The 60,948-nt window shown below is 33.6% G+C and overlaps 2 protein-coding genes and 1 non-coding gene across 4 annotated transcripts; 2 read left to right on the top strand and 1 right to left on the bottom strand.

Annotated features, from left to right (window-relative positions):
• Positions 1 to 38,699: 38,699 nt before the first annotated feature.
• LOC111911482 (soluble inorganic pyrophosphatase 6, chloroplastic) lies at positions 38,700 to 40,880 on the top strand. Of its 2 annotated transcripts, none has more exons than XM_023907259.2 (6): positions 38,700 to 39,112; positions 39,253 to 39,413; positions 39,578 to 39,678; positions 39,843 to 40,024; positions 40,187 to 40,285; positions 40,558 to 40,880. In XM_023907259.2, the coding sequence occupies exons 1-6, from the start codon at positions 38,858 to 38,860 to the stop codon at positions 40,648 to 40,650; spliced, it is 891 nt and encodes a 296-aa protein (XP_023763027.1). In that variant the 5' UTR covers positions 38,700 to 38,857; the 3' UTR covers positions 40,651 to 40,880. The 2 variants fall into 2 exon arrangements, with proteins under 2 accessions (XP_023763027.1, XP_023763028.1); XM_023907260.3 differs by having other exon boundaries at positions 40,498 to 40,628.
• A 7,902-nt stretch (positions 40,881 to 48,782) lies between these two features.
• Positions 48,783 to 52,502, bottom strand: LOC111911484 (probable sphingolipid transporter spinster homolog 2). Its single transcript, XM_023907261.3, has 16 exons — positions 52,012 to 52,502; positions 51,645 to 51,776; positions 51,455 to 51,556; positions 51,229 to 51,333; positions 51,056 to 51,131; positions 50,896 to 50,970; positions 50,685 to 50,787; positions 50,532 to 50,597; positions 50,365 to 50,422; positions 50,207 to 50,274; positions 50,049 to 50,125; positions 49,849 to 49,962; positions 49,631 to 49,750; positions 49,430 to 49,558; positions 49,257 to 49,335; positions 48,783 to 49,173 (listed from the first exon to the last, which is right to left on the bottom strand). Exons 1-16 carry the CDS (start codon positions 52,185 to 52,187, stop codon positions 49,040 to 49,042), a joined length of 1,614 nt encoding a protein of 537 aa, XP_023763029.1. The 5' UTR covers positions 52,188 to 52,502; the 3' UTR covers positions 48,783 to 49,039.
• Positions 52,503 to 59,835: 7,333 nt separating this feature from the next.
• Positions 59,836 to 59,907, top strand: TRNAG-UCC (transfer RNA glycine (anticodon UCC)). Its single transcript has one exon. It is a non-coding gene; the product is annotated as a tRNA-Gly (tRNA).
• The last annotated feature ends 1,041 nt before the right edge of the window (positions 59,908 to 60,948 follow it).

The following is a 60,948-nucleotide window of genomic DNA, read 5'->3' on the forward strand; positions in this document are numbered from 1 at the left end:
CACTAACATGATGATTATTAGCATAAGACTTATGCTCCCACTAGCTTTGACATGTACTCAGAAATCAGCTGGACTTCTAGAAATCAATACTATATTGACTTTCTTACCAAAGTTCAGATTTCTGATACTAGATTTCTTTGATAAAACTTTATCAATATCATACACCTTATCTTAGATAGCCCACATGTGTGTCTAAACAATTTTAAGAAATATGAAAAGGGATGTAGTAATCATAGTCTCGATTGTTTAGACCTTTGCCACTTCTCACAAGTCCATGTTAGTGTGCCGGTTAACCACTCACGCTCCACTAACGAATTTGAGAATGCAAATATCACAATTACTGTTTAGCTAAAATCTACTTAGTGAAAGTGTTTCCTCACCATCATTTTCATCATTTTAATGGTGTATGTGTTCTTATCCATGTGAATTGTCAAAACCATAGTCACAAGACAAGGATAATAACAAATTTAAACTCATATGGACTAAACTCAATCTTAATTTCTTGCCACCTGGCAGCTCAAGGGACTGCCATTGCTTCCAAGTTGTTGTGCAACCAATTGAGAACTCTAAGAACTCATATGCAAAGACAACTTTAATTGGAATGGACACAGAATATGTCAACACGATAGGTTATAAACCTCAAGTGATGTGCTAGTGAAGAACTTCAGGTTTTATTCTTGATTAGTTCTTGAGACTTTCAAGACCTTTAAGAATCCCATTGTCCTCTTGACACATAAGACTTTCTTGTCAGATATTCAAGAGATAGTGTGGATTCTAATCAAGACAAACACTTCACACAATTGGCCTTAGTTGGTCTTTGTTTTGTCCAAAACATCACAACTTACCAATTTCAAATGTACAAGAGTAGAAAACTTTTACTCTTACATTTGACAAGTGTTTTAAACCTTCTTTAAGACATGTCACTCAAGTTACAATCTTGGAGTATGACTCTAAGATTTGTATTAGAACAAAGTATGACTCATCTTCTTGATTTAACCATTTCAACAATTCAAGATTCCTCTTCTTAGTCATAAGAATACACTAAGATTTCCATAGAGAACTAATTATGCTATGGTTTCTTAATCATTAAGATGATCACAAAAACTGATACTAAAGTACTCTCCCATCTTTTCAGATTTGAGAAACTTTTATCTTTCTGCCTAAGTTGATTCTTCTTATTTGCTCTGTCATACATTGGAACCTTTTCCAATGTCTCAGAATTACACTTAAGCTTGTAAGTATAACCATATTTACTGACCTTTAGTAAATTATGACGAATAATCTTATCGATATTTTGTGGTGGACGTGACCATTGCACAAGAATGTGTACTCGATCCCTTAGTCCTTCACTTGACTCACATATACATGTGAACAAGGAACTAGTCTTAATTTTCCAAAGATGAAAAATTCTCATTCATCATGCTATACAACTTGCATGATTCCTAGTTTCGGTCCAATTGAAACTTGGGTGATGAGGATCTTTCTGTTGGATTAGTGTCTAAGCCCATAACTATTTTGGTATGTACTTGACCCGATGGTGCATGGTCCTTTTGGGTTGCCTTCACCAAAGCAACTTGATAGGATGAATTATGGAGAGAAAGGATTAAATATGATTTATTAATATATTATGAGAATAATATATTAAAGGAGAAATCATATTGTTTAATTAATATTAATCAAGAATTAATAAGAATTAAGTTTGTGGCTAAAAGAGATTAATTAAACTTAAGGGGCTAGAACTGTCAATTGTATGATAGTTGAATATTGAGCTAATGGACTCCTTATTAAGGGGGTGGACGAATTCTATGGTCAAACCCATTAGAAATCGTCCAAGGCCTTTAAGAAAAGGAGTTTAAGGGTTGCTTAGGGCCTAAGCATCCAAATTAGGGTTTCCTTGTTAGATAACCCTAATAGTCTCACTATTTAAGGAACCCTTATGCCCCAAAAACGTGGTGAACTTGTTATCTAGGGTTTCCACACGTTTTGGGCAGCCTTCTTCTCTTCTCTTCTTCATCCTCTTGCCCTTGGTGTTTGTGAACCATTAGAGGAGTGACATTTGTGACTCTAAGCTTTCTAAAGTCAATACAAGAAGGATTTAAGATTGTTATTGCTACATAACAATCAAGGTATGATCTAAACCCTAATTCATATGTTATATTGATTATCATATATTAGATCTAGGGTTTATAGTCTTGGATGAATTGCATGTACAATAGAGAAACCTAGATCCAAGCATTAGGGTTTGTAGGAGCACATAGGATGTTCTTATGACCAAAACCCATTAGTGGTATCCGAGCCTTGATTGGTTTCTATTATATTGATGCCTTGTTTGTTTGTTCAAGCTGTAAAATCGTTTTTTTAGCCCCCTGTCTGATGAACTCGGCGAGTTCCAATGTGGACTCGGCGAGTAGCTCCAACTCGGCGAGTCCATAGAGGAACTCGGCGAGTACGAGCGTCAGAAGGAGGCAGTTTCGGGATTTTTACCTATTTTGACTTAGGATAATTGCCATAATTGTTTAAAATTAATAAAATTCGAATTTTATTGATTCCGTATGATTATCCTTGTCAAAATAAAAGATTTTGGTCATCTAATTAGATAATTGTTACCTTATTTGTTAAATGTTAAATTATGGAAATTATTTGATCATTATCTTGCAAGAACTTGAACTAGATCTAATTAGATAACCACCAATTAATAGTTAATTGCCTTATTTGAATTATGTGATCTACAATATTCTTGACAAAGTTTGGAAAAGTTTCAAAATAACCCCTTTAGGTTTTATAGTTGAAATTTGAACTTAAAAGTTTTGTTTTGAAATTTAAGTAGTTGAAACCCTAATGTTTTGAAAAGGTTTCAAAACTTGCCCTCAAGTTTTGGAATTTAAATTTTGATTAAAAGTTTAATTTTGATGTATATTTAAATTCTAAACCTAATTTTTTGAAATGTTTCAAAACTTGCCCTCAAGTTTTGGAATTTAAAAGTTGATTAATAGTTTAATTTAGGAATGTTAAATTCTAAAACCCTAGTGTTGTTTTGAAAAGTTCATATCGCACCCTTATGGTTTTATTAATTAATTAAGGTGTATAATTAAAAGAGGTTTAATAAATCCATAAAGTTTTGGTTTACAAATTAATTGAATTAAAAGTATAATTGTTAAATTTGACCACCTAGTATTTTAAAAGTGTAAAATACACCCTATACTATATATAACATTAAAAGTCTAACATTATATATATGTATGAGTAAAAGTCAGTCTTACCGTTAGTAGGCCTCATTCACGAAGCTGGTCTATAAGGGGTGTTTAAGGAAATTGCCTATAAAATGGCGATTGAATGGGTATCCACTCTTACCCACCGCACTCTTGACTAGTGGAGGGTCGTTAGCCGAACGGGTAGGATAGAACAGAAACCTTCCATTATAAGTATAATGAAATATAAAAGTAACTAAATGCTTTCATAAAATTCCCAATCTTAGTTACTTTAGGCAAAAGTGAATTGATGCAATTCCATGAAATTACACTTTGTGCCCTTGCGAAGACGTTAGTGGAGCGTATGTGGTTAACCGGCACACTAAATGGTTCTAAGCAAAGGTAGCAAAAGGTGACTCAATGTTTGTCATAGTTCGGTGGAGCGTGTGTGGTTAACCGGCACATCGAATAGGTGACTGTAACATGTGAGGGCACCACGTAAGTTTGCATGGTTATTCACACCCGCTTTGTGATCATCGGCATCCCAGTCACAAACTAGAGGGGCATATCGAGATTTAAACATGCCATTGAAAAGGTTCAATGAATCTCAAAGGATCTAGGAGTTTTCAATACATTTAAGACTTAATCTGTTTTTCGTTTTTCATGGTGGAAATTAGCGAATCATCATTCACTTACCTTCAAATGTTCTGCAATTTGGGTTACGACATCCCTCTCCCGAGTTGTAGAATATTGTGTTGGGTCCTAGCCCTAGTATATCATTTGGGTGATTTACTAAGGACTCAATCGATCAACTAACTTGAATTTGTTTTCTCCCATTTTGTAGATGTCAAAGTTCGACAATCATGGTCTTCCCAAATCCCGTGGAACAAGCATTCCACATAAAGATGATATTCCACGATTCGATCGAGGAACAAGAAATCATGCTTTACTTCCTCCTCCTCCTCCCGTTGTTCTCCCTAACCCACAAGATCGAAGAATTGAAAGGTTCAATGTCACTAAATCCCTATTGGAAATGAAACATGAAGATGGTAAACCCGTGTGTGCCCATGTCTAGGAATGAAATCACACATCGATAGGTTGATAATGTTAGGTGCGTCATTCCTGGATAACTTGGCTGTGAACTGGGTTTTGCAGTCACTTCCCGAATCATATAATGAGTTCAAAAGAAAGTATTATATGATGGATCATGACGAAAACCTCATTGACCTAACTTACATGCTCATTGTTGCTGAATCAGAAATGATTTGGCAAAGCAATGGAGCATAATTGTTGGGAAGTCAACCAACCATGCTTCCGAGGACGTTCTAGGAGAACCGACCTGCATTTGCTGCCAAGAAAAAGGGCGTTGGATACAAGTCTGCCCTAAGAGCCTGAAGAGTCCAGAAGATGGGAGAGTCAAAAAGTATGGTTGTGCTTCAGGTAAAATCCACTATCTAACTCCATTAAGTTCCTATTCGTTGATTCTTAATACATAATGTGATAAGATTGCATTTGAATGTTTTGCAGGATCAGTGAAAAGAGAGGAAGCTTGATGAAAGAGCAAGATAAGTCTAAAAGAAATGGATCTCGATCGCATGGATTTGAAGATTAGATTTTGAGCTTAGGAAGTTATGATAGAGTTGTTAGGAATTTTTCTTTTTGGCTACATAGTTTTTCAATTGATTTTACATTGTAAGGACAAATGTTTTCCGCTGCTTTTATGAATAAAATAAATTTTGGTTTGACTCATTTATTTATTTATTTATTTTCCTTGCAATAAAATCAGTATGAAAAATTGATGTTCGTATATTTCTACAACGAGTGGATGTGATTCTTAATTATGTTGATAGTGGAAATGTCAAGAATTTACCAAATAGGGAGAGTTTCTCACGCCCAAGTTTCAATTGGACAGAAACTTGGAATCATGCAACTTGGTTGCACGATGAATGAGAAATTTCTTATTTGGAAATTAGACTGATTCGTTGACAAAGTGTCAAGTGAAAGACTATTAGATCGAGTACACAAAAGTTGTGTGTTGATCAAGTCCACCACAAGGGTAACAAAGATATTCGTCATGATTTACTAAAGGATTAGTAGATATGATTATGTTTATAAGATTAAGTGTAATTCTGAATTGATTGAAAAAGGTTTAAATCAATAGCAGAACGAATGAGAAGAATCAAGTAGGCAGAAAGATAAAAGTTTCTCTATTCTAAGAAGAAGGGAGAGTACCTTTTATGCTTTATGATATGTATTAATGATTAAGAACCATATCTCAATTGATCCTTTAAGTGAGTCTTAGTACAAGTGTATGTATAAGAAAAGGAATCAAGAATTGAAGAAATGGTTAAATCAAGAAGTCAGTCATACTTCGTTCCAAAACAAGTCTTAGAGTTAAGATTGTGACATTATGTGACAAGTCATAGGAAGGTTTATAACATTTATCGAATGTAGAATTTGGAAAAAGGATTTCCTATTCTCACATATTTGAATTGGAAAGTTGTGATGTCTTGGATAAGACAAAGACCAACTAGGACCAATTTTGTGAAATGTTTTATCTTGGTAAAGGCTACACTAACTCTTGAATATTTGTTTGTCAAGAAATGTTTATTGACAAGAGAATCTTATATGTCAAGAATTCAGTGGGAGTCTTAATGGTCTTGAAAGGTTTCAAGAACAAATCAAGAATAAACCTTATCGATCATCATTAGCACACGAGTAGAGGTTTACAACCTATCGTGTTGACATTACCTTGTTTCTGTGCCATTCCAATTGAGTTAATTATGCATGTGAGCCCTATGAGTTCTCATTTGAATGCATAAAAGGCAAGGACCTTGATCAATGAAAGGTACATTGATAGGAGAGGGTGAGCTGCTTAACTACTTGGAAGACATGGTGGGCAGCTGTGTTACCATAAGGCAAGAAATCAAGATTAAGAGTTCGGTCCATATGAGTTTGAATTTGTCATAAACTTTGGTTTTAACAAATTCACATGGATAATACACCATTAAAAATCTAAGTGTCATAAGATTCCCTCCTTCATGAAAATGACTGTGAGGAAATGCTTTCACTAAGGAATATTTTAAGAAGATAGTGATTGTGAAAATTGTATTCTCGAATTTGATTATGGTTATGGTATCCCTTTCCATGATTCGAATTATGAGAGTAGGAAATTAGTCTAAATTGTTTAAGACACACATATAAACTATCTAAGACAAAGGTGTATAAGTTTAATAAGCCTTGATAAAAGATTATCAAAGCGTTAGGTATTAGAAACATGGACTTAAGAAATTCAATAGGTATTGTTTTTCTGAAAGTTAAGCTGTTTCTAAATACATGTCAAAGCTAGTGGGAGCATAAGTGTTATGTTTGTAATAATCATCGTGATAGTGGGAGCATAAATGTTATGATTGCATGATTATTAAGGCAAGTATTTCAAGTTAGCAATATTAATTATAGAAAACAAGAGTCATACTTTGCAAAGTTGTAAGGGTTGAATAGTTGTTTTGCTATAATTAAGGGAGAGAATATTATGCTTCATTTCAAATCTAAAGGCTTAGGTTGTGGAATGTTAATAAACTTAGTCAAGGATACATAGTGTGTTCTTAAATTTCGATTATGATTACGGCATTCCTCTTCATATTTCGAATTAAGAGAACATAGCACATAACATATTATGGCAGAAGATTGATAAAGTATCAAATCTTTATGTAAGACATTATGCATCGTGTCGCATACGCTTCGGGTATAGGATCGATGGCAAATGCTATAATATTTGACCATTCTAAAATTTTCCAAATGTCTAGTGCATTTAGAGGGAAAAGGACAAGAATCGATTTTAACTAAGATAATTAGACAACTATCAAAGGACAATCCAAAGTTCGCCGATGATTGGTCGCTTGTGAGTAGTTGAAAGTATAGTATTGGATGGACCATATCGACGTTATTATGAATAGATAAGATTCTATTAAAAATGAGTTGTCATATGGAAAATATGGAAATGTTTCTATATTGGGAGTTGGATATTGAAAGTCTGTGTCTAGATTAGAAATTTTATGCAAAATGATGTTCAAAGGAATGTACTTTGAGTGAGAGACATCACATCTATGGAATTGTCTTGTAACAATCTTCGATAGAGGAATTTGTAATTTCATTGGAAATAGTCATTGTGACTTTAGTGCAGTGACATTACGAAAGGATCATTGCATAAAATGTTAGAATCTAGCATATTCCATAAGTGGCAAGAATTTGATTTTCTTTCACTTATGAAAAGGATTAGGAATTGTGAAATGAGTATGATTAGTAATGTGTTCATTGGATATATTTCACAAAGTAAGAACCATAGGTAAACATTGTGTGCATGCTAAGAGCATGGGACAAGTGTTGTAATAATTCAAGTAAGAAGTTGATTACCCGAAACAACAAATAATGAGTAATCGATATGGTGATAAATAAAAGGTGTTTTATTTATACTCAAAGGTTTGAGGCCATATGAGATTAGTATTATTCTTGTGTTTCACTTTGCATGTTTTGACTTCCTGAATAATTTAATTGGTTGAGAACAGTCAAATTATTCAAACGGGCCACAGTCGTTCATATGTTGGAAGTAGATATGAATGAAGACTGTCATGAATTGGTGTGTGGATTGTCTAAAGAGCATTAAACATAAGCAAATGTTTGCTGCAACGTTCATGAGTGCCTATGAATATGATTTGAGCATTGGATTAATCCCACGCTCGCTTGGATCACTTCATGGATAGTATCATGAGTGATTGGTGAGACGATAACATCTTATATTCTTGAAACCGAGATGTGTGAGTTGTATCTTGCGAGTCGGTTACACATTGATAATATGTAAACGCACCAGTAACTTGGTGTTATAAAACATATTGTTTTGTTTGATTTGGTGAGTGAGTGCAAGCAAGCATTGAGTCAAAGTTTATCCGTTCCTTTTATCCAAAGTAGGATAAAAGTGATATATGTGGGCCCCTCGATGATTTAGTGATGGCACCTAAGTGCTTGGACAAGCCGGGACTAAATTGATGTGTTCAATTGTAGTCTGTTGTCAGTCGTCATAAATCTGAATTCGGGAAACAATACATAGACAGAGAGAATGATTTAGATCCATGTCTCAGTCTATACGACGTCTAGAATGGAGGAATATATGATCCCTTATCTAAAGGACACACGTATCTGATAAGATCAGAGTTGACAGCGGCTTTAGAAAGCTACGATTGCAGATCAGGATCTGAAGTCATACGCGGAATAGTTATTAGACTTATCCAAGTGGGAGACTGTTGGATTAGTGTCTAAGCCCATAACTATTTTGGTATGTACTTGACCCGATGGTGCATGGTCCTTTTGGGTTGCCTTCACCAAAGCAACTTGATAGGATGAATTATGGAGAAAAAGGATTAAATATGATTTATTAATATATTATGAGAATAATATATTAAAGGAGAAATCATATTGTTTAATTAATATTAATCAAGAATTAATAAGAATTAAGTTTGTGGCTAAAAGAGATTAATTAAACTTAAGGGACTAGAACTGTCAATTGTATGATAGTTGAATATTGAGCTAATGGACTCCTTATTAAGGAGGTGGACGAATTCTATGGTCAAACCCATTAGAAATCGTCCAAGGCCTTTAAGAAAAGGAGTTCAAGGGTTGCTTAGGGCCTAAGCATCCAAATTAGGGTTTCCTTGTTAGATAACCCTAATAGCCTCACTATTTAAGGAACCCTTATGCCCAAAAAACGTGGTGAACTTGTTCTCTAGGGTTTCCACACGTTTTGGGCAGCCTCCTTCTCTTCTCTTCTTCATCCTCTTGCCCTTGGTGTTTGTGAACCATTAGAGGAGTGACATTTGTGACTCTAAGCTTTCTAAAGTCAATACAAGAAGGATTTGAGATTGTTATTGCTACATAAGAATCAAGGTATGATCTAAACCCTAATTCATATGTTATATTAATTATCATATATTAGATCTAGGGTTTATAGTCTTGGATGAATTGCATGTACAATAGAGAAACCTAGATCCAAGCATTAGGGTTTGTATGAGCACATAAGATGTTCTTATGGCCAAAACCCATCACTTTCCTTATTTGGTAAATTTAGACATTACCATAAATGAAAGAATCAATTTCATATTTCTACCCTTGCTATTAATGGAATCTTATAAGCAACAATTTTTTCACAAATGTCATTGTAAGGATACTTAAAATAAATAAAATCAAAAATTTCCTTTTATTTTAAAACTTTGCGGAAAAACTATCCTTACAGTGCAAAAAGCACATAAAAACTTTGTTGTTATCTATTCCTAAACAATATATCATAACTCCTAAGAAGTAGCTCAAGAATCCGATCTTCAAATTATGCGACAGAAATCCATCTACGCGATCAGATTCAGCATATTCTTTCGTTTAAGTTTCTTCACTTTTCTTTGATTCTTAAAACATCAACATGTGACCCAGTCACATCATGTAATAAGAATCTCAAAATAGAAACTTAGTAGAGTTAGATAGTGGACTTTACCTTAAGTAGAGTTAAACTGATTGACTTTAACATCCTTAGGTAAAATTGACAGCTTCGCAACCAATGCCCCTTCCTTTGGCAATTTAACATATGGACGCTTTGGTAATGGAACATGGGACTATCACAGACTTAGCCTTTCTCTTTACCATTTGGTCAATTGATTTGACTATGGCCAATCCCTTTCCATTGGGAAGGGAGAGCTTTAATGGATATCCAATGTCATTATTGCCAATGTCCACAAGTTTTAGGAAGTTGATCTTAGCAAATAGATAAGATCATTAAGGGTCTTGTCATAGTCTGTTTCATAGGAGTCCCAAAGGAACTCACTATGTGACTTAGAAAGTGATTGGACATCCAACTTTCTCAAGACTTTGACACCCAACTCTCCCGGCTTGTCAATATGTGACTTCATCTCCAAGATGTGAGCACACCTAGACCTCGCCTTGCCAATAGGGCTTGAGTGACCTTAAACTTTTCAAGAACTTGTGGGTTAAGAAAAATAATTTGGAGGAGGTGAAAGAAGTATGATTTCCATGGGACATCATCTTCATTTAGGAAAACTTGTTTCAAGAGATTTGGGAAGATCATAAATGTCTAAACCAGACATCTTTTTGAGAGATATTCAAGATAGTTGATTTAAATTCCTTAATATAACACCCAATATGAAATATTAAGGCTAGGACCCAACACAATACTTGTATAACTTGGAAGAGGGATGCCGTAATCCAAACTATAAAATATTTGAAGGTAGATGAATGACGATTCACCAATTTCCACCAAGATAAACGAAATGTATTATTAGGTTTTAATTGGTTTTGAAACTCCTGGATCTTTGAGATTCATTGAACTTTTCAATGGCATGTTTCAATCTCGAGTGTGCCCTTCAGGTTTTGTGACTGGGATGTCGAGGATCACAAAACAAGGTGTGAAGTAACCATGCAAATATACTGGGTACCCTTAATATTTACCCCTTAATCGATGTGTCGGTTAACCACACACGTTCCACCGATATTATGATAAATATTAAGTTACCCTTTGCCTACCTTGTTAAATACGAGTTAGTGTGCCGGTTAACCACACACGCTCCACTAACCGACTTAAACAAAGTGAAAAGTGTAATTTCATGGATTAGCACCTTATTCACTTTTTCCTAAGTAACTAAGATTGGGTATTTATAAAAGGTTTAGTTACTTAGTATTTATCATTAATACTTTTAATGAAGGGAGAATTATAGTCCTTGTCCTACACGTTCGGCTAACGACCCTCCACCAGTCAAGGAAGCGGTGGGTGAGAGTGGACACTCATTAAACTGTAAGTTTATAGGCAGTAACCTTATACCCCCTTATAGACCGGCTTCGTGAATGAGGCCTACTAACGGTAAGACTGACTTTACTCTTATACATAAATATAAATATTATTAACTTATAATATTATAAAGTATAAGGTTGAATTTTAACTTTTAAAATTCTAAGGGCTAATTTGGAATTAAAGTATGCATAAGTGAATACTTTTCAAATTCTAAAACTTGAGGGCAAGTTTTGAAACTATTCAAAACTAATTAATTCCATAACTTATGAGTTTAAAGTAGTTTTAATTAAAAACCTCTTCAAGTTCCATAACTTGAGGACAAGTTATGGAAGACTTTAAACTAATAAAAGAATGTAACTTTTTTTGTAACTTACAGGATTTAATTAAGGTTACACATTTTATTACTTAATGAAGTCACTCTTGAACCTCCATAACTTGAGGACAAGACTCTTCATTTTTTGTAACCATTGTCAACTCTTATGAGTTTTTATGAAACTTAAATGTGACCTTCCATGTAGCTTGATGAAAAGTTACACAAACACATTTTAGAATCATCTCTTAGATTAAAATGGATTGAAAACACATAATCAATTAACTTATTTATTAATCTAAGCAACTCATATGAACAAAGATAATTCACATCAAACTTTTTCATGTAATTAACATAACTTTTAAACTAATACAAAACACGAATCTATTGAAAATTATCTTTGAAATTGGATTAGCATTAATATTACCACATCAAAAACAAGTTTATAAGTTCAAAAAAAGCTTATGGTAATGTTCCTAGTCCAATTCCAACCAAGAAACACGAAACCAAGCTGTCAGGGGCCAAAACTCGTCGAGTTCATGCATTAAACAATGAACTCGTCGAGTTTATTGGAAAAACTCATCGAGTTTTCTATCTGGACAGCATATTGGCTTCGAAAAATGTATTTGCATCAAGTATAAGAGAAAGCAAGCCTAGGATCTGATACCACTGTTGGGTTTTGAGCATTCTAACACTCCTAAGTGTACATGCAACCCTAAATACCTTGGATCTATGTTTTCTCTATTATACATGCAAATATAAACTTTCCAAGGTATTCATCCTAACTAGCATAATAACATTGATTCAAATGAATATATCAAGTTAGAATTACATACCTCTTTGTTGTAGATTGTCTTCATGAAGATTGAGTGCCTATTACCCTAAGTGTGACACCTCAAATGGTTCACACAACACCAAATACACATGTAATGACTTGAGAGAACTTCACACTTCATGAAAATCGGCTAACCCTTTCTATTATCCATAATTGCCCATTTTATCCAAGAATAAGATCATTATATAGTTAGGGTTACACCATGTAAACCCTAATTGTCATGGCCTTTCATTTCCATGATCCATGGGTACAAATACACCATGGAGCATCTTATGGGTTTTAGCTCAACTTGGCAATCCATGGAGCATTAGCCCACTGTATAAGTATGGATGATTAACACAATCAACCCATATATTTAATTAGTCTTCTTTTGATCACTTAATTAATCCTAGATTAATTCTTGATTAATACTAATTAAATAATCTTATTAATATATTAGAACTTATAATATATTAACAAACCTTAAGTGTTATTTCTCTCATTATAGTCTATCCAAATGCATGATGCCATGCAACCCAAATGGACCATGCCGGGTCGGGTCAAGTCTTATCAATTATAGTTATGGACTTAGACATTAATCCAACTTGAATTACATGTGATTCACATGTAATTTACATATGAATCATATATGATTCACATGTAAATCATGAGTGAAACACATATGAATTAAATGTGATTAACATGTAAATAACATGTAATTCACATATGAATTACATATGATTCACATGTAAATCACGAGTGAAAAACATATGAATTACATGTGATTCATATGTAAATAACATGTAAATCATAATTCACATATGAATTACATGTGATTCACATGTAATTCACATATGAATCACATGTGAATATCACATTATATAATCACTGATATAATCTCATGTGAATCTTAAAGATACAATCACATGATAGTTAAAAGATAACATTATATAATCACATGATATAATCTCATGTGAATCTTACATGATATATACATGTACATTTTTGTGAGTGTTCTTGCATTAATCATTTTTTTTTAATTTTCTTGTAGAATTTGTGGAAAAATTGGAAGAGGTGAAAAGTGATAAATTGAAGAAAATATCAAAATTTTGACATGAAGAAATGATAGTATTGTGAATCGTTGTAGTTTTTTTTTATATTTTATTTTGTATTGATAAAATACTTGTAGTATTATGTTTATAGATTGATTAATAAAATTGAGATTTTTTATGATTTACTTACGAATATGATTGTATAAGAAAATATTCATATATGTATTTGAAAAAATATGCATATATGCACCTAAAACGTTGATTTTTTTGCAAAAGGATTAGAGTTTCTTTTTAAATAATAAAGTTTTTTTTAAATATACTGCTTTTTAAAATTTTACTTTTTAATAAAAAATGTAGTTTTTATAAATAAAATTGCAATTTTTTTGAAAAAACTACAGATTTTTTTTTTGAAAAAAATGCAGTTTTTTTTTTGGAAAAGTTACTGTTTTTTTTTAAATTGCAGTTTTTTTGAAAAAATTACAGATTTTTTAAAAAAAAATCATTTTTTTGAAAATCCATTTTTTCTGAAAAAATTAAAAAATCTCCATTGAAAAAAAAAACGAAAATTATTTTAAAAAAAATATATGAAATTTGATTTTTTTTGGTTAATTGTTAGAGCTTTTATTGTTCTTTCCAATAACAAAAAAAATTAAACATTAAATAAGATTGGTAAGATGATGATCATGTCCTTAATGAATTAATTTCTATTCAGCGCTCCACTTTTGTTCTCGGGTTCTCGGGAAACTTTAAGTTCTCAACCGATCTCAATTATATATATATATATATATATATATATATATATATATATATATATATATATATATATATATATATATATATATATAAGGAAGAGTTATATGGAAAATGAATGATTAGGGCAACACATATTTGAACCAATGAAAACATGACAACACATCACTTCCACAATAACTTCCATAATACATTACTTGTGATGAAAGAAATTGATATGCATTTATTATTATATTTATTGCAATTATTACATTTAAATATTATGTAAAATTTAATAAAATGGAAAAAAAACTACAAAATGTCATGTGGAAAAAATTTAATTGAAAATAACCACAAAATGACATATGACAAAATCAATAAAAGTGTAATATGTAGCAAAAAGATTTTCATGTATTAGAATAGATAGAACAATATAAAAGAAATCTAATATTTTGTTTATCCTTCATGTTTAGCCAAACAATATTTTTTATATTAATCATTAAATTTATGTTATATGTTAAAAAATGATAATATTATCTTTTTTTAACATAGAAAACAAATTCAATGGTCAAATGTATATAAAAAAATATTGCTAGTTAATATAAATACGAAACAAAATATTTTACTTCTTTAAGTCATTAACCTTAAATTTTATTATTTATACATGTGAGCAGGTGAAATAAATATGTGTTACACCGTTCCCTTCAACCTCTTTTTGGTCTTTATCCTCCAAAGAATTTAGATAAAAATTTTGAAAACCAATGTAATTATTGATATTTTATAAGATCTTAAACAATTACATTAATTTGTAATCAAGTTAGAACGTTCACATTACAATGTGTTCATGATCACAACAAATATCTTAAACCAATATTAGAAGTATGTCCATGGTTACACGAAGTATGTGATATTCCTATAAATAGAATGATCCTTTTAGGTTACAAACAAAACATAATTTAAGCATAAAATGATAAAAGGAAAATGAATAAATTATTGAAATCGTCCTTATGGTTTGGTAAAATTTCACGTTTTGTCTCTAACGTTTTTCTGCATTCAAATCGTCCCGAGAATTTATTTTTGTTGTGTTTTTCGTCCTTATCATTCATAAAAAAGACTATAATAACCTTATGAATATCTTTTTGATTTATTTTTTATTTAAAAATATATAGTCCTCTCTCTCTCTCTCTCTCTCTATCTCTCTTTCTCTCTTCCCTACGTACTTTGACCCCATATCTTTTCCCCTTTAACCCAACCTTCTTCCCTAGACCCAGACCCTTATCTCATTCTTGTTGATGTCATTTATCTTCCCTTTTTGGAGGATCCTCAATAATCATATGTTGTTAGAAAATCTACGATCCCCTCCCTTGAAACCTCTAATCTTAGATATTGCCATGAAACCTAGCAATAAAATCGAGAGTTAACATTTGGATGTCGACATGGACGAAGAAAAAAACGATAGCATCGATGGTGCTAGGTTACTAGTATGTAACGTCCTAAAAATACCAATAAAATTTTTATTTTTAAAGCATTAAATCCATACGAACATTTGTTCCAAAACTAATGTATCTTTCCAACATCAAACTAACACGATAATAATCAGTACGGAAAAGCCATCAAGAAATGTTGTGTAGTCAAGTTGGGCCCTTCCCTTTGGAACGGAAGTACCTGTAATGTTTAAACCACAAATCGTAAGCATAAAGCTTATTGAGTTCCCCAAAAATATCACATAACTATAAATAACAACGAGCCATGCCCTCATATTAGGCCCCGCCCACCATACAAATGGACTCCATCCAACATACAAACGGGCTCCGCCTAGCATACAAAAGGGCCCAACCATCATACATAACGAGCCCAACCCAACATACAAAATGGGCTCAGCCCTACATGCCAATGCAATAGTGACAAAGACAGCTAGCATCCTACACATTATAGTAAGAAGACTCACCTTAATCCTAAAGGCAAGATAAACCACACACGCGAGCTGATGATATCAAGTCTCCTCTTACTAAACATATACATAATAAAATCCTAATTAACAATTAAGGTAATAACTAACTCTCAACATGTATAGGCTCACAATTAAACCTATTTTGGGCAAAAGACCATTTTCCCTTCCAATACTAAGTCCCAACATGGTTGACCAAAAGTCAAATCAGTAAAAAAGTCAATGGCCAGTCCTCAGTTGACTTACACTCACGGTAGAACATTGATCTAAGCTCAACTTAGAGCTACTATTAGCGTATAGCAGGCTACGCTTGACGTAGAGCTACACTTAGCATATAGAAGGTTACGCTCAGCGTAGGGTCCCTGTTTCCCAAAAACTTCTATTAGGCTCTTAATACAGCAAGCCAGGCCCTCAAACTTCCATATATTATCTAAATGACTGTATTAATAGATAAAGTCTATGATTTTATCCTTTTCTATGGCCAAGAAGAGCACAAAACCAAACTCTAAGTCTATATTATCACCTTTTGCTCAAGAACTCATGCATGGATGGATGAGAGTGCCCAAGCTCTCATTTTTATGACTATATAACCTCAAAACATCAGAAGGATGCGTTCAAATGGTCTAGAGTAACCCATATTCACAAGGACCAAGATTGTGGGGACAAAAGCATAAAACTCACAACCATACTAGATCTAACATGGAAAAGCATCAAGATGAAAGCTAAACCTTCTAGAGATATATTTTGGCTTGCAAATCCCAGATCTACACACCTTGAAGCTTTACACTTGGTTCTGCAAACACCTTCTTCCTTCAAAGAGCACTCAAAACTCTCTAAAAGCCCTAAAACTCACAAGTGGTGGCTAGGGTTTCAAAGGGATGCTTTAGGTGGGTGGAGGCTAAGCATGAGGATGATCTCAAGGAGTTAGAGCCCTTAAATATGCTTTAAAACCTTAGGGTTAGTTTTCCAGTCTGCATCGGCTACACTCAACATAGCATAACCTACACTTAGCATAGGTCATTAAACTCTCGTCCAAAATTCAGCATCTACGCTCCGCGTAAGCGCTTTCATATGATCAGCATAGGGCAAAAATTCTCAATTTCCAATTTAACTTCAAACAATTATAACTTCTTTATTTCAACTTCGTTTTAGGCGTTCTTTGTATGCACATAATGGTATTGACGAGCCCCACAATTTTATTTAGTTACTTTTGGCTTATACATGTCAAACTAATACCATAATCCATGAAAGAATCCCGATGTGACATCCCCAAAATCTCGGCCAGAAAAGACCGATTTTCATTTATGTTTTTAAAATAATTTCAGAGTAAATCCTTTTGATTTGAAAGAGCTGCGGAATTTGTTCCCAAAAACAAAATGTGGTAATACAATGTTTACTAAAGCATTTCATAAAAGAAATGTATTTTCATTATATAATCAAAACTCGGGATGTCATGTTCCGATACAGACCATAAAGCATAAACGATAACATTACAAGTCATTCAAAAAATATATACATATACAGACTTGTAAACAAAACAACTTGATGGTTCATCGGGGCGACAACACATGCTTCAGGGGTTCCTCAGCAATATAAGTCAGATAAGGCAACCATGAGGGGGATGGAGTACAACGAATGAACACCCAAGTTCATTAACACCTACAGGTGGCGAACCTGCTAGCGTTCCACAGGACTGTCTAGAAAGGTCTGTGGTCGTCATCTAAACTCTGCTAGATGACTGAATCAAAACAACAACGAGGCCTCTTATCTGTTTATTACACACCAACTATCTACCCATGTTCTACCCAACATATTAGTAGATAAAAATATACATTTTTATACATAGTTTAAAAACCTGCATAGCATGCTTTAATAAATACATATTCCACGTAACAGATGAGGCACACACACATAACACGTATTTCATAGAGAATAAATCATATCTATGACATAGAAGAAAGTGAATACACATTCACACACATAACCACAAAAGTATACACATAACACGTATTTCATATAAAATACTTCATAATTATGCGTTAGAAGAAAGTAACCACACACTCCCCTGATCAGAAGATGATCGGACAGCACTACGGCTTATAGAAGTAGTATTCTTCGGTAGATCTGGAAGATCTCCACAAAAATCGAACTTCTCGCAGGCAGAGCTTCGGCTCGGGAATCTTACTTCTCGGGATCTTCAGGACCTCGGGACTTGCTTCGGGGCTCGGGAATGATACCGGGGCTTCGGGGTACTTCTGGCACGCAAAACGATGCAAAACGGGAGAGAGAAGAGAGAAAAAGAGCAAATGAGCCGGCTACCCTCGCATCCTATTTATAGGAGGCTGGAGCCTCAGAGTACGCTGGGCGTACAGCAGTACGCGGGGCGTACGCGTCCGAATCGTCATGGCATGCGTCATCCGAAGAACTCGAGTGCGAGGGACGTCACGCTTCGCTGTACGCTGGGCGTACTTCGGATGAGTCCGATGACTCCCCTTCGGATAATACCGGATTTTATAATTAATTTTAAATATTAATTATTTAATAAACTTCGGAAATTCATATCTTCTTCATATGAACTCCGTTTTCGACGTTCTTTATATCCACACGTAGGTGAGACTATGCTCTACAACTTTCGTTTAGACTCCGTCGACTAATTTTGACTTTATTTTCTATTAATTATTTTTAGTAGGCCGGGACAGAAAAACTTCGTTATAAATTCATAACTTCTTCGTTTGACGTCCGTTCTCGCCTAACTTTTCATCGCTTCGATACCAACAACGAGATCTTCGATTCTCGTTTAGATTGATTCGACTAAAAACCGCTCAATCTCAAAGCGAGTATTTCGGGCTGCATACCGCTAAGTCGAAACTTCAGAAAATCATAACTTCCTCATACGAAGTCAGATTTGGGCGTTCTTTATATATTCGGAAACCTCGTTTCAACTACTACAACATTATACAAAGATATCAAGTTTATTTTACACTTAAATTTTGACGCTCATTTTATTCTTAATTAAGCAAATCACATAATTAAGCAAATCACATAATTAAGCAGTTAAGGACAAAACACATAATACTCAAATAATATACTTCTATTATTTCAAAACGGGTTACAAATGTTAACCTAGACTATTACATTAACGAAAATGCCTAGCCTGGAAGCGCGGGCGTTACACCCGAAATATAACTTTTCCTATTTTATCCTTTGGTTCCAACACTCAAATCAAGGGCTTAGATCTCATAACCAATATTATCAACATTCAATAAGATTTGAACTTTATTTACTTGAAGCCCAAAGCCTTTAAATGATCGAATTATGGTCTACAATCATGAATTAAGAAACATCATGAAACTGGGTGTTATAACTCTCCTCCACTTAAACTAGATTTCGTCCTCGAAATCCATCTTGGTCGGAATATCTGGAAACAGCACCAATGAATACCATAAGCTCCCTCCAGCTACTTTGAATTCAAGGCATCCATGAAGATACTCGAGAGACCATCCAGAACCCCATAACTGTCAACAACAACCCAAAAAATTGAAAACACTCAACTGCACAACTATATCCCCCTCCCTAACTATAAGACCCAACTCACAAAAAACAATTCAAACCGGGGAAACTCTTAAAACCGGAACTACAACCCAATTCCAACAATATGCTCCTAAAATCGGGAAGCCATCAATCTAAACTATATAAAGCATACTCTAATACATATGATCATCCTTTCTTCATACTTAGCTTAGTCCAACTGTTTTCTTGGATGAATTGAATTAGGGTTTTAGAGGGTCAAAATGCTAGATTTTAGTGAAAAGGGGGTCCTCACGATGTGAGGCATGGAGGCTCACGACATGAGGAGGGTTGTAACAGCCCGAAATTTTATATAAAAATTTTCATTAAATGTTTAGAAATTACAACCATATTTGTTTTTTCAAAATTCAATTACATAAACTTGTGTCCAAAAGATCATAGTATCCAAAACAACAAATGCGAAAATACCGGAGAGTGCCTGTTGCGCCATCAAGCCAGACTCTTACCCTTAGAACCATAAGTACTTGAAACATCCAACAAACTGTAAGAAAATGCGTAGTAAGTTCCCAAAATAGACAAAACATACAACCACATAATTCCATGCAAGATATATATACATAGAATTGTCATGGACTCCCTCCATGGTCTTTATCTGGAATATTATGGGATCCCCCATGGTCTTTACCTGGAATGTCATAGACTCCCTCTCATGGTCTGATAACTAGGTGTCATGGGCTCCCCTATGGTCTTCATATAGATCAATGCATGCCAGCTAATAGACCATTGCATATCAAAAATTAAGTCCACATATTAGATGATGGGTCGACATTGGTGCCTTCGACCCGTTGGTATGATGGGAGGACTCACCTCGGTCTGCTGAAAACAATAGCTGATCGACTACCAACCCAAAATCTCACACTGAACAAAAATACAAATAACCCTTATAATGATTAAGACACAGCCTAGACAAGGGCCCAAAATCCTAAGTCTAAATCCAATCATGATGGCCCAAAAGTCTTTCCTTCATTAATGAGCCTAGCATCAAAGTACAAAACTATAATGGGCCATAAGGCCCAAAAGGCCAAATCATGACAACATTGGCCTAAATAATAAATTCTTTAGGAGATTCATATATAATTGGTTTAGAAAAGTATGAAGAATTTTTGAAATCAAAGGACATAAAAGAAATTATGAAAATTGTCTTGACTAATGAAGATAAAGCACAAATTTGGATTAATTCAAATGGAAAATATAATTTGTTGTGTAAAAAGTTGAATTCGCAAGAATATCATGATGGTTTAGTTGATAGTGATTCTAATGAAAGTGTAATGAGTGAAATATCTATTGAAGCTGAAATTGATTGCTCTTCATTTGCCAAAAGTGTTGATAAACCAAAGAGAGATTTGATTCTTGTGAGTTTAATCAAATTGTTCAAAATGGAAATGTGGATCAATTGAAAACAAAAGTTGTTGTTCTTCCAAAAAGTTAAAAGTACTCCTAATCAAGTTTTTGTTAAGAAAGGAATTGTCAAATTGGACACCAATGATTTGGCATCTATAATTAAGACTGATAATGAGACTCCTTGTGAAAATCATTTTTGGTCTAATCCTATAGATAACTCAACTGAAATTGTTGGTCTTTTAAATCAAACATCTTGGAGTGTGAAAAGTAGGTATATCTCTGAACCTTTAAATAAAATTCCTAATGTTATTGTTACAAACACAAAAAATTCGGAAGTCATTTGTGATGAATCTTCTCGCAAGGAAAAGAATAAACAAGAAGATAAGAAAGAAAAATCAAAAGTTGTTGAAGAAAGTTCAAATTATTGTAGTTTATATGAAAGAAAGAAACAACTTTCAGAAACACAAAAAGCAAATAACAGAGAAAGAAAACAAAATTTTAAAAAGTTGACGAAGAAAGATACAATTTTGGGAAACAAAAGAATAATTATGTCAACAATCAAGATTGTTTCAATACTTCTTCTACATCTGATTCTCAAAATCGAACATCTAACAAACCATTAAGATCTTAAAATCAAAAATGTTATAACACATTGCAACTAAACAATCCATTTTTGCTCCAAATTCATATTATTAAAGAAATCTTTCAAAGAGTAACAAAATTAAAGTTGATAAAGAGAAAAGCATTTTATGATGATCTTATTTTGAAATAGAAAGAACAGGAATTGAAAAATGAAGAAAAGAAGTTCTTGAAAAAGATTCAACCAATTCACAAAAGATTTGTTAATAGAACAACATTTACTTAGATAAATTTTTGTGATCAAAAGAATAGAGTTTTCAAAAATGTGAAAAATGTTTTTGTAAAGAAGTCATTTTGGGTTGATAAGACTAAGATTTTTCCTATTGTTAAATCTGAAACAAATTTCTCATATGGTTCTAAGATGATTTGGGTTCCTAAACTAGTTTAGTTTCGCAAGTGATTTATGACGAACAATTTGATTCAGAATGGTATATTGATAGCAGCTGTTCCTGTCATATGACTCAGAGAAAATCATAATTGTGAGAGTTTCGAAGTTTGAAAGATGTAGACAAAGTCGAATATGGAAACAACGTGACTTGAGAAATAAAATGATATGGGATGATCACAAATGGAGAATTAACTATTCGTAAGGTTGCTTATGTTGAAGGTTTGCAACACAATCTAATTAGTGTTTCTCAATTGGTTGTAGGATCAGGTTTGAAAGTTACTTTCGATGAGGAAGAGTCTGAAATCATTCATAAAGAAACTGTGAAACCCATCTTGAAATTAAAAAAAAAAATGTGAAATATATCCTCTCAACATGAAGCCAATTGAAAGAAAACCATCTATATGTTTGCTTTCAAAAGCTTCATATGATGATAGTTGGTTATGGCATAAAAGACTTTCACATTTGAATTTCAAAGATATCAACAAACTTATTACTGATTATTTGGTGTGAGGACTTTCAATTCTCAAATATAGGATTGATCATTTGTGTGCTGCATACGAATAAGGGAACAAAGTCGTAAATATCATGAATACGAAAATCATCGAATTCACTTAAGTTACTATCTCTGTTAAAGATTATAGAAATCGACACCACATGTAGTTTGAAGATTTCTTTGAGATAGGTTCTAGTCAACTTTTCCATCTTGTCGGTCTCTTTGATTGACAATAAGTGAGCGGACTTAGTTAATCTATCGACTACTACCCAAATAGTGTTGTGTAACGACCCAAAAATCACGACTAAAAATTTCTTTTAAAACATTACTAAAAATGGATTTATAAACAACGTATCATAAGTCAAACATAACTTTTGAGTATTAAATTCAAAACACTTGTTTATTATCAGAGTAAACATTCCCAGGCTGACTAATCCATGGTGTGTGCCATGCGATCATCCCGAGCTCCTCCCTCCGCTACCGGAAGTACCTGAAAACCAAAACTGAAAACCGTAAGCACGAAGCTTAGTGAGTTCCCCACCTTACCACATACCATGCATAACCACATTCTGCACATACTGGGCCACGCCCGCTATCCGGGGCCTCGCCCCCTACTTCGGGCCTCGCCCGCTACAACGGCCCCGCCGCTCCAGGCCCCGCCTGGCTTCGAGCCTCGCTCGGGTACAGATCTGTTTCACTTAGGCCTCGCCTGTCACAGGGCCTCGCCCACTAACATATAATAGCACATGAACATATCACATAACATTACATAAGCTAAACATATACTAACAACTCTTGCTCTAAGGCCTCGCCTATCTCTGGGCCCCGCCCGAGTCCTGCTACTGATGAGTCATGGAACCTCGTCCATACTCCTGCTGATAGTGAGGTTCGGGCCCAGCCCACCCTCACTCCTTTCCTATCATGGGCCTCGCCCCTGCTCTGCTGCTACTGAGATGTGGAACACCATCCACACTCTGCTATTGGTGAGATACGGGACCTCGCCCTCTCTCACCTCCCTACCAGGCACATACAAGTATCACACAGACAACAAGTATAAACTATCACGTAAATCGCTCCTTGGGCACCCGCCCTCCGCCATTGGACCTCGTCCAAATATCACACTAGCATACTGTGCCTAGGGCTAACCCCCGGGTTTCCTACTCATAGCTACATGGGCCGGCATTGTGGCCGTAGACCCATTCATATAAAGGGAAACTCACCTGATACTGCTGAACTGCTGCTGCCAACCCCTTTGACCGCTACCTGACCGCTAACTCTGAACTGCTGCTCCACTAGCTCCCCGAGCTACCAATAACAACCCAACACTTAGTCTAACTGACCTCCAAAGGTCAACCAAGTCAACTCTGGTCAAGGTCAATGTCCTGGTCAAAGTCAACCTCCCAGGTCGACCCCACTCGTCGAGTCACTCTACTGACTCGCCGAGTTCATAAATCCAGAGTCCTTCCACTCGCGACTCTACTCGCCGAGTCAGCCCCTGACTCGTCGAGTCTACTGATTCCCGATTCCTGTCCTGACCAACACACTGAGTCCTGGCTCGACTCGCTGACTCGAGTCTTAACTCGAAGGGTTTAGGACCACTCGACCTGACTCGCCGAGTCTAAGAACAGACTCGCCGAGCACACGACAATCTTCATCCAACTCGCCGAGTTGTTCATCCAACTCGCCGAGTTCATGCCTATCTTCATCCGACTCGACGAGCTGTTCATCCCACCCGTCGAGTTCCTCCTCATCTCCAAGCTACTCGCCGAGTCCACTCGAAGGACTCGTCGAGTCCACTAAGATCCACTTACATGCAGAGGACTTCCGAGTCATGCATGAACTCCAAACTGTAGATCTACCCTCCCCAAGTCTATTTCCCACGTAAAGTTGCAAACTTTACGTGTAGAGAGTGAGATCTAGGCAAAATACACCTATAGCTAGGGTTTTGGACCAAGAGACTCCAATTTCCACCCAATGACTGATACTTTATGGGATTCCATACCAAAACAAGCATGGATCTGAGGTAGCAACCTCAGATCTGGACCTCAAGCTCAAGATTGGTCTTAAACATGGCTTAAAAGCCCCAAAACTCATAACCAAGGAAAATCTGGAGGAGAGAAACGAGTAATACCTTCCAATGCTCTAAAATGCCCCCAAACTTCGGATCCAAGACCACTCCTTGATGCTTCAAAGATTCCCGCTCCTTCTTCTTACTTGAAACTACTCAAAAATGGCTAATAGCTTGAATGAACACAATGGGGGCTTAAGGTGCGGCGTTCTGGGTGTGAGAGGCTGTAAAGGAGCCCTAAGAAGAAGATTGAGATGCTTAAATAGGCTCCAAGCCCCGGATTTAGGGTTTTCCTCGCACAGACCAGACTCGCCGAGTCCACTTGGCCGACTCGTCGAGTTGGTCACTTCCTTATCGACCCGGATCCCGCTCCGACTCGCCGAGTCCTTCCTTGGACTCGTCGAGTCCCTCTTAAATTGAGGGTTTCCTTTACTTTCTTGGCTTTCAAAATCCTGGGTGTTACATGTTGAAACCACTAAGAGTTTTGGGTAGCTTTTGATGGGTTTTAGGCATAAGAATCCCTCTGTCTGACCCCTGGACTCGCCGAGTCAGGGACTGGACTCGTCGAGTCAGACAGACTCGCCGAGTTCATCCACTGACTCGCCGAGTCAGGTCGGGCAGAGGCCAAAAATTCGTTTTTTGAGCAAATAAACAGTTAAGCATCACATACAACTGAAACCAATCAAGGCTTTGATACCGCTGATGGGTTTTAGGCATAAGAACAATCCTATGTGCTCATATAAACCCTAATGCTTGGATCTAGGTTTCTCTATTGTACATGCTTTGAATCCAAGACTAATAAACTTAGATCTAACATATTATAAACTGAATTAGGGTTTAGAGAATTACCTTTGATTGTTATATTGCAACAACAATCAATTCCTTGCTTGGATTGGCTTTAGAAAGCTTAGTGCCTCAAGTGCTGCACCTCTAATGGAGTCACAAACACCATATACAACTTGGATGAAGAGGAGAAGAAGAGAGGCTGCCCAAAAACGACTAGAAACCCTAATGAATCAGTTGTCCACGTTTTTGGGAGCCTAAGGGTCCTTTATATACTTGTGTGGGCTGCTAGGGTTTCAGTCAAAACCCTAATGGACAGCTTAAACTCTAAGCAGCCTATGGAACCTTCTGGATAAGGCCATGGACGAAAATATGATGGGCTTCCATCATAATTTCGTTCACCCCTTGATCCTTTAGCATTCCTTAGCCCAATAACTCAATTATCCAATAATTGCAGTCCAGTCCCCTGAATTTAATTAATCTCTTTTAGCCACAAAATTAATTATCAATTAATTCTTGACTAATATTAATTAAACAATATGATTTCTCCTTTAATATATTATTCTCATAATATATTAATAAATCATATTTAAACCTCTCTCTCCTTAATTCATCCTACATATTGCTATGGTGAAGGCAACCCAAAAGGACCATGCTCATAATCGGGTCAAGTACATACCAAAATAGTTATGGACTTAGACACTAATCCAACAGTCTCCCACTTGGATAAGTCTAATAACTATTTTTTGTATGACTTCAGAACCTGATCAGCAATCGTAGCTTTCAAAAGCCGCTGTCAACTCTGATCTTATCAGATAGCGTGTCCTCTAGATAAGGGATTATATATTCCTCCATTCTCAAGATATCGTATAGACAAAAGACATGAATTTCAATCATTCTCTCTATACTGTTTCCCGACTTCCGATTTGTGATGACTGATAACAGACTACAATTGAACACATCAACTTAGTCCCGACTTGGCCAAGCGCTTAGGTGCCATCACTAAATCATCGAGAGGCCCACAGATATCGATTTTATCCCACTTTGAGTAAATGGAATGGATAAACTTTGACTCATATGCTTGCTTGCTTTTACTGATCGAATCACACATAACAATAAGTTTTATAACACCAAGTTACTGGTGCGTTTACTTATTATCAATGTGTAACCGACCAACAAATAACAACTCATATGTCTCGGTTTCAAGAATATACAATATTATCGTCTCACTAATCACTCGTGATAAATCTATGAAGTGATCCAAGTGAGTGTGAGTTTAATCCAATACTCTAATCTTATCAAAGCACTCATGAACTCTGCAGCAAACTTGTGCTATGTCTAAACACTTCAGACAATCTACAGACAGATTCATGACAGTCTTTATTCATACCTACTTCCAACGTATGACTGACTGTGGATGTTTGAATAACCTAGTTATTCTGGAAGTCAAAACATGCAAACTGAAACATGACAATAATACTTAATCCTATATGGCCCCAAACTTGTGAGAGTAAATAAAACACTTCTATTTATCCACCATATTGATTACTCATTATTATCGTTTAATGTTTCGGATAATCAACTCATTACTTGAATTACAACAACAATTGTCCCATGCTCTAAGCATGCACACTTTGTTTCCTATGGTCCATGCTTTGTGAAATAGATCAATTGAAAAACCTTTTTCAATGATTCTCATTTCACAATTCCTCAATCCCCATTATTAGTGTAAGAACACAAGGTTTTTCCACTACTAGAATATGCTAGATTCTGACATTTTATGCAACGATCCTTTCATAAAGTCATACCACAAAAGTCACCAAGACTTGGCTAATGAAATTACAAAGTACTTTCTTAGAAATTGTTATAAGACAATTCCATAGACGTGAAGTCTCACATTCAAAGTACATTCCTTTGAACATCCTTCTTGCATAAAGTTTTCTAATCTAGACACATAATCTCAATATCCAACTCCCAATATGGAAACATTTCCACATTTGCCATATGACAACTCATTTTTAATAGAATCTTATCTATTCATAATAATGTCGATATGGTCCATCCAATACCATACTTCCAACTACTCACAAGCGACCAATCCTCAGCGAATTTTGGATCGTCCTTTGATAGTTGTTTAATAATTTTAGTCAAAATCCATTCTAGTCCTTTTTCCCTCTTAATGTGCTAGACATTTGAAAAAATTTAGAATGGTAAATATTATAGCATTTGCAATCGATCCTATACCCGAAGCGTATGGGACACGACGCATAATGTCTTACATACAGATATGATACTTTACCAATCTTTTGCCATAATATTTTATGTGTCATGTTCTCACAATTCGAACTATGAAGAGAGATGCCGTAATCATAATCGAATTTTAAGAACACACAATGTATCCTTTGACTGAAAATATTGAAATTTCTCAATCTAAGCTTTAGATTTTGAAACGAAGTATAATATTCTCTCCCTTAATTATAGCAAAACAACTTTTCAACCCATGCAACTTTGCAAATTGAATCTTTGTTTTTCTATAATTAATATTGCTAACTTGCAATACTCGCCATAATGGTCATACAAGCATAACATTTATGCTCCCACTATCATGATGATTATTATATAAGCATAACACTTATGCTCCCACTAGCTTTGACATGTATTCAGAAAACAAATGAACTTTCAGAAAACAATGCCTATTGAATTTCTGAAATTCATATTTCTAATACCAGATGCTTCGATAAGCCTTTATCTAGGCTTCTTAACCTTATACACCTTTGTCTTAGATAGCTCATATGTGTGTTTAAACAATTCAGAACTTATGTTACTAAGTTCCAAATGTTGAAACTAATTGCCAAATCTCATAATTCGAACTATGGAAAGGGATGTCGTAACCATAATCGAATTTTGAGAATACAATTTTCACAATCGCTATCTTCTTAAAATCTCTTTTAGTGAAAGCATTTCCTCACAGTCATTTTCATGAAGGAGGGAACCTTATGACACTTAGATTTTATGGTGTATGAGTTCCTATCCATGTGAATTTGCCAAAACCAAGGTTGCGATAAATCCAAACTCATATGGACTGAACTTTCTTAATCTTGATTTCTTGCCTTATGGTAACACGGGTGCCCACCATGTCTTCCAAGTAGTTTAGTAACTTGTTCTTACATATCAATGTACTTTCCATCGACTAAGGCTCTAGTATGCATTCAAATGAGAACTCATAGAACTCACATACGCAATTAACTCAATTGGAATGGCACAAAAACAAAATAATGTCAGCACGATAGGTTGTAAACCTCAAGTCGTGTGCTAATGATGATCGATAAGGTATATTCTTGATTTGTTCTTGAAACCTTTCAAGACCATTAAGACTCCCACTGACTCCTTGACATATAAGATTCTCTTGTCAAGAAACATTTCTTGACAAAGCAAATATTCAAGAGTTAGTGTAGTTCTTATCAAGACAAAACACTTCACATAATTGGTCCTAGTTGGTCTTTGTCTTATCCAAGACAGCACAACTTTCCAATTTCAAATGTGCAAGAATAAGAAAACTTTTCCAAATTCCACATTTGATGAGTGTTATAAACCTACTTAAGACTTTTCACTCAATGTCACAATCTTGACTCTAAGACTTGATATTGGAACGAAGTATGATTGACTTATTGATTTAACCATTTCTACAATACTTGATTCCTCTTTTAAGACATGCAATTGCACTAAGACTCACTTAGAGGATCTACTGAGACATGGTTCTTAATCTTTAAGACTTCATCATAAAACACAATAAAAGGTACTCTCCCTTCTTCTTAGAAAGGAGAAACTTTTATTTTTCTGCCTACTTGATTCTTCTTTATTCGTTCTACTATTTATTGAAACTTTTTCAATCAACTCAGAATTACACTCGATCTTATAAGTATAATCATATTTACTAAACTTTAGTAAATCATGACGAATATCTTTGTCACTCTTGTGGTGGACTTGATCAACGCACAACCTTGTGTACTTGATCTCCTTGTCCTTCAATTGACACTTTGCCAAAGAATTAGTCTAAGTTTCCCAAATGTGAAAGTTTTTCATTCATCATACAATACACATTGCATGATTCCAAGTTTCTGTCCAATTGAAACTTGGGCGATGAGAAACTCTTCCTATTTGGTAAACTTTTGACATTTCCACAAATAACATAATTAAGAATCAAATCCATTGTTGCTAATAATAGAAACATCAAACATCAATTCTTTCATACATGCCATTGCAAGGATAAATAAATAAGATAAAATCAAAATTCATTTTATTGTGGAAAAAATTGTCCTTAAAATGCAATTCAATTGAAAAACTATGTTATTACATATTTCTTAACAATCTATTCTAACTCCAAGTAGTAGCTCAAGAATCCATTCTTCAAGTAATGCGATCGAAATCCATTTCTTCATGATTAGATTCAGCTCACTTCTTCCCTCAAGCTTCCTCTCTTTTCTTCGATCCTACAAAACATCAAAATGTAATCTTATCACATCATGTATTAAGAATCTAGAATAGGAACTCAAAAGAGTTAGATAATGGATTTTACCTGAAGTAGAGCCATACGTCTTGACTCTCCCATCTCTTAGATCTCTCAGGTAGTTAGGGCAGCTTCATCTCCAATGCCCCTTCTCTTGGTAATAAAAGCAAATGGACTCCTTTGGCACAGCACATCGGACAATCACAGACTTAGTTCTTTATGGACTTCCAATGTTGCCAGTGTCCATTGAAGTTTGGGAGTTTGATTCACCAGACAAATTTGCTTGATTAGCACGCCAAATCATTGCTAATTCAGCAGCAATAATCAAATAGGTGAGATCAATTAGGGTCACGTCGTGGTCCATCATATAGTACTCTCTAACGAACTCACTATATGATTCAGGAAGTGACTGAAGAACCCAGTCAACAGCCATCTCACTTGAAATCTCGACACCCAACATGTTTAACCTATCAATGTGTGACTTCATCTCTAAGACGTGCGCACACACAGGTTTCCCATCTTCGTGTTTACTTGCCAAAAGGGCTTGAGTGAGCTTGAACTTTTCAAGCCTTTGAACTTGTGGGTCAGGGAGAACAATTGGAGGAGGTGGAGAAAGTGAAGCATGACTCTCATTTCCTTGATCGTATCTCGGAACGTCATCTTCATTTGGAAAACTTGTTCCAAAGGATTTGGGAAGACCATTGTAAGATTCAGACATCTACAAAACGGGAGAAAATTCAAGTTATGTTGATTAGAATTCTTGATGTAACACCCAAATGAAACATTAAGCTAGGATCCAACACAATATTCTACAACCTAGAAAAGGGATGCCGTAATCTAGTTGCAAAATATTTGAAGGTAGTTAAACGACGATTTACCAATTTCCACCATGAAAAACGAAAAGGAAGATTAAGTTTTAAATGGATTGAAACTCCTAGATCTTTTGAGATTCATTGAACATTTCAATGGCATGTTTAATCTCGATTATGCCCTACTATTTGTGACTGGGATGCCGAGGATCACAAACAAGGTGTGAATAACCATACGAATCACGTGGTGCACCCAATGCTACAATCACCTAATCAATGTGCCGGTTAGCCACACACGCTCCATTGATCTATGACAAACATCGAGTCACCCTTCGCTACCAATGTCATCCCCAAATTAGTGTGCCGGTTAACCACACACGCTCCACTAACGTTTGACAAGGGTACGAAGTGTAATTCCATGGGTTAGCATACAATTTCACATTTTGCCTAAAGTAACTATGATTTGGGAATTTGACAAAGCATTTAGTTACTTTGTACTTCATTATACTTATAATGGAAGGTTTCTGTCCTATCCTACCCGTTCGGCTAACGACCCTCCACTAGTCAAGAGTGCGGTGGGTAAGAGTGGATACCCATTCAATCGCCATTTTATAGACAATTTCCTTAAACACCCTTTATAGAACAGCTTCGTGAATGAGGCCTACTAACGGTAAGACTGACTGGTTACTCATACATATATAATATTAGACTTTTAATGTTATATATAGTATAGGGTGTATTTTACACTTTTAAAATACTAGGTGGTTTAATTTAGTAAAATTATACTTTTAATTTAATTAAATGTAAACCAAAACTTTATGGGTTTATTAAATCACTTTTAATTATACACTTTAATTAATTAATAAAACCATAAGGCTGTGATTTGAACTTTTCAAATTACTAGGGTTTTAGAATTTAACATTTCAAAATTAAACTTTTAATCAAATTTAAAATTCCAAAACTTGAGGGCAAGTTTTGAAACATTTCAAAACATTAGGGTTTAACTTATTTAAATTTCATAAACAAAACTTTTAAGTTCAAATTTAAACTATAAAACCTAAAGGGTGCAATTGAAACTTTTTCACATCACAAAGGATCAAATAACAAATAATATAAGTTAAACAATTAATTTATTCATTATCTATATTTGACCTAATCTTATTTTAGTCATTAGATAATTACCAAATAACTTTAAATAATCATATTAATCACATAAACAACCAATATTTAAAAGATTTGAAATTATCTATTGTTTTGGCAAGGATAAACACTTAATTAAGATAAAATTCGGATTTTAACTTCATAAAACAAATTAAGCATCAAGTCCAAGTCAAAACAGCAGCAAAAACCCGAAAATCCCTCTGTCTGACCCCTGGACTCGCCGAGTCAGGGACTGGACTCGCCGAGTCAGACAGACTCGCCGAGTCAGGTCGGGCAGAGGCCAAAAATTCGTTTTTTGAGCAAATAAACAGTTAAGCATCACATACAACTGAAACCAATCAAGGCTCTGATACCACTGATGGGTTTTAGGCATAAGAACAATCCTATGTGCTCATACAAACCCTAATGCTTGGATCTAGGTTTCTCTATTGTACATGCTTTGAATCCAAGACTAATAAACTTAGATCTAACATATTATAAACTGAATTAGGGTTTAGAGAATTACCTTTGATTGTTATATTGCAACAACAATCAATTCCTTGCTTGGATTGGCTTTAGAAAGCTTAGTGCCTCAAGTGTTGCACCTCTAATGGAGTCACACCATATACAACTTGGATGAAGAGGAGAAGAAGAGAGGCTGCCCAAAAACGACTAGAAACCCTAATGAATCAGTTGTCCACGTTTTTGGGAGCCTAAGGGTCCTTTATATACTTGTGTGGGCTGCTAGGGTTTCAGTCAAAACCCTAATGGACAGCTTAAACTCTAAGCAGCCCATGGAACCTTCTGGATAAGGCCATGGACGAAAATATGATGGGCTTCCATCATAATTTCGTTCACCTCTTGATCCTTTAGCATTCCTTAGCCCAATAACTCAATTATCCAATAATTGCAGTCAAGTCCCCTGAATTTAATTAATCTCTTTTAGCCACAAAATTAATTATCAATTAATTCTTGACTAATATTAATTAAACAATATGATTTCTCCTTTAATATATTATTCTCATAATATATTAATAAATCATATTTAAACCTCTCTCTCCTTAATTCATCCTACATATTGCTATGGTGAAGGCAACCCAAAAGGACCATGCTCATAATCGGGTCAAGTACATACCAAAATAGTTATGGACTTAGACACTAATCCAACAGTTTTGTCATGAAGTCCATTGAAACCTGCTCTCACTTCCACTCGGATATTTCTGGTTGTTTAAGTAAATCCAAGGGATCTGATGTTTTGTCTTTACTTTAGAACAAGTTAGGAATTTGCTCATGTAAGTGGCAATCTTAGCCTTCATGTTTGGCCACTAATATAGCCTTTTCAAATCTAAGTATATTTTGTTAGAGCCTGGAACTACAAAATATATGGATTTGTGAGCTTCGTCCAAGATTAAGCACTTGATGTCACCGCACTTAGGTGTCCAAATCCGGTTTATAAAGTATCATGTTCTGTCATCTCTTTGTTCAAATTACTTTTCCATTCCCCATAAAGCTTCTTTCTGGATGTTCTTTTCTTTCAGAGCCTTGAGTTGAGCTTCTCGAATCTGAGCGGTAAGGATGAAATGTATAGTCATGGTTAATGCTCATACTCGGCGGGGTTTGATATATTATTTTTGGCTCAAGGCATCTGCTACCACGTTTTCCTTGTTGGGATGATAATGATCTCACATTCATAATCATTCAACAACTCGACCCATCTTCGTTGCCTCATGTTAAGGTCTTTTTGGTCGAAAGATATGTTGGAGACTCTTTTGATCGGTAAAGATGGTACATTTCGTATTGTATAAGTAGTGTCTCTAGATTTTCAAAGCAAAAACTACACCTCCCAAATTAGTACCATAGGTAGTATAGTTTTTCTCATACATTTTAAGTTGTCGGGTCACGTAAGCAATAACCTTGTCCCTTTGCATCAATACACACCCCAATCCTTGATGTGAAGCGTCGTAATATACGACAAAATCTTCTGCCCCATCTGGGAGGGATAAGATTGGTGCAGTGCACAACATTTGTTTTAGTTTATGGAAAACAACCTCTTGCTTATCTTCCCAATTAAACTTTGTGTTTTTTTTGTGTTAGTGTTGTGAGTGGCTTGGCTATCTTGGATAAATTCTCTATAAACCTCTGTAGTAGCTAGCAAGGTCTAAGAATTGATGCACTTTTATTGGCGTCTTTGTTGTTTTCCAATTCTTGATTGCTTCAATTTTGAATGGGTCGACATGGATCCCTTTATTACTAACCACATTCCCTAAATTCCAACAACTAATTCTCACTCTATTTTTAATTCATATTTTTATAGATGTCACACTGTTAAAATCTGTGCAATAATAATAACTCTTTCATATGAACTCCGTTCTCGACTGTCTTTATATCAACGGATTCGTATTTATGAGATCTTCAACTCTCGTTTACATTGTTTTGGCTAACAAGTAATCGGTCTTTATTTTGATTTGTGTGTCGCACATTATTGTACTATGCCCACATAAAAATTCAAAAAATCATAATTTCTTAATACGAAGTCAGATTTAGGTGTTTTTTTTATATTTCTGGAATCATGTTGACGGATACTTTGGAAAATAATACAAAATTTGTATTTATATTTAAAAGTTGTTAAACATTACAAATTAAGCCTATTACATTTAATGTTGTGACGTGCACACGTGACGTTTGTTGACTTAATTTGACTTGTTGTCACATACAATGTCATCAGATGCTTGTATTGAGTTCAGCCTCAACAATGATGATGACATACTGAAAATTCAACAATCTACTCGACTGATGGGAAAGGTAAATCCAAAAGAAATGAGACTACATCATCAAGTTCATCAGGTGTCATCCCTTTTAATGAAATACAAGATATAACGTCAAAGTTCACAAACTTAAATTCGAATTTGAAAAAACATATAGAGTTCCCACAAGAAAATGCATATGAAAATGACCAAATCAATTAAATGAAAATGTTAATTCAAGACGTAACCTATTTGGACAGGATTTCAAAGTGCCTTTGCTGGTAAAATTCGCAATTAGCAAAAAATATAAATTGTAATTTTTAATCTTACTTATTTATTAGTATAATTTAAATGTTTAATTTCTTATTATGTAATTTTGAATTTTAATTAATGAAATTTTAAGTTTTAAGCTAGATGAAGTAGTTTCAATAAAAATAAAAAGTTGATGTATAGCACCACCTTTTTACCGTGACAAAAAATTAGGTAATACGGCAAAAAGTCATGCGATGGTTGAGATGACATGCCAAACCACGACATGACATGATATCAATCCATCCAGTTTGTTTCATCTTTACATGTCATATTATTGTCTAATGTCAACTAGCAAAGCAATTATATAAACGTAAAAGCCCCATGATCAATATGAAAAAAAAGTTATAAAAATAAGATTTAATTTGGAAAAAATAATTCGGATCTTCATAAATGGCCCCTTTGGTTTTCTAGAATTTTAATTTTAGTCCTAAACTTTTTTCGTAATTAATCCTCAAATAACATCTTAGTACAATTGTATGACTAAGAAAATAAATCGAACATTGTTGGAAATGATTCAATCATAGATGAGTGATATTTTGTTCCTATCAAGTTTTAGAGTTATGCTCTAGTAACCATCAATCGTATCTTGAAACTCATTCAAAACTAAGAAGGATAATAACATCTCGCAATATGTGGAGTAAAAATGAAATTGGGATGATTTTCTTATTGTAAAAATGAAAAAATTGTTTTGAAGATTTTGGATGTTACAAGCTACACCATCTTTTTCAAGCACCGACACCAACAAAATCCATTTTAGAACTCATTGTTGTCTTGGTTTTTATATTTTCTTTTCGTTTTTCAGGTGAAGAAGATAGTTGAGAATCTATGTTTTATTTTTTCTCTCATTCCATTTATTTTGCAATTATTTTGAAGGATTTCGTCAGGTTGAGAAATTTCCATGTTCTTAGAGATTGATAATTAAAGCTTAGTGGATTTTATGGTTTGAATGAATGTGATTTTTATTCATGTATTGAATTAATTTTTGGGTTTGTGTTTTTATGGATTTGAACTTCAGACGGTGGTTTGAATTCGACAAGAACATAAATTGATAAGGGTTAGATGTGTGGTGGTACTAATGATGGTGATGATGATAGAGCTTTCGGACGAGTTCCTAAGTTTTTTTCCAACGACTTTGAGTTTTTCAGTAAAGCATATGGTAGGTTTGATGTTGTCCAAGAAATAAATAGAAAGGATAGGGAGGACGGGGGTAAGTGGCGATGTTTACCGGTAGTGATAATGTCTTGATGATGGGTTTTGTAACAGGGAGGGGTAGGGGTAGAGGTGCACATAGAAACCGGATCCACCAAATGAAACCGATCCGATCCGAAAACCGGTTTTGGTCAAAACCAGTTTTGACCAAACCGGATCGGATTAAACCGGTGACCGGATTCAAACCGGTTTGACTTTTCGGACTCAAAATCGGATTTACCCCCGGATCACAAACCGGATTCTACATAAACCGGTTCTTAAACTGTTGAAAAATCTAGGGCTGGCAATTCTCGACACGACACGCGACACGACCCGCGACACGACACGAAATAAATGGGTTTGGGTTGAGTTTTTCAACCCGCCAACCCGCTAACCCGCCAACCCGCCAACCCGTTTATTAAACGGGTCATATATGGGTTTCTCAAAAAATAAACGGGTTGACCCGCCAACCCGTTTATATTCTTAATAAAAAAAATTATTTTATTTTTAAATGTATTTATGTATCAAGTATTAATATTTAATAAGTATTATATAATATATATCATTGATTCATAGACCATTTGACTGTTTTGACATTTTGACTCGTGGTGGATGGTCTAAGGTCGTAAGTCGTAACCTATAAGGCTAAGTTTGTAACATGTTTCTATGAATGTTTTTACTTTTCATTTGGATGTTTAAGACTTAAATGTCTAAAATTCGGACCCACGAACCCAAATTTGACCCATGAACCCGCCAACCTGTGAATCCGTATAAATAAATGGGTTGGCGGGTCATATATGGGTTTATGCTTCAAACCCGCCAACCCGTGACCCGTCAACCCGTGACCTGTATATTTAAATGGGTCGTGTTTGGGTTGACATATTTTGACCCGCCAACCCGCCAACCCGCGACACGCCAACCCGAACACGACACGATTGCCAGGCCTAGAAAAATCTAGTAAAACTTAAAAAATCCGGATCAAACCGGTTTCAAATCGGATTCGGATTGTTGACCAGATTCGGATTGGATTTTGACGGATTCGGATCGGATTTTACCGGATCGGATTGTTGACCGGATCGGATCGGATCGGATCCTGGGTTTGTGCATCTCTAGGTAGGGGTAGTATTTAGTTTTTGTTTTTTAGTTGCATGAATAAAAATAAATGTAAAAGCTAAAAAAGTAATAAAAAGGATAAATTAGTTAATTCATATAGTACAAGGACAAACCAGGATATAAATTAAAACTATATAAACCTTTTATGAAACAAAAAAGGTTAGGGAGTAAAATTGATATTCTGAGAAACCGAAAGGACCATTTATAAAGATTAGTCGAGTTAAAATGACAAAACTGCACAAATGGTCCCTGTGGTTTGTCAAAAATTGCCACTTTGGTCCAAAAAAGTTTAGGCTAGCACCATAGGTCCAAAGTTTTCATTTTGTTGCTTGTTTGGTCCAATCTATTATGTTTTTTTTTTCAAAATGACGGTTTGCCCCTGTGAATATGATTTTTTTTTCTTTTTTTCTTAATTGTTTTTCTGATTTAAAAAAAAAAAAAAAATTAAATCTCTCTCTCTCTCTCTCTCGATTTTATAAAATCAAAATCAATTTTACCATGAATTGATACTGAATCTTCATTTAGAACAAATAGGGAAAAACCACACAGAGAAAAAACCCAGAAGAAACTCTTAGCTCCCACCTCTATCGTCTCCATCGTTGTCCTCTTGCTCCGCCACCCCTTTTCTTGTTGAAACCCACCTCCAGCGCCAATATCATTTTAGCAGCGACATCAATCTTCACCGCCATCTCCCTCGTTCTTCAACGTATCTCTCACTGGTGCTTGTTAGCAAGAAGCGTGCTTCAATCTGAATGTATTGACTGGATTGTGTTTGTAATTAACAGGGAAGCAGAGTAAGAAAGGTGATAGATCTGATCGACTTCAAGTAGCAAGGGCTCAACAACATCGTGTCAAATTATCTCAAATCTAGGGTTCTAAAGCACCTAACTATCGACGGAGGCGGAGATGGGTGGTGGTGTTGGTTGGAATATGAAGAGAGGAAGAAGATGATGCTGTTCGTGAGGAAGAAGACGGGTGCACTCCAGGTGCTCGACCTTATGTCTATCTTAGTCTTCAGTCCAATTCCTCCGTTAATTGGCTCTCTAAATCAACTCAATCTTCTACAGCAGCAACACATAGCCGGAGTATACAGTTAGCTGTAGATAGTTGGTGAACCTAGTACCCAACATAGTAGGTGAAGATCCGTTCAAGTTGTAGGGATGGTGCTGAATCACAGCAGCACGTAGCCGGAGAATCATGTGTCGGGGCACAGTGACAGTCCAATTTCCAAACCGTAGTGTTGAACGGAGCCATGGTGTCCGGCCGTAGGTTTGTGACTGATTTAGGAATCAGTGGTTCAGTTGGTATTTGGGAGTCGAAGAAAAAAGGAGTGACGAGAAGGAAGATCGAAGAGAGAGAGAGAGAGAGAGAGAGAGAGAGAGAGAGAGAGAGAGAGAGAGAGAGAGGAGAGAGGGAGATTTAATTTTATTTTTATTTTTTTTAAATTTGAAAATCAGAAAAACAATTAGGAAAAAAATAAAAAATCATATTAATAGGGGCAAATCCGTCATTTTGAAAAAAATCATAATAGATTGGACCAAATAAGCAACAAAATGAAAACTTTGGACCTTGGTGCTAGTCCAAACTTTTTTGGACCAAAGTGTCAATTTTTGACAAACCATAGGACCATTTGTGCAGTTTTGTCAGCTAAAATTGATAATAACAAAATAAGTACCATTTATATAATTCAAATAAATAATTTAGGAAAAAGATTCTAGAGAGTCTTCCACTTCTCAACAGTCGATAATTGTGTGCTTCCCCCTCTGCTTCAGTCTCTCTGGTTGAAAATTGACCCTCACAAGTCACAAACCACCTTCATCTTGCCTTCTCTCTGGATATCACACTCGCTACCCGTCATCCATGGCGGCCGCTAGAGTCATGATGTCTGCTAGCATTATCTCCACATCATCTTCTATGTTCTTCAAAGCCGCGACCACTCCATTCTTAAAACCTAATCGATTAAGACATTGCTTCAATACCCACAACAGATTACCTTCAAGTAAAAGGCTTTTCACCTGTAAATCCCTCTACAGGCCGCATGTCCAGATCAAAGAGGAAGGACAACCTGAAACCCTAGATTACAGAGTCTTCTTCGTCGATGATTCTGGCAAAAAGGTTTCACTATATACCACATTCTCCCCATTTTGCTGTGTAGTTCTGATCGCTTTACCGAATTAGATGATTAATCACACTCACAGAAATTTTCCTGTATCAATCTTTCTGCTTTCATCAACGAAGATCGTTTTGTGTTCCAGATTTCACCTTGGCATGATATACCGCTGCACTTGGGTGATGGAGCATTCAATTTCATTGTTGAAATCCCCAAAGAATCAAGTGCAAAAATGGAGGTTGCTACTGATGAGATTTATACCCCAATTAAGCAAGATACAAAGAAAGGGAAACTTAGATATTACCCGTAAGACATTGTGTTTTTTCCTCGTGCACCATTTTCGAGAGCTTTTTTCTTATGTTATTGGATCATTTACTTCATCTATGGAGTTCCTGAATCTTGGTTGAATCGATAATTGTACAAGATTAATTTCTATTTAACGTTGTTACAACCGATTCCTTGTTTTCTAGGTATAACATTAATTGGAATTATGGGTTGCTTCCACAAACATGGGAAGATCCATCATTAGCAAACCCTGATGTAGATGGTGCGTTTGGAGATAATGATCCAGGTGAATCAACTTTTAAGGGTTCTTTTTGGCATTTTACAAAACTTTTAGTAGCGATTAGCGAACTTATGATAATTCTGTGTTATAACTTGATAAATTTCTATTAATATTCGTATTTAGCTAATGAGTTTTTTACATAACAACTTTATTTAATTGATTTTTTGCAGTTGATGTTGTTGAAATTGGTGAAATTCGTGGGAAAGTGGGCCAACTTATGAAGGTGAAGCCTTTAGGTTGTCTAGCTATGATCGATGAAGGTGAGCTTGATTGGAAAATTGTTGCAATTTCATTGGATGATCCACGGGCCCCACTTGTGAACGATGTTGATGACGTGGACAAGCATTTCCCCGTAATTTTTTGTCCCTTTAAATTTCATACACTTTATAAAACCATGTGTCGACTCTCACAGTGATTTAATCTTTCATAGAACATATTAATGTTAGAATTACGTGATATTTCATCAATTTGAGTTCAATTTAAGAGACTAATTGGTGAAATTTGGTAAATTTAGGGGACTTTAACTGCAATTAGAGACTGGTTTAGAGACTATAAAATCCCTGATGGAAAACCAGCCAATAAATTTGGACTTGGCAACAAAGCAGCTAATAAGGTATGAATTTATTTTGGTTGACTATTTGACTTTTTGCCAAATTTAAAAAATACCCTTTTTGATATCATGAAGTTAAAGAGAATATTTTGTTAGACCCAAATCAATATCAACTATCAAGTTTTGTTTTTGTAATGAATTAATGATGGCAATGGGCATATAGGATATTGTAACTTGGAGTATTGTCTAAAAATGGAAATTTTGTAATTTCATAGGGTATAAAGTTGTTACATTTTGATAGTTGAGGGTTGAAGATGGTTTGAGTTGAATTACAGGATTATGCTTTGAAGGTGATTATGGAGACCAATGAATCATGGGCTAAGCTTGTGAAGAGATCAATTCCATCTGGGGAGCTTTCTCTTGTGTAAATATGAAATTTCCATGTCATCAATTTTTTTGGTAAGTTTTATTCTTTTTTCTTGAATTTTTGCAAATATGGAGCTAATGCTCAATAGAGAAATATGTGATTTTATTAGGGTTTGTTTGGTATGATGAAACATTGAAATGTAAACGCAAATGAATGTATGGTATGATGCAAACATTGAAATGTAATAACAAAGGAATGGAATAATAGTAATTGAACGAGCAATCTTGTTGATGTTGTGTGTCATGTGTAGGCAGAAAGTCAAATGAAATTAAACTGATAAATAATGAAAAAAAATGTTTTTATCTGAAATGAAATTTCTAATCAAATAAAAAATCGCTAAATAATGTCGTTTGAAATGTATATTAATGTATTTCAAGTAAGTAGGCCGAAAAAGAAAATGATTATTATTTTTAAAATTTTGGCTAATATAATTAAAAGTTAAATACCATAAAATATTAAAAAGTAAAAATAATAACAATTTTTTTTTTGTCAAATGTAAAGGTTTTAATTGAAGCGTTTTAGAGCATTTCCAATGCATTTTTTTGATCATTCAAATTGGAAATGTTAGTTTACTTAATATATATTAATAGTTCCATAGAGGGGATGAGCATTTTTTCGGTTGGACTAGACCGGATTGGAAAAAATTGAATAGGAACTGAATTGGAGTATTCAGTCAAGTTCTTAGTTCTATTTCCCACTAAACCAGTTTTCGGTTCTCGGTTTGAAACCGAACACATCCCTAAAGAGCACACATTGTAGAACCGAACTGGAACTGGAACAAGGGTATTCGATCCAGTTTTCAATTCTCCATTTCCCAATAAATTGGTTCCCATTTTTTAGGTTCTCGGTTTCCGGACCAATGCTCATCCCTGGTTTATATATGGTTTGTCCTTCTAACCCATACTCTTTAATAATATTTCATTACCCTTTCATTTTATTTTAGTTTTAAATAAATTTTATTTCTTCGATATATATTTATGTCTATTAATTAAATGTTTCATTCTCTTTAAGAATATTTCATTTTATTCTCTTTGTTTTATTTTAGTTTTAAATAGTTTTTTCTTTGATATATATTTATGTCTATTAATTGAATTTCATCTTACTCTCTTCGTTTTATTTTAGTTTTAAATAATTTTTTTCTTTGATATATATATATATATATATATATATATATATATATATATATATATATATATATATATATATATATATATATATATATATATTACAAATTAATACAAACCATATTTATTAAAATATGCTCTTTTAAAAATAACTAATTAAATGAATGAATTTTATGAAATATTTTAGATAGACGGTGATTAATTAGTTAAACTCATAAAAAATAGTTATTATATATTAACCATTTAGAGGTGTAATTTTATTAAAAGTCAAAATTAGTGAAATATTGAGGCGGTTTTAATAATTTTACAATTGGAAATGCTTTTCGGCTTTTAGAATTTTTTTTCATTTAAATATATTGTTATTATAAATTATATAAATAGAAATAGTATCATCTCTAATAAATGAAAGTTTTTTTTACCACTTGTTACACTTTCATTCAATTTGTCAGATATCATTTTATGATTATTTTGAATTAATTTTTTTTCTACATGTCATTTTATGAATTTTTTTATTTTATTAAATTCCATATAATATTTTAATATAATAATTGCAATAAATATAGTAATAAGTGAATATTAATTTCACTAATAAACTTATTTTTTAATTTCAAAATTCTCAAAATTAAATCTCATTAATTTATTTTGTTCATTTAAATTTAAAAGATAAAAAACATTTTCATTATAATAAATCATTATTTTTTTTCTTATTTTATTATAAATTCAAAATTTTCAAATATTTTGATTTTTATGTTTAATTTTTACTTTTTTTTTTATAAATTAACTTATGTAATATATGTTTAACTTTTACTTTTTTTTTTAAATCAACTTAGGTAATACATAAGTCTTACAATTAGGGGGTGTTTGGCTTAGCTTTTCACAGCCAAAAATCCTTTTTGTAAAAGAAAAAAAACAAAAAGATGTTTGGCAAACTAATAACTTTTGAAGTTTTAATACAAGAAAAAACAACTTTTTAGAAAAGTCAGGAAATCCTGATTTTTTGTAACTTTTTGGAAAAGTTCTTTTGAGCTTTTAAACGCTAACCCAAATACGCCCCTAATATAATAATAATAATAATAATTATAATATAGTAAAAAGTCATTCCATACAACTAGTATAATAATAATAATTATAATATAGAAGAAAGACATTCCTCCTTATGGAATGAAAAGTTAATAATGGGAAAATTATATAAATGAAACTAATTTATAATTATAATATATCATGATTATATAAATGAAACTATTTTATAGATGATAAATATCCTCTTAGTTTTTGTTTTATATATTATTTTATCAAATTAAATGGTGATATATGTAATAGAAAGGAGGATTTATAGGAAGGATATTTAATTTCAATTTATAGTTATTATATCATGATTTGAAAGTACAAAATTAATTTATAGTTATACATATATCATGATTTGAATGGACTTGATCCCAGCTTTTGCTTTGATTTTCTTTTTTAGTTTTCGCAAAGGGTAAAAAAATGTTGGATTTGGTACAATTATTATAAAATAAGAACCCATGCAAAATCTATTTGCATTTCATCTTTTTGATCAAAAGTACAAGAATGAAAATGACAGGATATATACAACACACATTCTGTAAATGAAGTCTGTATCTATATGTGTATGGTTGTTCATACGTTCATGATTTTACAAGCTATACAGATCTCGACAACTCCCTGAAATTCTTCTCTAATCCGGATTCCATCTGATCCTCCGCCGTTGATGTCCTTGCTTCATATGTTTGATGAGGTTGGATCAGTTTCAAAACCCAATTCACTGCAGAGTTCTTCGCCGGAAAAAATGGTGGAGATGCCACCGCCGCCGACTTGGCGGTGGGGTTGTGGCGGTGGTGGTGGGATTCTCCTACGAGCGTAAGCATGGCCGCAGTAGGTGCCATTTGTTAATTTTTAGAATCTCGATCCTTTGTTTCAGTTTTAGAGGCATATGCATAATGAATTAAGTTTAAGGATAATAGATATATAACACATGGCTATGTCTATGTGGAAGAGGATAAACCGTTGGTATACTATGGGCGCCCTATGGTTTTGTTTTTTTTTTAACTCCAGCTTGTGTTGTTCCTGTGTGCCCCTTCCGCTCTTTCTCTCACACACACATCCATTTATGGACACACACATGCATACATACTTATACACACATCAATATTAAAATGTATCCTTATTATTAGGAGAAAAATAGATAATTAACTACGTAAACAAGCCGAGTGAAGCTCGGCTCGGGCTCGTGTTATGAGAAACTCAAGTTCGAGTTCAGGTCAATTCAAACTTATTGTATGAAGCTCGGCTAGAGCTCGCGAAGAATTACATAAACTTGGTTCGGGCTCCAGATCGGCTTGTTTTTTGTCTGATTAACCTAAATAAGCATAAGCTCGTTAAGAAGCTCATTTACTGATACCATTAATCCCTAATTCTTCAAATATGTTTTTATTGCAATATATAAAAGTAATAATAGTGTGTGTGTGTGTCTATATATATATATATATATATATATATATATATATATATATATATATATATATATACACACACACGAGCTCACTGATTGAAGTTTGGCTCGAGCTCGTTTAATAAACGAGCCTCATATTTAGGCTTGATCTCGACTTGGGGTCGTTTAACTCGATCTTGAGTCGAGCTTTTAACGAGTCGATCTTGAGTAGCTTACAAGTAGCTCGGCTCACTTACACCCCTAAATTGACGACATCAAAGTTTGCATAAAATAGAGGACACTGGATTGAGGAGGTGGGGTTAAAAGGATTGTGTCGATGGTAGGCAGTAGTCCCAATCCGGTCTAGATCGACGGTAGTAGGTCGATCCCCCTTTTGGCATGTCTTAGGTCAGATTTGTCTTGATCTTTTAACGTTAAAGAGAATGGTAGCACCTTTAGCACAATGCCGCATCAGATTTTGTTAAGACATGTAAGCATTTGTCAAAACTTAAAATAGATAATGCACTCAAAGGGTGACATGGTTTAGATTGTGTACACATTTTGTCATTTATGTTTATTTTTTACACATTTAGTCATTTATGTTTTTTTTGTATATATTTAGTCCCTTATGTTTTTTGTTTTGTACACATATGACTATTACGCTTGATTTGCCATATGTGTACAAAAGCAAAAACATAAGTGACTAAAATGTGTGCACAATCTAAGTGTACACATATGACCATCAAGCGTAATGGTCTTATGTGTACAAAATAAAAATAAAAACATAAGGGACTAAATATATAAAAAAAAAAAATATAAATGACTAATATGTACAAAAATAAACACAAGTGACTAAATGTATACACAATCTAAACTATGTTACCCTTTAAGTGCATTATCACTTGTTAAAAAACATTAGCACCTTCTAAAAGATAAGGAGTGGAGGTGAAGCAATTTAATTATAACTTATTTTGGAAAAAGAAAAACAAATTGAGGCCAACCAATCACAACCCACATTCCCTCATTTTCTCTCCATTCTTTTCTTGTTACCCTTCTAGCTTAGCACCTCCCTTAGCGCATGCTAGGGGTGGTGTTTGGTGAGGCTTGCTTAGTACCCTCAGTCCCCACTCCCCATAGCCTAATGACTTTTTCCTAAAATGTTGAGTAATGGATTACTGTTTAAAAGCAGTTTCACATTTATTTACATAATTGTGACAATTAAAAACAGAGGTGATGCCTAATACAATATGTGAAGACAGAAAACATTAAAGATAAAATGTGAACTTACTTAATTGTCATTAACCTGACAAAGAGGTGAGTTTTGAGTGAATCAATCTTGATCCAAATCTTTTTAAAAAAAATTAAATTCTGATTAAACCCGCTCCCTACCCTACAAGATTTTAAATAATAAAACACATACTCTTATCCATCAAATCTACAGATATCCAAACTCGCCTGATAACCTGTAAGTTTTTTGAATAATCAAACACATTTTAATTAATTCTTAAAATAACATTTCTTAAATAAAACAAATGTTAATTTAGAAAACGACTTACATACTCGAGGACTTTCGATTGAAATTAAAGTCACTATTGTAGTAATTTCCGATTGATTTTTTGATCATCGATTGTAATGACAGAGAATAACAATTGCAAACTTTGCAAATGATAAACACACTCCAGAGAAAAAAAATTCGCAACAAGAAATATGAACATAGAAATCCTAAGTGCCCATCTAACCCATGAAAATTCATCACGTTCGTTGCATTTCGTTCGTCATGTTACATAATGAATAAGCAAAAAAAAACAACAAATTAATAACCAAACAAAAATGATTATAATCAAATACAAATGCAAAACCAAACCTATTGTATTTTCGGTCATTTTAATCGTTAGTGAATAAGATTATAAGTAAATCACTAGCCAATTTGCCACACATTATTCCAAATTCTAATTCATGTTTTAATCGTCTATGATTATATAACCATATTCCCTATCATAGAACTAAATCTATGATTAGTAAAAGAAAAACAAACACTAACAATAATTCCAAAACCAAATTTTACTAATAATATTTCAAAAAAAGAGATCAATTGTAGATAAAAGAAAAAATGAATAAAATGCATCAAAATAAAGTTAATACAAGAAAAGAGATGTTTGGTTTTTTATGAACATCTACTCAATGTTATAAACTGAGAACGAACAGATGCACCAAAAGGCAAACATGTTGATTCCTCTTTTCTTAATTCACAACACCTAAAACAAAATGCATCAATTCAAAATACACAGTCGATTAGCTTAGTAAGCAATCCTACGATATTGTAAAAAAAACAAATGTTAACTAAAATTAATGATGCAAAGTCAGGTGGGCCTTCCAAATTTATAGAATTAAAAATGAAGAAAATAGGATGTGTGCATATCGGTGATGAGAAGGACGGCGGAATAGGTCTGATAGTCGGCGAACCTTGGGTATGGGAAGATTTTGACGAATGGCGAGTCACAAAAAACCCTAGTTCCTCAATTCTTTTCAGATTGCCATTAGGAAGAAAGGAACATTCTATCACTGTGATTAAATGGGTTGGGGTGATACACACACCACCATGGTGAGATGGTCCAAATAGGACTGCAAAAAACGATGGCTGAGGGAGGAGGAGATCATGGTATGTAATCGGTGGCCAGAGCAAAATCGATGCACAACCAGAAAAGTCGATAAAACCATAAACCCGTGGCGACTTGTGATAGTCTGATTAGGGTTGTGACACATGATGGTGCGATAGAGGACGTTGTGAGAAGAAGAAATTGTGGAATGCAGACGATGAGGCGGATTATTGATCGAACCCTACCCTAGGTATAGAGAGAAAGAGAGGTGGAGAGGGGGAAGTAATTTGAAAGGCATTATGAGAGAGATTGAGAAATTATAGGAATGAGTTAAAGTTGCAATTACCCTTATAGCCTTATGACCTTTTACAAGTTGCACTTTAATACCGGTTGTTTCTACATTTTACACAAATGACCCGTTTGATAATAGCCTAAATATTTAGATGGTCCAGATCCATTCTCACGTTCTCAATTTTTTAGGTGTTCTCATTTGATCTCACTCATATATATATATATATATATATATATATATATATATATATATATATATATATATATATATATATATATATATATATATATATATATATATATATATATATATATCTTTACTATCTTATAAAACAAATCCCACTATTTCTAAAAATAGATTGAATAAAATAATAATATTTTTTTAAGACGTCCAAATCATTAAGCTAATTGTACAACTAATCACTAATAAAATAATATTAAAATTTAAACAAACTCCTATAAATCTTCTCTTCCAAAGTTTTGACCATATCTTTTTTTCATCCAAATAAATACTCAACACCCTATAATTTATGTTTTCTAAAACAAACTAATGATTGAATTGGAAATAATCATTCTCCATCGAAAAGAAATTAATTGTCGAAACAAACTATTTGTTGCACGCTGCTTTGCGCGGGTAAATGGCTAGTATATATATATATATATATATATATATATATATATATATATATATATATATATATATATATATATATATATATATATATATATATCCAATCATCACATCTTATATATTATCTTGGGAGGGATAAAATGATTCAAATGCAAACTCCAATTTATGAATCATCAAACACCCACCTAACAATAATATAACTCCAACATAACCAACATAACCAGACAATTTATGAAATCCCTCAACTTCTACCTAACACGACCTTTTATGAAATCTCATTTATGTATCATCAAACACCCACCTAACAACAATATAACTCCAACATAACTTGATAATTTATGAAATCTCTCAACTTCTACCTAACACGACTTTCTATGAATCTGAACCGAAAATACCGAACAATCTGGAATAAAATGAAAAAAAGGTCGATTGAAAAAACTAACCAAAGAACATGAGATCGAGCTAGTCTAGACCAGACCTAGACCTAGACAGAAAAAAAAAAAAAAGACTTCTCCAAGACCGAACCGGTTTTGATCACCAAAGACCGGTTCATCAAAGACCTAAAAGAGATTGGACCGGTCCTTGACCGGTTTTGTTTACCTCTAGTAGAAGGTAGAATAAGGTATCCTTTGTGGTCATGAACCGATGAAGATGTACTTAACCATCCTGGTTTTAAGGGAACGGTTTTGGTTCACTGACCACTTATTTGAGATTTTACCATTACGACCGGATTAGTGTCGAGTTTTTCAAAACCAGTCCACAAGCTAGTTTCTTTTGTCATTTAGAGAAACTTTTTTAATACATCGGCTTGATCATTTTACTCTTATATGTTGTGTATAAATCCCAATCCAAAGGGCCATGATGCTATTTTACCCTCCTTGAATGTTGCCCAAAGTTATCACAAGTATTGCTATGCAACCACGTAACATAACAAACAAACGTTTGAAATCAATACAACTTGATTAAAATGGCAGTTGTGTCAAGAGATATGTTAAAAGTTTTAAAACTACAACACAATTATATGGTGTTTAACATCCCCTATTGATCATTTACATAAATTTGTTGACATTTTACCATAAAACCCTTCCATTAGTTGAAAAGAAAAACACGTGTAAAACCAGATGCATTTTAACTATGAACATATCTGAAATCCTAAGTAAGCTCAAAACGAAAATACTTACAAACAAAAATACCATAAAAAAGGAAAGAATAGCTATAGCTGGTGAGAGGCTGTACATCTACTATTTGTTAAAAAAGAAAAAAAAGACATTTATACCCCTCAAAAGATCCTACCATCTTCATGCTTCAGAAGAACCAACATCTGTCTCGATCGTTTTTTCTTCAAGCAATGGTGTTGTATTTGTTCGCTCAGTATTTCCATCTTGATGCTCACTATCTTCATTATATCTATCCACACTTTGAACAAAAATACCTTCAAAAAAAAACAAAAAAAAATCATTAAATTTTTCTACTTCATAATTTATTAAATAAATCTTGTAAATCCCAAAATCATACCTATAAACCATATTCCAGATGCCAAAAACAGTATTGAAGTTAGAATCAAAGCAGAGGTCCTCCAGTTTTTTATATTGTCCTGTAACAAACCAACATTATGTTTACTTTAGAATAATTATTAAAAAGTTTTATCAATTATTTAAAAATAAAATAAAAAATAAAAAATAACAAACCTGAAGAACTCCAACAAGAGGAGAAGAAGGAACATCACCAAAGACATGAATTGAGACAGTAGACATGGCCATAGACAAAGGTCTTAAACTTGGTTTAACAGTATGAAGACACACAAAATTCACAGGACCCTGAAATATTAAATAATTAAATAAACAAATATTAAGTAATTAATAATATTAATATGTGATTTTAATTTTCACCTGAGTTGCAAATACGAGAATTTCTCCAATTAGAAACAGAACAATAAAAGCATACAAGTTCTTGAAACAAAAGGCACTGAAGCAAAATATCGCACCAAAAAACGTTGCTGTTGAAAGAAGCTACAAAAATAATAAATAAAACATTATTATTTATTTATTTATTTAAGTAAAATAATTAGGTAGATTTTTCATTTAATGAGAAAAATGAAAATGCATACCTTGAAAGCATTAGGAATTGTGGCATTCATGTAATCTAATATAAAACCACCCGATAATGTCCCCACAATTCCACCTATAATTGTGATTCCTCCAAATAACATATCTGCATTACTCTGTAAATAATATAAATATAAAAAAGGTACGTTTTTTTATTGTTTATTTTATTAAACGAGAAAAAAAAATTAAGTTAAATGGTTACCATATGATATATGCTATAACCAGCTTTTGGGCCCCAGTATGAATATGCACCAATGACAAAGTTGTACGCAATATAACCTAGAAATTTACAAAAAAAAAAAAATAATAATAATTTATAGTAAACAATTATACAAAATGATGAGAAAATAAAAATAGTACCTAGAACGTTGATGACAAATATCTTTTCAGCCAAAAGAGCTTTTATATCTTTCCAAAATAAACCAAATCTGCAATAAAGACAAATTCATAGCAACAAGTTTTTTTATGATAAAAATAATAAAATTCTAGATTTATTGATTTAAGAAATAAGAACACACCTGGAAGGTTCTTTTGAGGTGTGTTTGGATACAGGGACATCTTTGTCATTTGTAATAACTGTTTCGATACATATATTTTTATCAAATAATTATTAAAAGAAAGGCGTATTACTATTATTTTATTATTATTAATTATTAATTAAATAAATAAAAGTAAGATGGAGCACCTTCGATTTCTATAACATTTGTCTCTGGAGTTGTCAATGACTTTTTCGTCCCTGTTGGAGAAAACCCTGTAATTTCAATTTTTTTTTTTGTATTAGTAACACAAAATGATTAAAAATTAAAAATATGAAATGATTATATTTTTCAAAAAATACCTTTCATTTGCAAAGGTTTCATTACAAACCCCAAAATAGCAAAAGGTAACATCAAAATTGCCTCACCAAAAAATGCATACCTCCAACCAAATCCATTTCCAACCTAAACACAAAAATAATTAAATAAATAAATAAAAGTCATTAGTTTGACTTTTTATATTTATATTTACATTTTTTTACTATAATTAAAATTAGGTAAAATAAAACTTACCCATCCACCATAAACATAACCAAGGGCAATTCCTGTAGGTATGCACATGTAAAATATTCCCAACCAAGCTGTTCTCTGTAAAAATAAATAAATAAGTTATTTTTATACAGGGGTATTATCGTCAATTCGTCATATGTATAAATATTGGGTGATTTGGAACCTGAGTTGCGGGGGCATTATCGTCAATAAACGGAGCTGCAAGACTAATAAAAGAAGCCTCGCCAACACCAACTAACCTGAAAAATTATTAGGGTGATTTAATCTTAATGAGGAATAAATAAATAAAATTAAAAAAGTCAAATGTGTGTTTGAAAATTGAAATAGTCAACTCACATTCTGCAGATTGTGATTGACCAAAAGTCAATTGAAATCCCACAACCAGCTGCTGCAAAAGTCCAAACAGACAATCCAACTCCAATAAGCCTAAATGGATTAATGCTGCAAATATAGAAAATCATTAAAGATTATTTTAGAATATGAATAATATTATTATTAGTAGTAGTAATTTAGAATCCATAATAACACAATTACACATAATTTTAAGTTTTTAACATATTACCTTTTGGCCAATGATGCAAATATTGGAGATGCTACAAGAAGTCCAACCATGAAAGCAGATGAAATTACTCCATCTTTGAAATTGCTTAGGTTAAAATCGCCCCTATAAAAAATTTGCAATTTTTGTTTCATTTGAGATCAGTATCAATCAAAATATCGAATTCAAGAAGAACGTGAAAGGAAAGACTTACTGAATTCCACTTCCATGAGAGCATACACCAGTTTTTGTGCAAACTCTGGGACTTCCATTGACGCCATTGCTGGCAATGGCACCTCGATCCACATAATTTATCATGTTGATCACACAGAATATCACAAGCAGCCTGCAGAAATACAATCAGTAAACTAGGGTTTCTATTAAAGCTCTAATCGGAAGCTGAAACCCTAATGATTGCTTAGGAATCACAGAAACCCAACTATTAAGCATGGCGAAACGTCAACAACACAAACAAAACCCCAAAACCAGATTCGATTGACCAATTTCGAATGCAAAAAAACTGAAAATTACTTGAATTCCCACATTCATCTGGGTTTATTGATAATGATAAGATCTCGTACCTTTTGGGAGTGAACCATGAAGGAGTAGGTTGAGGTAACGAAGCAGAAGTTTTAGCCATGTCTGATTTCGTCTCCGTCTCCGTCTCTTTCTCTACTGGAACAACAACAGCAGCAGCAGCAGCAGGGTCTGATTCTTGATTGTGAACCGCCGTGTCAGGCGGTGGTTCAACACCCATATATTATATATGTGTGTGTGGTTTAGTGTGTGTACAGATATCGATATAGATTTATATTATTATATATATCTACTCCATTGTACTGATGTGGGTATCAAGCAAAATAGTTAGATACGACTTTTTAACACAAGGTATTGACTTCAATGGCAAGTGTTTGTGTTTTGGAAGGAATTGAAAGAACCCTTGATGAAGATTGCGTGAATGGTGATTGGAATTTAAGGATGATGATGATAGATTGATGGGGTGGGAGAGTTTGTTCTTGATTCTGTTTGGATTTGTTAATTTTTAAGTAAGAGTGCGCAGCTTTTGCTCTTGACATTATTGGGTAGGACCGATTTCTCCTTGAAAGTTTAGTAATTAGATGTTTCATTATGTAACTTTATGAATTATTGAGATAAATATAATTGGAGAGCTTTTACTTGTTTTATGAAGGATAAATATTCAAAACGTGTAAAAACTTTATCCAATTATAAAATTGTGGGAGGGGATAAGGAGATTATCTTATTTTAAATTAGTTTATAATCCGTGGAAACCACAATTACAAAATTAATTAAACTTTCTTAGTGAGAATCCAAAAATTATTAATTAATTATTTTAAAAAATTATTAATTAAAAGATTTTTTTTAATTATATAAAGTTATAATCGTTAATTTAAATAAATATATGAAATATTATATCATGTACAATTTGTATTAATTTTATTATAATGTTATTAATTTAATTTAATTAGAGTGAGAAATTTAAAATTTGAAATTTGAAATGGAGAATTAATAAATTGACAAGTGGTATGCATTAATTAGGAAGCCTAATATGGTGACACATGGCAAAAAGTGAATAAAATATGTATTAATTAGGATACCTAATACAATGACACATATCAAAAGGAGATTAAAAGTATTCTTTTATTAGAATAGGGATTTAGATTAATTTTTATGAAATTTATTTAAAACCACATGATTATTAGTAGGGTTGTTAAAATTGGGATTTTATCTATCACTGTTTTTTATTTTGTATTTTGTAAAATCATAATAGAGATGAAAAGATTCCAACACTAGAAATAATTAAGTTTAAAATTGAAAATTACCTCTTCTATCTCTCATAAATTATAGTATAAAATTTGGAAGATAGTGTTAATCTTAAAGTTAATATATAATGTTTAAATCTAACTATTTAATAAAATTTTAATATATGCATTGCTATAAATTTTTTTCTTTTATAGTATAAACTAGATTATGACCCGCGTAAAACGCGGATGAACATATAAAAGTATAAAAAGTTGACACAATAATTAAAAAAAATAATATAAATAGAATTAGCTTTATTGGTAAGATTGAAAAAAACTATAAAATGTTTGAATATCTATAATCGATGAAGGACCTCTTTGTAAACAATGTTTTTTTTATTAGTTGGACGACATTGTCACATATGAGTACATTCAATACTATATCTTTTTAATTTATACTATTCATAGGTTGAAGAATCAATGTCAGTTGACTTTTTTCTTTCTTGTTGATGTATCAATTAATTCAATACAAATTGGTGCTACATTTCGAACTTTTAATGCTAGTAGTCGATTTGTTAATGATCTTCCAGTAAGTTCATGTTTTTTTTTTTTTTAAATTACAACTTTTTATATTTTCTTCGAGTTAATGTTTTATTGATTTATAATAATAATAATAATAATATGATTAGTGTAGGAGGGTCCTCAAACACTTGTGGGAATTACATTTGACTCATTGCAACAAGTTATTATTATTATTATTTTAAAAATTAACCTTTCAAAAAGAATTATTCCTTCAAGCTCTTTTGCATTTTTTATTGCAACCATTGATTTTCTTAGTTCCAGACATATATGATGTTTACACTCCTCTCCCCTCTGATGTTATTGTTCAACTTTCTAAGGTGATGAAGTTACCAAAGATTGATGTTGACGATCATTGGACATTAACAAATAACATAAATGCTTTTTCAAGAATCCTGTAAGTAAATCTATTTCTAACTCAAGTTACGACAACACCCTTGAGTTTGAAGATTAAATTGCTACCTGATGCAAATCGACTCTTTTTTTTATTCCCCTTTTTGTTTATCTTTATCTGCCGATACCATAAAAATAGTATTCGCAAGATGGTGTTAGATGTTCTTGAGGTACTGAGTGAATGCAAAGTAAGAGGTTAGAGTGGTGTAGAAAACAAACCTATGAATAAATCAAAAAGTCGAACGCATTAACTGTGTGTATGTCGTCTTTCTAGTTTCTGCAACAGATAGAAAGAGGAAGGCGGAGAAGGAGCGACGATTCCCTTAATTCCTGAAAGCAAGTGTAGAAATTAGGTTTTTTTCATCAAAATTGAGAAATAAACACCAGAAATCGAAACATAAAAAATCAATTATAAGTCATTGTGCGGAGAAACAAATAACTGACTGGAAGAAGGAGAGCCCTAAGGTGAAACGCAAGAAATATGAAGAAAGGGAAAGAGACGAAATAGATGAGTGCTTGCGGTTGTGATTATAAGATGAAAGGGATTCGATGTTACATAAGGAGGAATCAAAGAGATAAGATTATAAATTGTTTGCGCATAGAGACATGGGAAGAGAAATTGTATATGGATTCGAGGTCGTAGAAAGGAGAATCGATTGAATCATTGTGAAAGAAGACGTACGTATCATTGAAATTAGTGGGAGAATCTTTCTTATGTATCTTCCAACATCATTGATCTTCATATTTTCTTCCCTGCAATAAATTAAAAAGAAAATAATGTTTGTGTTAGTGATTTTCAAACCAGAACGACAAAAACGACTAATGAGGGGTAAGGTTGACCAAATAATGATGTCATTAATAAATTTCCTAATTTTAAAAATAATTTTATTTTTGGTGAGATTTAATTGTCATTAATAGATTTCCTAATTTAAAAAATAATTTTATTTTTGGTGAGATTTAATTGTCATTAATAGATTCCCTAATTTTAAAAGTAATTTTATTTTTGGTGAGATTTAATTGTCATTAATAGGTTTCCTAATTTAAAAAGTAATTTTATTTTTGGTTAAATTTAATTGTCATTAATAGATTTCCTAATGTTAAAATTAATTGTCATTAATAGATTTTATAAAATTGGTGGAAAAAAAAAGGTTGACCAAATGATGATGTCAGCATAACGATCTAAAGGTGGAAAATATATGAATGAAATACAATCAATGATCCTGATTGTTGAAAATGATGTCACAAAGTTTCTCTTTTAATAATATTTAAAGATTACCTTGTTATAAAGTATTTTTATCATTTACAATAAATAAATAAATAAACATGATGCATACAAAACATATATTTGTCAACAATCATATAATAATAGAGTAAAGAAACAACAACTCACCTAAGTTGTGAGGTTATTTGGGTTCGTGTGATATGTGATGTTAGGGTTTCAAGCTCAAATAACAAATTTTGAAGCTCGATTTCAAGTATAAAACAAATTTGTATGAGTATGTATTGGATTTTTCAATAACATGTGATATTAATTATCTAGTATTAGGAAAAACTTTAGAATTTAAGATTTTAGACTTTAAAGACTATATTAGAAAAAAAAAAAGGATTTGATCAAGCACGATGTTATCATCAAGCAAATGATCCTACAACCATAGATACGATTTTGTTGTACGATCGATCATATTGCAATTCTGATCCTTTTTAGCTTGTAAGATTGTAGGGTTGTATTTTATGATCAAAATCCTAGTCTTACCAATATTGATTGTTAATCCTACGATCAAGATCTCAGTTTTAACAACGTTAAGACTTAAGAGAAAATGTGTAAGTTTTATGTTATTGTACAAACTAAAATAAGATATAATTATTTATATAACTAATAGTTTAAATAGAAACAATAACTCTTGTGAAATAAAAAACAACTTTCTCTTATTTGTTTATATTGATAGAACATAAAAATGATAAATATTGATATAAGTTCTCATGCTAATTAAAAAAAGTTTAAAAATGTAAACAAAATCAAAACCATTCATTAATGAGTAATAATTAAAAATAAAAAATATATTTTTTATATTGTATATCGATATAAAAATCTATTTATAAAACATAAAAATGATTACTGTATATAAATTTGGTGTATTTGTTTTTTTCTTTTTTTTTTTAAAAGAAAATCGTTAGATGATATATAAAATCACATTAATCATATTTTATTCACCAATGAATATAGTGCTAAATTTGTTTTTTGAATTTGAATTTGGATATCTCTATAGACATAAAAGTTATGTTTCCAAAAGAATAACTATCCTAAAAAAAAATAGCAATATTCATCAATGAATGGATTTTTTGTTTTCTTTTTGTTTCTTACGGCTTTATTTTTTCTCCGGCTAACGTGAGAACCTAAACTATTATTTATCATATTATGATATAAACAATTGTATACTCATTGATATTAACAAATATCTTTACAAAAATTATCTCTTTTATTTGAGCATGTCCTGTACACCTAAATTGTACGAATTAACGGATATATAAAATAGTTTTGATCGTAAAGTTATATCTAAAAATTATAGATAGACATTTTAATTCAATTAATTCAATAAAAAAACTAATCATAAATATTTTATTTTTTACAAAGAAATGAATGATTGTACATCAAAATTTAGTTTTTTTTAGAACCAACAAATATTGTTAGGCCAGAAAATGAAAGTTACATTTGAGTTTGAATTACAAACAATTCAAAGGGCAAATACACCAATCAACCCATTTAAAACGACAATCTACTCTCCTGTGCCTAAGCCAAGTGAATACAAGAGACTTAACACTATCAATGATCTGGAAGTGGGAAATTCGTATGCTCCTAAACACCCATTCACATCTTGTTTTCCATATATATCCACACTACCCCCAAAACAAACACAAATTAGGTTGTTTCTCCTTCTCCGACATCTCGCCCAAGTTTTCACGAACCCGATAAGATCCACGATGGTTTGGAATTGTGGTTTCGGAATATTGCACCATTTAAATATCAGATCCCAAACATTGCTCGCCACTGGGAAACGTATCAGAATGTGCTCCGTATCTTCGTCCTCAAGACGACACTAGGAACATGATGCGTTTATAATTGTGACTCCTCTCTTTTTCAACGCCAGGTTGGTTGGGATACGTCCCGGATTAGCTTTCCAAATAAAGGTATTGACCTTTATAGGGATATCATGAATCCACATGATGATTACTTCGTTGATTGTCGACTCTATATTATCAATTTTTAATTTGATCGCCTCTACGTGAAAAGTACCATCATTAGATAAGGGGCAGATCCATGAGTCCGGATCTGGAGATGGCCGGTGCTCGCCAATGGCCTCATACAGCATCCGAAAGCTATGCATCTGTTCATCAATTGCAGGGGTTGATCTCCATTCCCAAGTATAGCCCTCCACTTGCACTCTTTGACTAATCATGCAAGCTTTACGTTTTTCGAGTTGATATAGTTCTGGGAATTGATCCTTTAGTGGCTCACCATCACACCAATCGTCCATCCAGAAGAGGGTATTGTTACCATTCTTCACTTTTTTCTTTAGAATGTCTCGAAAGCTTATCCCGACTTTAGATAGTTCATTCGTCACCTCCGCGATATTGTTCCACACACCTGCAATAGTTCTTTTTGATAAGACATTAGCATGTTTGTTTTGCAGATTATGAATACCCATAATTACACGGCTCCATAAAGCTGTTTTGTTTGTTTTTAATGCCCACCACCATTTGACAATCATTGATATGTTGAAGGCCCTGAGAGATCCAAGACCAAGTCCCCTTTTATCCTTTGGGGCAACGATCTTTTCCCATGATACCCAAGCAATTTTATACTTGTTATCACTCCCGCCCCATAAGAATTGCTTACGAATCTTTTCAAGAAGGTCAATAACTCCCACCGGGGCCACGAATATAGAGAAATAATACGACGGTAGGCTACCCATGACTGCTTTGGCTAAGGTTAATCTCCCTCCAAAGGAAAGTGCTTTCGATTTCCAAGGAAAGAGTTTAGAGTAAAAACGATCAATTATAGGCTTCCAATGCTTCTTTAGCTTCATGTTCGCGCCTACCGGACCCCAGGTATGTGAAGGGTAGTGACGCTGGTTGACAACCCAAAGGTGCAGCCCGTCGAGAAACCTCAGCCATGTCAACTCCGACACCAAACACCTTGGATTTGTTAAAGTTTACCTTTAATCCTGGCACCACCCGAAAGCATCTTAACACCCTTGCTAAATTTTTTATGTTGCTTTGACTCCACTCACCCACAAAAATGGTGTCATCGGCATAAAACAGGTGAGAGATTGACATTTCTGTATGTGGTATTTTTATACCTTGAAAAAGACCCTTCTGGCAAGCTGTTTTCATCGCAACGTTTAATCCCTCCATGGCAATTATAAATAAGAAAGGTGAGAGTGGGTTCCCCTGCCGTACACCTTTTTCCATTCCAAATTCCACCGTTGGAGATCCATTTATAAGTACTAAGAGTCTAGCTGATTGGAGGCATCCCTTAATCCACATACGCCATTTGTCTCCATATCCCATTTGAATAAGTATGGATTCAAGGTACTCCCAATTAACGGAGTCAAAAGCTTTCTCTAGATCCACCTTGAAAAGTAGAATCTTTTTTTTCACCTTCTTGGCCCAAGCACATAGCTCATTTACAATCAGCGGTCCATCAAGGATATTACGTCCCTTCACGAAAGCCGTTTGAATCTATATGATGTTCTTGCCAATCACATCAAAATTTAGTGGCTTTGATTTCTTTTCATTAAAACTAGTAAATTTTTGACAAAATTTTTATTGGGACCACTTTAACCTTTATTATAGTTTTATTTGTGCAAATACAACTTTTTTTTTTTTATACAATAAATGCAATCTACCCGCTACTGTCAAAATGATAGACATAAAAGAACTTGTTAAATTTATATGATTTTCATTTAATGAAACTAAATTACAAAATAATTAAACCTAAATACAATGGATTTCTTTATATTGCCTTAGATTTATACATCCAAGGAATTACTTATATTATGACTTATGAATTATGATGGTTAAAAAAGTTGAGTATCCATATTTAATTTTTCACTCGGGATACATGGCATTTGATCAACTTGATCCAACATCTCATATGGATGCTAAATCTGAAGTACGTGGGAAACCATAAAGATGGCATATAATAAGAGGTATTAACACTTTAATAGTAATTCGTTTGGCACTCTAGGCTTTTTTTACACTTTCATGTTTGTCCAGTTGTCGTTTCTCTTTTTTAAGGATTTATTCTCTTTCACAGGTGTTTTACTCTTAGCATCTAAAACGAATCAAAGATCCCAAAACACTTGGTGATTGGTATCCTTCTTTTTGTAGGTTTCAGGTAATTAAGCCAAACAAAAAGATCGAGTTCTATCATCATAAAGTAATTTGCTTGAAATAGATGCAGGAGTTTGATCCGAATAAACATGACTTTGATTCCTCATTGGATGAAAAGTTTTTGTTACTGTATGGAATTCCGGCGAAAACTCCGTCACCATTCATCTCTTTCAACACCGCTCCCACCACCTGGATGATTGTTTTCTCAGGTGAGCCGCTGCAGTCGATGGTGTCCACAAAATTGATACTTAAATATTTGTAGAAAGAATTAAACAACTTGCGTTTGTAGTCCAACGGTTAGGATAATTGCCTTCCAAGCAATAGACCCGGGTTCGACTCCCGGCAAACGCAAATTATTTTTGTTGATTTTTAATTTAATCTAATCCTTGTCATCTAAATATATGCAAAAAAACTTATCAAGGTACTTCGATTATTCTGTTTATTAATATTATAACTTTTGTTGAATACCTTTTAAGCAATGTACTTTAAAACATATGATATTATTGCAACGCCATATAAATATAAAATAAACTCAATAAAAGTATAACGCCTTAATAAATTAATCGGCTGCCAAAACTCAGTTGCATTCTCTCTTCGTTGGTCAACAGACGACGGCAATCATTCTCTGACAATTCTTCTCCACCATCTCTCATTAACAGCAAAGATGACAACCATCATTATGTTTCCTTCATCTGAGAAGACCTCTCACAATACATAGTTTCACCCTATCACCCACTAACTACGGGTATTGGAAGACAATGTTACAACCTTTTCTCGTTACAAACAATTTCATGTCCTCCTGCCACCATTCTTTCTGCTGCCACATCAGGAAAAGATGGTCCCGAAGTATCAGTTTCACTACCCAATCCAAAAAAAGGCAGCTTGGATTAGCAACGATGCTCACGTTCGGATGTTAATCTTGTCTACCCTCTCTGAAGCATCGTTTCAACATGTTTAAGGCACTAACTCTCGTGACCTTTGGTTGTCACTTGAACGCGCTTATGGTCCTCATACATCCTCACGAGAATACACACTCAAAACGCAACTTCTTAAAATAATAATGAAAGGCGACGAATCTTCCTCTGCATACCTTACCCGTGCTCAAGAATACTCAGATGCTTTAACCAACATCCGTGAACCAGCCAAAGAAAAAGATCTCGTTAAGCTTGTTATTTCTGTATTAAGAGATGAATACAGTGGATTAAAATCCACTCTTCTTGCCCGCCAATTTCTTACTGCTTTCTCTAAACGTAATGGACTTTTAGCAGATCATGACTTCATGATCAAGAAAATACCTACAAATGTTTCATCGCCCCAAGCCTTTACGGCTCCCTCCTCATCACGTACACCTACTTCAGCCCCTACCGATACACTTCATGCCATCAAAAAACT

The sequence above is a fragment of the Lactuca sativa genome, chromosome 7 (genome assembly GCF_002870075.4).
Source record: "Lactuca sativa cultivar Salinas chromosome 7, Lsat_Salinas_v11, whole genome shotgun sequence".
In the NCBI taxonomy this organism is placed as follows: domain Eukaryota; kingdom Viridiplantae; phylum Streptophyta; class Magnoliopsida; order Asterales; family Asteraceae; genus Lactuca; species Lactuca sativa.

Excerpts from the sequence above, each read along its gene's own strand:
- LOC111911482 (XM_023907259.2), top strand. The coding sequence starts at position 38,858 with ATGGCGGCCGCTAGAGTCATGATGTCTGCTAGCATTATCTCCACATCA. Across the intron at positions 39,414-39,577 it reads GGGAAACTTAGATATTACCC|GTATAACATTAATTGGAATT; the intron begins GTAAGACATTGT and ends CTTGTTTTCTAG. Across the intron at positions 40,286-40,557 it reads GCAACAAAGCAGCTAATAAG|GATTATGCTTTGAAGGTGAT; the intron begins GTATGAATTTAT and ends GTTGAATTACAG.
- LOC111911484 (XM_023907261.3), bottom strand. The coding sequence starts at position 52,187 with ATGGGTGTTGAACCACCGCCTGACACGGCGGTTCACAATCAAGAATCA. Across the intron at positions 49,963-50,048 it reads GTTATAGCATATATCATATG|AGTAATGCAGATATGTTATT; the intron begins GTAACCATTTAA and ends TATTATTTACAG. Across the intron at positions 49,559-49,630 it reads TTCTCGTATTTGCAACTCAG|GGTCCTGTGAATTTTGTGTG; the intron begins GTGAAAATTAAA and ends TTAATATTTCAG.